Genomic DNA, 72,089 nt, shown 5'->3' on the forward strand with positions numbered 1-72,089 from the left:
ATCAACGGATTGATTCATCGTAAAAATTAATTTACCAAAACTAATATTTGCCCTTCCTACCACTCTCTCACTCTCCCCCTCTTCTCTTCGAAATATTTAAATTTTGTTATTATTATTATTATTATTTTAAAGGCGTTGTATCACAGGTTGTAATCAATTATCAACGTCGTGTAAATTGTTTTTTTTTTTTTTGTTGTTAAACTAAATCAAAATGTTTATAATATCACACACAGCAATCATTAAAAAAAAAAAAAAAATGGAAAAGACTTATTAGTTTTTTAAAGACTAATTAAAAAGTAGCTATTAAACTAATAATAAGTATGTGTTACGTCACGTGCAACGATTATGTTCGGTGGCAAAAATTTAAATAATAATAATAATATTACTAAATTTTTTTTTGACGCGATAATTTTTGTTTGACTAAATATACTAATTAAAAAAAAAAAAAATCATCGCGTTCGGTTATAATTAATGGTTTCGATGATGATAAAAAAAAAAAGATTTTTTGTTGTTGTTTAGAAATACCTTGAACCTGTTTAAGGTTCAGGCAGCTTTCGTCGTCGTAGTCGGTATAATTTTTTAATTTTATATAAAACAAGGTTTTAAATAAATATAATTGTCATAAATAAATGTAAGGATTTCACGTGTGGAATTTATTATTATGTTTTACTTACAATCCGCAAGCGTGGCAAGTTTTATGTTGTTGTTGAAATTTCCCAACATTTATTTCAAGTCGATACCCGATTCTTAAAGAATTGAATATCGGTGGTAGTGGGGGTGGTGGTGGCGGTGGTGCATTATAGGTTTCATAACCCAATCAAATGTTTATGAATATTTATGTCATAAATTATTGTAAATCTTCCTGAATCGTTCATCTTATTCTTAAACTGGACTCCGATGATAACAACATCTGTGGAGTAATCAGGATCAGGAGAGCTATCCAGATCACGTGTCATATCCACGATTCCTTACAGGGTAGGGCATGTTGTAGCGAAGAAAAAAAAAATAAGTCAAAAAAAAAAAAAAAATTGCACGCCGGTAAAAATTTACTCATCCATCAACTGGCATTGAAATTAGTTTTCGAATTCTCTCCCACCCCTTTTCGTCTGCACCACCCTTCATGCCCTCTTGACCCTTTTGCAATCGGCATCGAACCCGAACGTGATTTTTTTCCGTCTGCTATCTAACATTAATTCGACATTAAATCAATAATATATATAATTTCATAATTTAAAAAAAAAAAAAAAATTTTTTTTATTCACCTGAAAACCTTTTAATTGACTGACTACGTTTTCGAACGTATTACAATCAAATCGTGTAATTAATATTAACATTTTTAACGAATCGATTAAAAATTACGGTGGTGGTGGTAGTGGGGGTGGTAATTTTTTAATAAATATTAAAAGCCCTCTAGCCATGATAATCACTCGGAGTGTATTGCAATCAAATGAAGAAAAAAACGAACGGCGGTATTTATATTTTAATGGCATTAACAATTGGTAAATAATAATAAATTCCTTCGGGTACCGTAATCAGGTACTCACGTTAAAGAATATTATTATTTATCGTCGAAAATACGCGGCGTAACGTGATAAAACGCATAATAAAAAAAAATTTTAAAAAAATTATGGTCGATGTGGGTGTGATAACACAAAAATAATATTATTTAAATTGAATTGTTTACGCGTCGCCATTTTGTAAACACACACACAAAAAAAAGAAAATATCGAAAAATATAAATTTTCACGTTTTCACGAAGGATTTTTTTTCTAAATGATGATAATATGATGATGATGATGATAATGATGAAATTGATTTGCCTGCTGTGCGAAAACGTGAATCCATTCTGAAAAATAGAAAAAATTTCGTGGTTTCGATAGTTTATTTAAAAATGGCGGTATGAAAATAATGAACGTTTTCTATTATTATTATTATTATGGGATGAAGCAAGAATAAGAAACATCGAACGCGTCTGGAAAACAATTTTAACCAAAAAAAAAAATTGGAATCGTTGATAATTATTACAAAACAATCGTTAAATTGTCTCGACGTGGTAAACAAAAAAAAATTATCATTATTATTATTATTATTATTATTATAAATCGTAATTTTAAATTTACAAAGGTCAAGAGATCTTCTCTATGATGTAAGGGGGAAAAAAAAAAATTTATAGAAAATCAGTACAGGTTTAAGGATTAATTAATAATTTTCGCATATCCGGATTAGTCATGATTAAAATCTCATTGATTAGAATCGTATCGACTACGCTCTCGCGCACGCACACACTTATGTGGGATGTATACTAATTGAATATATAATATAATAAAGGAAAAAAGTTGTTCAAGGAATTTTTAGTATCATTAAAGTAAATTAAGAGGTTATTGATAAGAACATACGACAAAGGTTAGATTAACGTGACATTTTAACATCACGATGAGTAAGACGATGAGAAAAGAAGAAGAAAATTTTTTTTTTGGTGTTTTACGATTTGTTGTCCACCTTTTTATAAGGCCGAAAACATTGATTAATTATCAAAGCCTAATAATTATATTTTATTATGGGTAATTTATCGATAAACATTTTTTTTTACAATATAATATTATTATTATTTATTATTTTATAAAAACATCATCATCATCTTTTTTTCTTATGGTAATTCGTATACGAATCGAATATCGGTAGTCGTAATGGGGTAAATCAAGGTAAACGGAAATAAAACTCCTACGGATTGTATAAATTTTTTTTTTTTTTTTGTTTAATCCGAGTGAAATTTTACGGGGAGGGGGAAAAAAAAAGTAAAGACGATAAATTTTTAACCTTTGAACTTTTCTTTCATTCATCTGACTGACTTATCATGTAACCGATCTCATACGTTTTCCGTTTGTTTGTGTTGTTGAAGTCGCCATTTTTACATATTTAATATAATTTTTTGATAATCTTACCTAAAAAGTTACAAATTTTTAATTAAAAGGATAATTATATGGTTTTTTCGGTTCTGACGTTTAAAGGCCAAATTTCATCTTGTAAGAAAAAAAAATTTGAATATGATTATGGGGGTCGAATTTGTTTTTATCAAAAAAAAAAAAAAAAAAAAAAATTAACGATAAAAAGAGTTATTCGAAAAACTTTTACACGTAATTTAGTTACACGATTTTTTTTTTCAATCCGTTCGATTTTCCACAAAGAAAATATACCAAGGTTTAATTACTAGGTTTGTTAAGGTTAAGGGCTTTTTTATTTTTACTCGTGGGAAGGTCGTTAAAAAATTTTGTCGGATCCTTAAAAAAAAACAAATTTTATATGTCAATTTTAATTTTCACGCGTCGTTACACTAAAAAAAAAAAAAAAAAAATTAATACCACGTTTTGAACAAAATGTAATCCAAACGGTTCAATAACGAATCATTTTCAATATTTATATGAATCTTCCAGTTTATCAAGGACGAGAAGTTATCATATTATTATTATTATTATTAGGTTAAATAAAGCCGATCGAAATAAAATAAAAAAAAATTTTTTTTTTTTGCAAAAGACATAAACGTAAGATAGAGCCCGAAGGTAAATTATAATCCGAGATGTTTTTTTTTTTTTTTTTTTTTTATTACCCATCATTAAAATTATTAAATTTTTTTTCGTGGAAATTATTATTATTATTATTATTATTGGTAATATTACCCATTCGCGAGTGATTTTTATTACGTAATAAAAATAAAAAATTCAAACAATGGACAGTAAAAAAAAAAAAAAATGCTTATTTCAATTATTTAAACATCTGCAAATGTCGTGCATCGATAAAAAAAAATCAATAATATTTTTTTTTATTTTTATTGTTGATTAAATGGGGGGCGAGGGGTTGTGTGCGTGCGTGGGTGAGGGGAGTTTATGAGGGAGTGTAAATTGATTTTAAAATGTTAAAAAAGAAAACCCCCGAGGTCGTTAATATTAAAATAAATATAAAAAAAATTTTCCAATTGCAAAAGTCTATCTACCTACCCTTCGTTAAGCCGACAACATGGTCGTGGTTTGTTTTTTTTTTATAAATCTCTCGAATAAATATTTATAATATATATTAAAAAAATATATAAATATAATATAATAATATACGTAATGTAAATAATTATAATTTTTTTTTTTCGTTTGGTAATATTATCTCATCGTTGAAAAAAAAAAAAATTAATTAACATTACGTAATTCAAATATTGAAAAAAAAAAAAAAACTTACGGTCGTTAGGATTATATTAATATAATATATATTATATATTATATATTTATACAGATATTAAATATAAAAATGTAAATGTAAATGTTAAAAATACGCCGATTATAAAAATGTTTTTTTTTTTTTTTAAATAAACGTTTATCACCCAACCAAAAAATGTTTTTTTTTTTGTTATATTATAAAAAAAATAAAATAAATTGTAATAATTAATTAATTTAATTTGAACTTTTGACCTTTGTTAAATAATTAAATGTTGAAAAAAAAAAAAAAACAAACGGCGTCGGGTGGACGGTTGTCTTTTAATAATTAACCGTTTCAAAAAATTTATTTTTATTGTTTAATTATAAGTTTAATAAAATAAAAATTTTATTTATTTATTTAGTTTTATTAGGATTTTACATCTGTAATACGTAATAAAATTGTTTCGTTGCTCTTAATAGAGTTTTGAGATGTGCAACAACAACAACAACCACAACCGCAACAACAACAAAAAAAATTTTAATTAGTTACGTAACGTTTAAAATGAGTAATAAAATTAACGCGTTAAATTTCAAGTGCAACACATCAAAAAAAAATAATAAATTTTTTTTTTTTATAATTCTTTGGTCGGTTTAAAAAATGGATCGTCCGTTTGTTCGTTTGTTTGTTTGTTTGTTTTTTATTAGCGGTTAAAAAACAATTAAAATTAATTTTTAACCGTCGGGTTTTTAACTTTCAGGAGTTTTAAAAGAAAAACTCGTACAAACGTAAATTGTTGTAGGGTTTCGACGTCTGAATCGTAATTCAGGATTCGATTAATAATAATAATAATAAATTAATATTAGGTATATAATAAAAAACTGATTCATTTCAGGTAGGTGTGAGTCAGGGCCGAAAGGTCATACGATATGATGCCACTCAAGAAATAATTTTTTTTAATGATATTTTTTTTTTTTCAGGAAATTAAATATTTACAACGACGAGTTCTTATTTGCTATTAATTCGAAATCGTTTAAATAAATTAATTTTAATTAATAAATAGGAAACAAACAAACAAACGAACAAACGCACGTGGTGGTGAGAAAAAAAATGGCGGATCATTAAAATTATTTGCGGTTAAACAAGATGGCGCAAGAAATATTTTTAAAAGTGTATAAAAAAAAAAAAAAAAACTTTTTTATTCTTTTTTTTTTCCGGTTGTTGCTGGTTGTTGTTGGTTGTTGGTTATTGCATTTATTTTGTCAATGAATAAGCAAAAAACCTCTCTCACGTATTCTTCAAATGCTTTCAGCGTTTTAAATTTTTTTTACATTTGATCTTTACATCATCTGGAATCTTCTTTTTCTTCTTCTTCTTCTTTCGCAATTTTTTATTTTTTATTTTTTTTTATTTGTAATTTTGTAGTCGTCGTCGTCATCGTCGTTTGTTGTTGTTATTTTTTTTTCTTATAAATATTTTTAATGATAACCTTTTCCTTTCTCATGTTTGTTTTTATTTATCGAATTCTAATCCTCCTGTATAATTTTCAAACGGATGATAATAATAATAATAATCCACGATAATATTCAGGGATTATAACATACATATATATAAATATTATAATTAGGTAAAAAAAATATCAAATTATTATTATTATTATTTTAAAATGCAGCACAGAGAGAGAGAGAGAGAGAAAGATTGTGTATTCGCAATCGGTTTGTAATAACGTATAAAAAATTATTATTATTTTCGACCGAGTATTTCCGGTTTTTTTGTTAATTTAATTTAATTTATATAAATTAGGTATACGTACCTTGACCCGATGGTCATCACCAACTTTGTTGTTTGTTTGTTCGTTCGTTTCGTACGAAAGAACTCGGAAAGAAAAACGAAATTTCCAGATTTTCGTATTTTACAAAAGAAGTTTATTATTATTATTCGTTAGGTGCCATTTTCGAACGTGTTAAAATTTAACTTTGTCACTCTGATCTTTAACTTGTTGCTCTTCTTCTTCTTTTTTTTTTTGGATAAGTCATCAAGTTTAATTTACCCTTTGGGTTAATGCACGACTTAATTCGCGGAAAAATAAAATTTTTTTTATTGAAGGCTCATAATAATAAAAAGAGGAAAAAAAGTGGCAGAGAGAGATAGAGAGAGAAAAAAATTGTTTATGAAATTATATGTGAGGTGACATAACAAAATTAAAAAAAAAATGTTAAAAAGTTCACAAAACACTAAACAAACAAACAAACAAACGAATAGATTTGAATGGAAAAATATTAAACAATTGCAAACCTTTTTCCGTTATGAAAATGACTAAATTTCATGTGAACGAAAAGAGAGTTAGAATTTATTATTATTATTATTATTATTATTATTATTATTATTATTATTATTATTATTATTATTATTAAGGTATTACGTAATAAAAATTATGTCAATTGATTAACGTAGACGAGAATCGAAAAAAAAATCGAGTAATAAAATGTATAAAAAAAATTATGTACATAAATCTTTCTTTTCGACGAGGATTATTTAATGTAAGTTAATCACATCGGGATATTTAAACGTTTAATTAACGTTTTTATAAAAAATAAATATGGCGGTGATGTTGCGATGACGTCATTTACGAAAACTTTTTTTTTATGGCTGCTCAGGGAAAAAATTCCCGTGATAAATCGTACCATTGTGATTATTTTTTTTGGTTAAATTTGATTAACGTGGAAGAAGAAAAAATACGTTTGTTAAATAAATTCAGTCACATGCTGGAGAAAAAAAAAAAAGAAAAACCTTGGAAAATTTTTTTTTGGACGTTTTTCAAATGTGATAAATTCATTTTTTATTTTTAAAAAAAAATTACTGCGAGTATGCAAGTACGTTTCCTTTCCCCTCCCTCCCTCCCTCCCCTCCTCTTCCCCCCGAATAAAAGTAACCGTGTGAAAAAAAAAACTTTTCTGGAATTAATAATAATAAAAAAAAAAAAAAAACAGAAAAATTATCCAGCCGGATTCCTGATTTTTATTAAAAATCGTATTCGTTAAATGGCACACGTTTGGCATAAGCTAAACATAAGCGCGTATGACTTTTAGTTTTTCCCTTATCGAACAACATTTATATAACGTTCGAGTTTTATAATGTAAAATTTTCATTTTGAGGGAAAAAAAAAATTTAAAAAAAATTTTTTTTTTTAAAAAGGGGTACTACCATTACTGGAGAAGGGCAAAAATCACCTGCACCGAACAATAAATAATAATATTCTTCGGGTGGTGTTACGCAATCATGTTATTGATTTCCCCCCTCCCCCTCCCTTCCCCTCGAAAGATTTTAACACAATGATAATTTTTACATTGGAAAAAAAAATAAATATGCGTGACTTAAGTTCAATGGAACAAAATACCTGGAAATTATTTTTATATATAAATAGAACGAATGCGAAAAAAAGAAAAAAAAAGGGGGGGCGGTAACCGACGTCATGACAAACCGGATGACTCAATTACATAAAAAAAAAATTTTTTTAATTTTTTACAAATACATAAGTTCAAAGGTAAAAAAAAAAAAAAAAAATTTAAAGGAAAATTTTTTGTCCGGCAAGTGTTTTTCATTCAAGGACCAAATTTAATTTTAAAAATTGGCACGACCTATCCGGATGTAAATTTATTATTATTATTATTATTATTATTATTATTATTATTATTATTATTATTATTATTATTATTTATCCTTTTGAATCGTGATACCTGTTCCTATTTTTTTTTTCTGAACAGAAATATCACCCTGAAAAAAAATTTAAATAATTTATAAAATAAATTCCAGCAGCAATTTTTTTTTTTTCAAAAAATTTGCAAAAATCATTTACCCCACATCATTCTTTCCGTTTACAAAAAAAAGGAAAAATTGGAAAATGCACCTGATTTTGTATATAAACATAGACAGGTGTTTTTCCAAACCCCCCGCCCCCCTTTTTTTTTACTGGACAAAATCATTCCATCACCTGGACAATCGTTAATTAAAAATTAAACGAGTGCAATAATCCATTTTATTAATTGTTTAATCAATAATTTTTTTTATTTATTTAATTATTATTATTATTATTATTACCTTGCAATAATCAAATGTGATAAATAATAATAATAATAGTAATAATAATAATAATAATTTTTTAATTTAATGTAAAAAAAACCGTTTGTGCGAGACAATAAAAAAACCGTAAAAATTTTTCAAATAAGGTAAAAAAAAAAAAAAATTTTTATTGAATAATTTTATTAAAATAATAATAATAATGATGATGATGATGATGATAATAAATATTAATAAAGGTATCTCGATGAGGGATGAATGTAAAAAAAAAAAAAAATTAAAAGCCTTGTTGTGAATCATAAAGAAAATTTAAAGAGTTACGAGTTCGAATTTAATAATCCACACCATCACCACCACTACCACCACCACCAACGAGACGTTTATCGAACCTCAACCTTTACTGCCCTGAAAAGATGTCACGGGCACGATTTGATAGAAGAATAAAAAAAAAGAAAAAAAACGTGATGGTAAATGGGTGCCGCAATGTTAGGTAGAGAGTAGTAATACAACAACAACAACAACTCCTCATCCATCCCCGATTCTCAACATTCGATGCCCCACATAAAACTGGGTATATAAGGCAGATTCACTTTTAGCGAGATTCAAAACTAGTTTGCATCCTATCGGACTTGGCAATTTTTTTTTTTCTCTTATTTTTATTTCGTTAAATTTTTTTCAAAAAAAAAAAAAAAAAAAAATGTTGCAGACGGTGAGTTATAATAAAAATTTTTCTTTTTTTTTAATGTGAAAGTGAATTTTTTTGAATTTTCCGACATTTTGGATTTTTGCTTTTTTTTTAATAAATTTTTTTTCCCAAAAAGGATATTTTTTTTTTTTTTAAGTTAAAAAATGTGATGCTACATACATATACCTATGGGGGGGTAGTAATAATTCAGTGGTTGTAGTAAAGTGGTAGTAGAAAAAGAAAAAACTCGCGCCATTTTTTTTTTGTAGAAAAAAAACCCCCCGAAAAAAAAACAAAAATTTTTTTGTTTAAAAAATTAATCGGTTTTTTTTTTTTTGTATTTTAATATAAAAAATTATTATTATTATTATTATTATTATCGTCGTTAAATAATTTTATTACGTAATTTTTTTTTGTTATTATTTAATAAAGCATAGAGTAATAATTTTTTTTATACGTTATAGAACGATGAGTAATTTTTTTTTATTTATTCTATGATTCGAGTTTTTAAATTTGTTGGTAAAATTAGGTTTATCGGGGTTTTTCTTTTTTTTTTCTGTAGATCTTTTGTTTGTGTTTGGCTGTTGCCATTTCCCACGCTGCCCCACAAGGACAATACCAACAATACACATCACCGATTCCAATTTTAAGACACGATTCCGTCGTTAATCCAGATGGTTCTTACCAATACGCGTAAGTGTATACACATATAAAGGAAGGTTATAAAAAAAAGGTTCGAATCGAATGAATTTTATTTAATTATTTTAGATACGAAACCGCCAACGGTATCGTGGGAGAAGAACAAGGATATTTGAAAAATGCTGGAAATCCAGAAGCCGAAGCTCAAGTTGCACAAGGTAGATTTTCATACACCGGTGATGACGGAGTACCAATCAGTCTTACCTACGTAGCAGACGAAAACGGTAAATTTTTTTTTTTTATTCAAAAATGCCGTGGAAACAGACGAAAGAATATTAAAAAAAAAATTTTCTTTTTGTGTAGGATTCCAACCTCAAGGTGCTCATTTGCCAACCCCACCACCAATTCCACCAGCAATTCAAAGAGCTCTTGAATTTCTCGCTTCTCAACCCCAACAAAACGAATACAACGGACAATTCGGACAAAATTTTTACAGAAACAAAAAATAAAGATACTTGAGAATCTAAAATAATAATAATAATATTAATAATAATAATAATAGGCTTTCTTCTTGCCCACCAATGATTAGATTCTTTTGTAAATATATAATATAATTTCTTCTTTCATAATTTCGTGTTCATCAATAAAAGATGAACGTCAAATATTTTCTTTCTTTTTCTTTTTTTTTTTTTTTTGTTTCTTAAATAAATAATAAAAAATTATTAAAAATTTATTTATTTATTGATATTATAATCCTTAATCGAAAATATTTTTTCCTAAATAGCAGACGTTTTTTTAAATTTATCGACGGTTGATCATAATCCGAGTACCTGATTATTTTTTAACGTGTGTCTTTTAAATCAAAAGATTATATCAAATTAATATCGTATTAATTATTATTATTATCATATCGTATTATTAAATGTGAAAAGGTAAAAAATTCTTTTTTTTTTTTAATAATTATAAGAGAGGATGTTGCTCAAAATAATACAAACAAACTCACACATTCACACGAGCAAGGTATTTAACTTATGCGTTTTAAAAACTCCCTCAAAAAATTATTAAAATTACGTAATCATTATTATTATTATTAATGGCTACGAAAAGTTTTTTTTTTTTTTTCTCCATATGTTTTAATAATTATTATTGTGGATATTTTTATCCGTTGCATTAAGTGAATCGCATTACAAAAATGCATTGTGCACAAAACAATGAATAAATTCAAAAAAAATTTTTTTTCGCGCTCATTATTCTCCATAACATAATCATTATTATTATAAGTTTAAGTAATCAAAACCGGGTAGGGAAAAAAAATAACTTTTTTCACGTGGGAAATTGTCGTGGCAATAGAATTTTCGATATGTAAACATACATTATATCCAATCGACGGGAAAAAAATATTTACGATCAGCGCATTCTATGAGTGATTTTGTGAATTAAAAGGTAAAACGACAAAAAGGAAGTGAGTCGATGAAAACGGTTACATGATGGAACATGTAAAGGCAATAAAGTAATAAAATTGTATTTAATTAATTTTTTTTTTTTACTTTGATTTATTATTATTATTATTTAAAATAAAATGTTCTCGTTTTTTGCATATTGTAAAAATTTTTAATAAAATATACAAAAATTAATTTAAATTACTTAAAATTTGTTTTATTAATCGAGACTATTTTCTTAAAAATTTGTAGTATATTTAGTTGTGATATACAGCTTTGAAATAATAATAATTATTTATGTGATTGATTAATTATTATTATTATTATTAAGAGTGCAAAAGAATACAAAATCAAATTAAAATCCAACAGACGATTATTAATTTATTATGAAGTTTTTATAACAAAAAACAATAGTTTCATATATCATTAAGAAATTTTATAAAAATAAAAAGAAATTTTTTACATGGCTTACCTATGAGGTAAAAGAATAACAAACATAATTAATTATAATTTATAATTTAATTTAAACTTTAATTATTTTTTAAAGTATTAAACATCAAATATATATATATATATATATAATTACAGTTTTAAGAATCATATCAAAAATTAGGCATTACGATTTTAATTAATTAATTCTAATATATGGACAGAAAGTTTTTTTTTTTTTTTTAGCACAATAAAGACTTTAATTTTGAGAAACCTCAGACAAGATTTTAAATAAATTTTAATTGTAATTTTAAAAAAAACTAAATATTTTCAAAGAATTAGAACTTAGGTACATAAACATATAATTTTTACACATATATTAATCGGATTTATATCCTTAATTGATAATTAAAATGATTCTTTCGTATTTACTGAACACTGAAGGCTATTTTATAATATTTTGTACAAAAAAATATAACTAATTTACAGTTTTTTTATTTTATTTTAATCATCTCCCATATGTTCTTCTATACCATCAGTTTCTGTCACTAATGCTCTTTCTAAAATAACTCTTCCTTCTTTATACCTTTGATTTTCTTCCGTCGCAAATTCATATATCCACCCGAGTTTGGCATCACAATTTTTACACGTTACATCTCTTACCATGTGACGTCCTGTTAACATTACTCTATCTTGTACATCACTAAATAAATATAAAAAAAAATTTTTAAAGTGTTTCATAATAACATTCATTAAATAATTTATAAAAATTTGTTTTTTTTTGGAAATTCATAGACTTACTCATTTTAATTTTAAATTTATTAAAATCGAGAATTGTTTATCATCTCTCAATAAAGACAAATGAATTTATGTAAATATTGACTTAAATTACTTTACCTATAGTTTAAATTGACCACTCTATTGAATAAAAAAGCTCTACCAGTAGCTCCAGTAAATCTTGTACTAATGAGTTCGCTACGATTTGTTAAAATTGTGTCACAAGATGCACATGAAAACAATCTCGTTCCACCAACATGGTCTAAAAATATTCTACCCATTTTATAAAATTCATTTATCAACTGTAAAAAAAAAAAAAAAAAATTAAATTAAATTAAAACCTCAAAATAAAATATGATTACAATGAAAGTAACATAAATACTTTTTTTTTTTAAGTGTTATTTTATTATAAAAAAAAAAAAAAAAAATTATGCCAAGTTACTTATTTTCAAATTACATTTTCATATCTTTTTTTTTTTTATTATTATTTATTGACATAAAAAGGAAAATTGTATCTACGTAATTTAAATTGCATGATAATAATACTCACAAAAAAAAATTTAAATTTAAAAATTGTTTGTTGTTATTATATAAATAAACAAACATTAACTATGTAAAAGTGAAATGTCATAAATTAGTAAACAAAATCCCATTACAGACTTTTTAACAGCTGTTTGTTGAATGCGTTCGTTTCCTTTCCTTTCAATAAATACTTTTGATAGATATGACTACCAACATGACTGTACAAAATTTTTAACTTTAAGATAAAGAAAGCATCAAGTGTATATTTTTTTTTTGCTATTTTTTTTTTAAATTTTTGTGTGTAATTATTCTGAGATAATTAATTTTAAAACTAAATAAAATTTTATTAATTCAACTTCTATCAAATTTTGTCAAATATTTATTACGTTACTGACAAAAAATGTTTTTACCAAATCTTCATTTGGGTGTGGATATAATAACGGAAAAAGAAATATAAAAATGAATGAAAATTTTTATTTATTATATAATTTTAAAAAAGTAGATTTTATTTTCCTTTTTTTAATTTAATTGGAAAAAAAAACTTTAAATTTAATTTAATTTAAGGTTTTCGTTTCGTTAAAATGAATATTTTTTTTTGCGCGCAAAAGTTTTAAGTTGGCAACAGTTAAGCGGATGCCATTATGGGTTTAGAATAAAGGTGAAATTAGCTTTTATTTTTATAGTGTAATTATTAGAGTACTAAGAAAATTAAGACTTACAAAATGTGGCACGAAGCTCGAAAACAAGAGAAAAAAATTAGAGGAATGATGGTTGATTATAGAAAAAGAGCGGAAAGAAGGAGAGATTTTTATGAAAAATTTGTAAGTTAGTAATGTCTTGTTACGAAGTGAATTCATAATTTTGATATGAATTATTTTCAAAACGGTTTAATTGAAATTCCATAAAGATTTTATTTTTAATGATAATTACGTTTTTGGTAAAATATTATCATGTGTTAAACGGTGGGAATTCTTAATTTTGTAACACAATTTTCATATCGAATAAACGATTCGAATTGTTAGAATTGAAATAATGATGTATTTACTTAAAACAATTGTTAATTTTTATAATGAAACAAAGTTTACATTAATTTGTTGTTTCTCATAGCTTTATGTTCTTGCTGTTGTTAATATTACTTTAGAAAGCTGATCCCACTCAATTTCTACAACTACATGGACGACCTTGTAAAATTCACTTAGATCCAGCTGTAGCAGTTGCTGGGGATAGCGCCTCGGTTATGATGCCCTGGCAAGGTCACCCTGACATTCTCATTGATCGTTTTGATGTGAGAGCTCATTTAGATATAATCACTGAAAATTTACCATCCAAAAATGATGAAGAAGTTATGAGTTATGAAGAAAGAATGATGAATTATGAAAGATACAGGATTTTGGTACAAAATGAATTTCTCGGAGGTATGACAATATGAAATTATTAATTTTTTATTAACTAACTATTGTTAAATCGTGCAAGTTAAATAAATAATTTTCGAATGTGTTCACAATTTATAAAATTTAGTGAATGAAGAAAAATTTTTAAATCAAATATATTTGGAAGAGCAGTTTGGGCCAATAGCTTTAAAACAGTCTTCAGAAATATTAGAAAAAGAAAAAAGGAAAAAAGGAGCGGCTATCGGATTTACATATGAAGATTCTACTCCAGATGCTACATTTTATAACATATTAGAAAAAAAGCCAAAAGAGGATGATGCTAGCAATAGTGATGATAGCGATTTAGACTTTGGTAAGTAACTTCAAATTATAAATAATTGTAGTTTATGCAAATTGATTCTCTCCTTTTTTTTTTTTTTTTTTCATAAAAATAAATAAAATTTCATTTAATTTTTTGTAGATCTCTGCCTTGATCTTGGCCAAATTGATACACCTAGTGCACATGAAATGAATGCAGTTGGACAACGCTTTGGTCTAACGGGAAATGATTTTTTTAGTTTTCTTACAAATGATGTTGAAGAACAAGAAGCTATGAGACTTGCCAGACAACAAGAGGAAGAAAAAGCAATGTTTTCTGTGAGTTTTTTCATAATTTTTGTAACATATGTAATATTTTTTATTATTAAAACTTTATTCGATTATTATTTTATTCGAAAATACAGGGTCGAAAAGCTAGGAGAGAAAGACAAGCTTTTAGGGAAAAGAAGCTCATAGGTCGTATAATGAGTCCCCCGAGGTATGTAATCATTACTTTTATTCCTGTAATTAAAACTTTCTTATCGGTAATAAAAAGTCTATCATTTTTTTCTTCAGCTATGCTGCTAGAAAATCCCCTACTTATGATAAGTACAGTAGAAGCAACAAATCATTATCAAGGTCCGCTTCTCCGGAAAATACTGGCCAAATTACATACATTACTAGCTTTGGAGACGATGATTCAAACGAAGAAAAAAATGACGATAGGTCTAATAGTAAAAGTAATAAAAAATCTAGGAAACGGAGGTATTTAAAATATGTTAATTTTATTTATTTTTTTTTAAAAAAATTGAAAGAAAACGATTAAAGGAAGAAAATTTTCAAACCAAGTTCAAGAGAGCGGGATGATAGGTGCGTCAAATCCTCACATAGGAATCGTCGATCAAAATCTGCAGGAAGTAGATCCCGGTCGAAATCACCTAAAAGAAGGAGAAAATACACTCGATCGAGAAGTCTTGAAAATAGATCATTGGCTTTTAATTTAAAAAAATTAATGTCGAAAAAAAATGAAAGGAGATCGAGAAGTGGATCAAGTGATAGATTCAAAAGTTATTCAAAGAGAAGATCCAGGAGTAGATCAAGGTAAAAAAAAATAAAAAAATTTTTTTTTTTCGAATCGAATACTTTACACTTTTGATTACTTGTCGTCGTATTCTTTTTAATGATCTAACAAATTAATTTAATTTTTTTTTTTTTTTTTTTTTTTTTTTCCTTTGTCTCGATTCGTTCTCTTAACCGTTTTTTGTTTTCTTTTTTTTTTATTTTATTTTATTTCGGCGTGATAGTTTTTTAAAAAAAAAAGTTTTTTTTTCTTTTTTTTTTTTTTTTTTTTTGTTTACATTTATCGTCGTTGAAATTTTTAGTATTTTAACTTTTTAAACAAAATTTATTTTAGTGGAAAAAAAAATTGGGAAAAAAATTTTTTTTTTTTTCTTCTTTTCTTTTCTTTTATTTTTTTCTTTTGGTGATTGATTGCATCATTTGATTAAACATTTTTTTGAATTTTATATAAGCATATATAGATATAATAGTGTATATAAATATATATATATATATATTTATATAATTTAAAATTTTGAGATAGGTCTCGAGTAAATTAGATTAATTGTTTTTCGCGAAATGTGAGCGTTACCCTATATATATATATAGAGAATCTGGAATAATAATTTACAAAATAAAAAAAAAAAAAACTTGATATTTCGATATAATAATTACTAAAACAAAAACTCATTATTTTGGATAAATAAATCAAAATGTATAGAATTTTACCGCTGCGGTGCTCGGGTTCTATACGGCGGATATTCATACAGAAAAATTTATTTTACCGATGCCAACACGAAACTGTTCGGGCGTCCGATGATTTAGTACAAAGAGTTAGTAAAGAAGTGAAGGAAGATGTGGTTAGCAGCAGTGGCCCAACATTTAATGCCCAAAACGCTGCTAATTCAATGTATAATCAAAATATAAAATACGATGATTCTTCTCTCCGTCGAATGCCGGGAGAAACAACAGCCAATGTTAAAATGTCATCGATGATGAACACGGGAGAAGAATATTGGAAAAATTTTTATAAAAAATACAAAAATGGAAACGTTAACGCAAACGACGTCGTTACATTATTCAAAGGAGTTTACGCGGAAGCTCAATATGCCAAATATAAAGAAGCTCCCAGTGCTTACTACACGTTGAGCTGTTGCGGAATGGTACCCCTGTGTTCAATAGGATTGTTTAGTTTTATAACGGGCGGCGTTTTTCCATGGCTCGCTTATGCTCAACTCACTTACAGCGCGAGTTTACTATCATTTTTGGGAGGAGTCAATTGGGGTAATTTGATTAATCAGAAAAATGTGACGATGGATAAACTCGGTTGGGCCGTAGCATCTCCGGTATTGGCTTGGTCGGCCGTTTTGCTACCCCTTCCGATCGGTTTCCTTTTCGCAGCAGCCGGATTAACGACGTCCATGATTCACGATATTTTACTAACAAATTATCCGCAATGGTTTAAATCAACTCGTTACATTTTAACGGTTGTCGCATTGATATCTCTCCTTCCAACTTTTTTTATAACCGTAGTTAAGTTTTAAATTTTACCAAACGAAACAAACAAAAACCAAAAAAAAAAAAAAAAAAAAAAACCAAGTAATGGAATAAGTTTATTTAATTTTTTTTTTTTTTTTTTTTAAATTAATTTTATACGAAAAAAATAACGAGTAAAACTTGAAATTATTTTTATCAAGAACAATTTAAAAAAAAAAAAAAAAAAAAGTTTACATTTTTTTCTTTGATATTAATATAAAAAAAATGTCACGGTTAAATTAATTTTTTTTTTTAATTAATTTCGAAAACCCAAGTAAATATGTCGATATAAAAATTATTTGATTAGGTTAAAATAATGTTGTCACCAAAATTTTCCGTTAAGAATTTTTATTCATTCTTCGCCGGCCATTAGCCGAAAAATTTAAAATTTTCTCTTAATGAAATTTTTTATTTTATTTTATTACGGTAAAAAAAAAAAAAAAGTAATTAGACTAATTGCTGGAGAAATGTATAATTAATTTATTATTTAAAATTTTTTTTTTTTTTTTTTTTTTTTTTTTTTTTTGGAAAATCATAGAATAATCGGTTAAAATAAGTTTTTAACCACGTCAAAAATGTTGGTAGTTCATTTGTTGTGAAAAATGATTTATTCGCGATGAAAAGCAGACCGTTTGACAGTTCCTTCCTCCATGTTATTTGATTTCCAAAGGATTTCGACATCTTAACCTCAAATATTTTATTTTAAGATTTTCTTTTTGTTTTTGTTTTTTTTTCCCACTTTTTTTTTTTATTAATTTTTTTGTTCCTTTTGTAAATTTTAAATAATTATTATTTTTTTGATTATTATTATTCTGAGAAAAGAAACGGAATTAATTAAATTATCGGGTAATGTTGATGATGAAATTATTTTATTTGAGTTTTAAAAAGATTTTGTTGTTGTTGTTATTGTTAGTCACACCTAGGGTCATTTTATAATTTTTTAATTTTAATTTAGAAAATGATATCTGCTTTACTTTGTTTGGCGGCTCGAAGAAATATAAAATCGTCACCTAAAATACTTAGTAGCAGTAGTGGAATATTATTACCTAGAAAATTACCTGTACCTCTATCGACGTTCACGTTTAAATTTTATACCTGTGACGAAAGTAAATCGCAAGAAGGAAAAGGTTCGGTACGCAGTTCTTCACAAGTTCCACAACACGGTCCATTTAATCCCAAATCATTTGTACTCAATTTAATTGAAAGTGTTAAAAAAGGAAAATTACCCATTGAAGAAATAACCGGATTAGCGAATAAAGTTATAGCGGAAGGACAAATAAACGAATATAAAAATGCTCCATCGACGGTTCAAACGGTTACCTTTGCCGGACTCGGTCCGATGCTTGGAATTCCATTACTTACCCTATTAACAGGACATGCTTATTACTGTTGTGTATTCGCACATTTAGCCTACGGAGCTTGCATACTATCCTTTCAAGGTGGATGCAATTGGATGGAAGCAATTACAAAGAAAGATATATCATATGAAAAACTGTGTTGGTGCGTGGGTCCGCCGATAATTGGTTGGACGTCTTTAATACTACCATTGCCATTGGGAATGTTTTTGACATCTCTTGGATTTACATTATCAGTGATTCATGACGTACTTCTAACTCAATATCCTCCTTGGATGAAAGCTCTTAGGGTGATATTTACAGGAGGAACTCTTTTATCATTTTTACTCATGTTGTTATTCTCAATTATTTTGTAAAAAAAAAAAATAAAAAAAAATAATGATAATGATGATTATAATAATCATTCAAACAACTTGAGAAGTTTATTTTTTTATTTTATTAATAATATTATGATTAATATCCTAACTAAATTAATAATAATAATAATAATAATAATTTTATTTTTTGTTGTTGAATTATAAAAAGGTTTTTGTATTGTTCGATGGCGTTTTTATTTTTTGATTGTCGCAAAAGTTAACGAATTATTTTTTGTAGATCTCGACGTAGAAGTTGGTCTTCTCGATCAAGATCCGGTTCCAGCAGATCACGAAGAGGTAGATCGAAATCAAGTCGGTCGTGTGCATCGAGCAAGAGAAGATCAAGTTCTAGAAGTAATAGTAGCAAATCACATTCCAGGTACAAAAAATGTTTTATAAACGTTGCAGCGATTTTATCTAAATTATTATTAATAAAAAAATAAACGTTTTTTCATTTATTTTTCATTCACAGATCGAGAAGTAATTCCAGGGATAAATCAAAAAATAATAAAAAATCAAAATCGAGGTCTTTGAGCTCGTCGAAATCACCCAAGAAGAAAGAAAGTCCGCCGAAAGTTGTGATTCCTCGGTGGGTTTGTTTGTCTCTTGTTGCGTTGACGTGTCAGAAGACAAACGAAAAAAAAAGTAACGACCGTTTTGTAAATTTTTTCAATTATATTTTTCCAGTTATTACGGTCGCAACAGAAAAGATTCTTCTTCGTCATTGAGTCTCGATTCCAGCGATTCCGAGTCGAAAACCAATACGGGACAACCTTCTTGTTCAAATTCCAGTCGCAGTGCTAACAAGTTAGTTGTCAAACATTTGTATTAAAAAAAAAAAAAAGTCACGTGATTTTTCATTTTTAATTTTTTTTTGTTTTTTTTTTTTTTTTTTTTGTGTGAATTTCAGGAAAATAAACGTAAATGATTATCATTCATGTAGCCGAAGTGCGGGTAATGCCAGACCGACGTCCAAAGTCAGTAAGAACCATACATTTATTTTTCTCTATTTTTTTTTTCTTTCTTTTTTTCTCTCTCACTCTCTCTCTCTCTTTCTCTCTCTCTCACTTTTTTTTTTTGAATCTGCAAATCGTTTTGTTAATTTTTCAATTGAAATCGAAAAGTTTCTTCTTCTTCTTCTTCTTCTTTATTTTTTCTTTTTCTCTCGACCAACCCTAGCATGATAACTTTTACTATTATTATTATTTATTGAGTAACGTTTATAAACGAAAAAGGAGGGGGGTGGGAAAAAAGTGAAGGGGTGTTAAAAATTTTTTATAAATAAAAAAAAATCATCGCATCTTAAAAGTTGCCTTCTCTCTCTCTCTCTCTCTCTCTCTCTCACTCTCACTTTTTTTTTTTTTTTTTTTTAAATGAACCTAAAGCGGGGCACTATTAAAACTTATTATTATTATTATTTTTTATTAGTCTTATTGCATAATTTTTTTTGAGAAATAAATTGCAGATTAGATATTTGAATAATAATTGCATTTTGTAATTATAATATTATCATTATTTGTGGATTTTTTTTAAATAATTCGCTTTTTGATATGTTTTCCATCCTAATTTTAGTCTTCTACCAAAGAGAAGCCGCAGGAAAAGCTTAAAAAGAAAATGCAAGCGTTATTATTGAAACAATGTGAGTCAAAATTCAAGAGTCACGAATTGGGATTTTAGTTGCGACTTTTGAATAATTTGATTTTTTTTTTTTAAATTGAAGTTAAAGCCGACAAGAAAGCAGAAAAGGAAAGACTTGAAAAAGCCGAACAAGAGCGGCAAGATAGGGAAGCGGAATTGAGAGACATTGCTATTAAAATCCGACGAAGAGAAAGGTATTTGAGACACAGGGGAGAAGACGAGGAAAACGACGGAGAGAAAGAGGCTATGAAAAGGCGTGAAAGGTACCTGAGAAGGTTGGGAGACGATGACGATAAACACGGGAAAAGAGAATTCGGAAGTAGATCGGAATCGTCGGGAAGCAGGAGAAGTCGAAGTAGTAGCCCGGAAATTGTGAAAAGCAGGAGAAGCAGGAGTCCGAGAAGAAGCGGAAGACGATCGAGATCATCGAGTCCGAAACCGAGACTGGGGAAAAGGTAAAGGCGGCACAATCCTTTTCTTTTTTTCTCTCTCTCTCTCTCTTTTTTTCCCGGAGAGCCTTTTTTCTCTCATTTTTTCCTTTCGCCGTTTACCGCGGTTTTGTTAATTAAGCGTAAAATTAATCTTAACCAATCTTCGATGAGAAAAATTATTTTATTTATTTATTTTTTTTTTTAGAAATTTGGTGGATTATTGAAAGGAAAAAAAAAAAAAAGGAATAAAAGGAAGAACAAAGGAAGCATTAATTTCTTTTCACGTAAAAGACGGAAAAATTGAGTTCATGGATCGATTTTTCATCGGGGATTTACTACAGTTCAATAAAAAAAAAAAAAAAAAAAAAAATTAAATTAAATGCCCGAACAATCGTCTGAACATTTTTTCAAAGAGTGAGATACAACATATATGTATACAAAAAAAAAAGAAAGACAGAAAAAAATATTTTTCAAACTTCATTATTGTTGTTTATAAAAAAAAAAAAAAAAGAAAAAAGAAGAAAAATAAAAAAAAATAAAAAAAAGGAAAAAGAAACTTTTCAATATATATACATTATTTATATCATTATATATTTATTTAATTTTAAATTTTGTTTTTTACCTGTTAAGTAATAATAATAATATTAATTATCATTAATCAAAAGGCTGCTCAAGTGTTTGACGTGGGATAAAAATATAAAATAGAAGATAATCCTTTGCCTCCGTGTAAGAAAAAGAGGTTGGAATACATTCGCACACACGCACGCACACACACACCCACACACATAATTAATAATAAGAAATGGTAAAAGTGGAGGTGGCGGTGGCGGTGGTACATGAAGGAAGGATAAAAGTAAAGTTTTGTTAGCTTTTAACTTTCTCAGATAACCAGCTTATAAGGGTGACCAAGTTTGAGTGAAAAGAAGAAGCTTTTGGAGTAAATAGAAAACTTAACAAAAGTTTTTAAACGTAAAATTAAATGTTTAATTTTTTTAATTTTTTTTTTCAGACATTTAAATACAATGGACGGAATCGTCGTGAAATTTATTTAAGCAGAACCGTTTTTTTTTTTTTTTTTTTTTTTTTTAAATCTTTATAATAAAAAGAAATAAAAAAAAGGGGTTACTTTGACCCATTAAGAGGAGTCCTCACACGACACACACCTGGTTGGAACATTCGAATTTGGGACGTATGCAAATACAATTATGTAAAATATACAACCCTTTTTTAACGTGGCAGACAATAAGGGAAAGGTACTCGGATGTAAATAGGGGGGTAACTTTTATTGTAACTAATGCGACCCGTCTGAATATTGAGTCACGTGAATATTGAATTACATAATTTTTAGTTTTTGTATTGTCACATCCCATCCACCATTGGTTTACTTCTATCAAGTTAGTTTGTTTAAATAAAATTTTTTTTTAATTTAAAAATGTTTTCATTTAAAAAAATATATACCGGTGAAATCCATCGATTTTCTCTAAAATAAATAAAATTTTCGGTGCGAAACAGAGAGAGAGAGAGAGTGAGAGTGAAAATGGTTTGAAAAAAAAAAGGAAAGAAAAATAATAATTTTTTTTATTTTTTCACACAGACACACCATATTGGATTATATATTCCCGAAGGTCCTCCTCTGTCTTAGTTGTATAATGCAACCAAGTTTAAAGTCGTTCGTACGTTCGTCCGACCATTCAAATCTCAAAGGAGTCGTTTGCTTTCTTCGGAAAAAAAAAAAAAAACGTCAGGCCAAGCAGCAGCAGCAATGCCGCTGCCGCCGCCGCTTCCGCCACCACCACCGTTTTTGGAACCCAACAGAAGAAGAGAAAAATAAGGAAGAAAAAGGAAAAAGGAAAAAAAAAAAATTTTCCCAACGTGACTTTTTTTTTTTTTGTTTTCACCGAAAGTTTTCTCTCTCTCTCTCTCTCTCTGGTTAGAGGAAAACTCCGATATATTATAGTTTTTTTATATATATAAAAATGGCGTCGGCATTTTGGAATGGGTGGTCGTAGGTAAGATATTTGAAAATCTAACCTATTCGTTTTCATTTCTTACCAACAAGGTGATGAGACAATTGGGAATTCATTTTTCGCTTAGGAAAATATAAAAGGAAAAGAAAAAGGTAAATTTAAAATTTCGTAAACTTATATAGTGTCGTCTGACATTTTGCAAATTCCAAAAAAAAATTTTTTTTTTTTGCGACTGGAATTTTTTTTTTTTTAATGATTTCCTGGAGAAAAAAAAACATTTATTATTATTATTATTACGAAGAATGATAAATAATCACGATCGTCGTATATACCTCTTCTTACTAACCAACCCACTTTAAATATTTATCTGATGATGATGATGATGAAAAAAAAAAACCACTCGAATAGTTTTTGACTTTTGGCGCGAAATTTTACGGTTCCATAAAAAATTCAAATCGAGATTTTAATGATAAATTTATTTATTTAAAAAAAAAACGATGAAGTGGACGATTAGAAAATTGTTTAAAAAAAAATTTTTTTTTTTATTTAAAAGAGTCAACAATTTTGGTTTCGAAGGGGTGAAATAAAATTTTACCCTTAACCTATTCTTTTTTTTTTCTGTACGTGCGGGTATAATGTCTGACATGTTAGAAAAAAAAATCTCTTTTCCTGGAACGACTTATTTGGGTTTTTATCCCGAAAATTCACGTAGTACTTCCTTTTTTAATCAAAACGGAAGCCAGGTGCCCCCCACACTCCCCGATTTTTTATTATTATTAAAAAAAATAAATAAATAAAAATGAGGATTTTGTATGGTTTGAATTTCATTTACAAAATAATAATAATATTCGAATATATTTTACACGTGCCATTTTCTAAAAAAAAATTTCTTTTTATAAATTATTAATTTGTTATTAATAAAATAATCATTAATAAATAAATAAATAAATGTTTTTTCCTTATAGGTGACGTACGAACGTTCCCTCGGAATAAAATTACAGAGGGTTGGTATTATTATTATTATTATTATTATTATTTACACTCAACACATGTTTGAGGAAAAAAAAAAAAAAAAAAAAAGTGATCCAGTTTCCGAGTGTAATCCCAACTGGACCAGTTTATTACAGGTGATCTAAATACATATACAATCAATTGACCTTTAAATTGGTATCAAATAAATGCTGGACACGCGCATCATCATCATCATCATCATCAACAACTTGTTCTATTAATAATGTTTACGTTTAAAGGGTTAATCTCCAAAAAAAAAATATTATTATTATTATCGGGTTAGGAAAAAAATAAAAATTTTTTTATATTTAATTTTATTTATTTGTATTTGCTGGAGAATTTTCTTTTCTTTTTTTTTTTAGGGGTTCCAAAAAAGAAATATTATTATTATTATTATTATTTTGAATTCTTTTTGCATATGGTGATGTTTATGGAGAATTTTCCAGATTGATTTTTACTCGATTTCTAGAAGGTAAATGCTTTAATATCGATGATGATGATGATGATGATGGCGGTGTTTATAAATTTTTTTTTTTTTTTTTTTCAAAACGAGGGCTTTATTTTTGTTATTATTATTATCATCATCATCAAATATTTTAGTAAAAAAAAAAAAAATTTAATACGAATTCTCTCGTACCGATACAATAATATGACAAGAATTTATTTATTATTTATATCATCGTCGTCGTGTATTTATGGAATTATTTTATTAAATTTTTTTTTTTTTTATATATTAAATCCGTTAGAAATCGATGAATGAGTGGGTGCGTGCAGGGGGGGAGGTGCGGTAGTGCGCTCCGAATCGAAATTTAAAAAGAAAGAAAGAAAGGAAAAAAAAACGGGAGATAAATTTATATAATGTCCTTTAAAGTTTTTGAAACATTTTTCACGGGAAAATTAGAAATATGGCCGCTGCCTTACGTCAGAAGAAGTAAAAAGGAAAAGATTGATCGCGTAAAGGTTTAAAAAAGAAACCGGAAATAAAAATGTTTCAATGTGAGGTTTTTTTTTTTTTTTACGTCCGACATAATAATAATAATAAAATTTTTTTTTTTTTTTTAGGTTTGTATTCCAGGTTTGATTATTTATGATTTTTTTTTTGGAACGGAATCCTGGAATCCATTTAAACAAAAAAAAAAAAATTTAACTTTAATGATTTGGATTACCTTATGCGAATTATTTTTTCTCCAGGAGAAGAAAATTTTTATTTCCAGGTATTTTTATTTCCGTTGTTTTCCACCGAATTTATTTATCGTGATAGATTTGAAAAAATTTTCGTGAATTCTACGTATTAAAATAAAATTTATCGAATAGAAAACACGAAAACTTCTAAAAATCTTTACGATGTTTATTTTTTTTTTTTTTTGCAGAGCGTTTGGAAATATCTGGAAAAAGAAAAAAAACCGGAAATAATTTAAACTCAAAACAAATTTTCCCGGTATATAAAACTTATTTAACTTTTGTCCACAAAGTTTCGGTTAACCTTTTCTTTTTTGTGCGTGTAAAAAAAAAAAAAAAAAATAGAAGAAAATCCAGTTTGAAAAAGTGTGACAAGAATTATGACCAGAAGGTTTTGCCCATACGACTCTTGGAACTTCATTTTGAAATCGTTCTACCAGAAAAAAGGATTTCAAAGGTGAAAGAATCCGAGATTGCTTTTTAGATTTCCTTTTTTTTTTCCTTTCCTTTCCTTTCCTTTTCCTTTTTCTTTTTCTTCTGGAGATTTTTCTATTCAATAACTCATATTTTCTTCTATGAATCTAATCTACCGAAACCGGATCAAGTCTTTTTTATTTTTTTTCTTTTTCTCTCATTTTCGTCATCATCATCTGAAAATTTTTCGAATATTTAAAAAATTTTTTTTTTTTTTTCTTTACGTTAAAAAAAAAATTCAATAAAGTATAAGAATCAATTTTTTTTTCAAAGGAAATCAAAGGAAACAGGAAAATTTGACGATTTTTTTTTTATTATATATTTTACCTTTTGACGTTTAAATGTTTAAATGAATTTTATGAACCGTGATTACATGCTTTCCTTTTTTCCTTTTTTTTTTTTTTTACGATAAAGGAAAAAAGGAAAAAATTTTTTTTCTTCTTATTTTCCTTTGAGAATATTTATTTATATATATTTTTTTTTTTATAGAATATATCAATTAATTTCAATAAAAGAAAACCAATAACGGAACGCGCAAGATACGATAAATCGTTTTTTTTTTTTTTACTTTGAAAAAGGAAAGAAAACAAAGGAAAGGTTACAGAAAAAAAAAATAAAATGGAAAAATATGTATGGGTTGAAAGGAAAGAAATTGATTTCTTTAAAATAACCAAATTAAAGAAAAGTAAGTAAAATCTCTTGAGACGTTAAAGCAGAAGGAAAATTTCAAAAAAAAAAGGAAAAAGAAAAAAAAAAAGGAAAATGTCCTTTTATGACCTTCTTCTATCATGTCGGACAAAATGATAGGAGGGAAAGAAAACGACGTTAAAAAAAAAGAAAAAAAGAAAAAGTTTTTATATAAAGGCACGCAATGTTTTTTCATACGAAAGTTAAACATGTATTTGTTAAAAACGTGCCATTTTTATTTATCGTGGCAGAAAGATAAAAATGAAAAGAGTCAATTTAGTAAATTAAATGGACAAAAGGGAAAATTCTTTTTTTTTTCCTTTTTTTTTTTACTGGAAAATAAAATTTCCTTCTGCTTTTTTTTTTTTTTTTTGGTTGTTGTTTGTTGTTTGTTGTTGTTGTTATAAATAATGAGAGGAAAACGGGTAAAAAGATTTAAACAAAATGAATCCATAAATCTTTTGTTAAAAAAAAAAAAAAAAAAAAATTCTCTTCACTCATTGGCCAGTTTCAACTAAAATCAACCCTCGTATTGACCAGTTACCACCACCCACCCTTAACGATGTTACACAAAAAAAAAAAACTTGTACGCCGTATTTTATTATTATTATTATTTCGTTTTAATGTATTTTGTTAGCGTCGTCAGGGTCGGAGTAAGATTTTAGTGGATAGAACAAGACAAAAAAAAAAAGAAATTTTTTAATGGCGTTTTGTTTTTGTTTTTTCTTCTGCTTTTGTTTTGTTTTGTTTTTCTTCTGCTTTTGTTTTTTTTTATTTTTCTTCTGCTTTCTTTTTTTTTGTCGTTAAAAAGGAGTCATAAATGTTAAAAAGGAAAAGAACATGGTTGAAATAAACATGTCTTGTCGGTTAAATTGTAAAGAATGTCGAAGAAATTCGGTTTGTTTACTTATGGAAAACACGTTCGGGGGGGTTTTTCACACACACGCACGCGAGATGAGAAGTTGTTGTCCATCACGGTTTAACGATGCAGGACCGAAACTAGGTTTTTTTTTTTTTTAAATAAAAAATCGTTGAGTAAATTTTTCTTTTTTTTTTGTTATTTCTTGTGCGCGCGGGGAAAAAACATATTTTTTTTGTCCAAATATATAATAAATTTTTTACGACTTGCTTTTATCTCTCTCTCTCACTCACTCTCTTTCTCTCTCTTTCTTTTTCTCCAGAGGCGTTCGATCATAAGAAAGATCTCTTAAAATTTTATATAAGTTTAAATTAAAATTCTCTCGGACCTTCCGTGACATAAAATAATTTATTAGTTTTAACTTTTATTTTAAAATGAAAAGTTTTACAAAAACTTTTTTTTTCCTCTTTCCCCCTCCCCTCCCCTCCACCACTTTGTTATTTTAAACGTTTCGAAACAATATTATAAGAAATATTTAAACTTTATCGTTTAATTATTATTATTATTATTATTTAAGGGAAACAAAAAAAAAAAAGTTTTTCGGTTTTTTTTTTTTTTTATATTTTATATACCAGGTGGTACGTGTAAGCCCAAAAATTTCTTCTTTTCTTTTTCCAAAAAAAAAAACCGTTTTTTCAACCCTTTTTTTTTTTAAATTGAATTTTTATGCCGCATCATCGGCTTAATTAATTTTTTTTACATTTCGGCCTTCGAAATCCAAAAAAAAAAAAAAAAAAAAAAAAAAAAGACGTGGAACTAAAATGCACGCGTTATCTTCTTTTACCTCAACATAACGGTTACCATAATCATCATCATTATTATTATTGTTATACATTAAATTTGAAATTTTTGAATTCGGTGATTTTACCTCGAAGACTAATAAACTAAAAAACAAAATTAAATAGAGAGAGAGAAAGAGAAAGAGAGAGATGGATAGATAGATGGAAACAAAAGGGAGATTGTCCAGCTTTTCTTTTTGAATGGGAAACCAAAAGCTGAGCTGTGCGGTGAATAATGAATCGAAAAGGGTTCTGGAAAAGCCCCAAAACATGTCTATCTGATTCAAAATTCAAATATTATAGATTTTCCCATCATCGATCTTTTTTACTTTCTTCCATGTTTTTTACAACAACGGCCATAGGGAGGAAAAAAAAAATCCGACTCGAAATAAATTTTTTCATTCAATCAATCAATCAAACATTCGTAAAAATAATAAAATTTGTTTTTTTTTTCCATAATTGCAAATGGCCGACGTCATCAATCGTCATTTTTTTAATCATAATAATAATAAAATAAAATTTTTTTTCTAAATTGATTTAAACGACGTGCAAAAATACGAGAGAGAGAGAGAGAAAGAAAATTATTATTATTATTTTTTGATAACAATTCGCCATTTTTATTTTTTTTTAAACAGATAAATAAATAAAGTTATTAAAGTAGTAAAAAAAAAAAAATTTAAATTTAAAGAAGAAGAAGAAGAATCATAGTTGTTGTTGTAGAGGAGGATGAAAGGGAAAATAAATGGAAAAATAAATGGATGGGCTGAGAAAAAGAGAGAAAGAAATAGAGAGAGAGAGAGAGAGAGAGAGAGAGTAAGAAAAAAAGATTTTCGTTTCCGACGACGACGACATTCTTTGTTCGGAAAGAAAAAAAAAAGTTTTTTCTGCTACCACTGGAACAAGATAAAAATACAAACCAAAATACAAACATTAATATTGGACCGAGAGGAAAGAGCAAAAAAGTTGGAATGGAGTAAAAAATTCTTACGTCAGGGTCGCAAGCAGTCCGGAAAAGTCGTGAGAATAAAGCGAGAGAGAGTGAAAGAGGGGGATGAAGGGAGGGAAGAAGGGAAGTGGAAAATTGTAAAATTCAAAAACGAATATTTGCCTCGCAAAGAAAAAAAAAAGGTTTGTTTTCACGTATCGAAAGTGTGTATTAAAAAAAAAAAAATATTGAAATTCCTTTTTCCGACCCTGTTAAAACAAGCAATGTATCACAGAAACGAACTATCCTAAAAGAGAGAGAGAGAAAAAAAGTGAGAGAGGGTGGATGGATGATGTGGCTACCTTCGTTTCCTTCCTCTCATTTTTTTTTTTTTTTTTTTTTACATGAGGGTATTTTATTTCCATGTTTAACTTATAATAAATTATATTCATTTAAAAATTCTTTTCTCCATAGAATTTTTCCAGCATTCGGATATTTTCAGTCCATCCCTTTACCTTAATATAAATACATATATTTATATTATCTTTTTTTTTTTTTTTTAATATAAAAAGGGCTTAACTTAATATATATGCATATAGGGGACTACATTTTTTTTTTTTCTTTTTAGATTCCAGCCAGAAAATCATTTTATTAATAATAATAATGATGATGATGATGATGATAATGAAAACATAAAAACTTTGACCGTTGAATAAAATTTAATCGGAATTACCGAAAAAGGTCGAAACTGGTTTTCCTGAAACGTTTTTAAAATTTAAGGTAAAGCAACCTTTATTTAATTAATAATAATAATAATAATAATAATAATAATAATAATAATAATAATAATAATAATAATAATAATAACGAAAGTAATAAAAATAAACGTGGAACGATTATTTAAAAAAAAAATTCGGACGAAAAGATGTTTAAAACAACAACAACAGTAAAAAAAGAGTAAATAAATGCTGTAGAAAAAGTCCATCCCTTCATTTTGAAAAATACACTCCCTTGGTAGGAGCTTTTCATTTTCACCCTTCAAAAGCTTATTTAGACGGGGCAGCAGAAAGAAAGAAAAAAAAAGCAAGCAGGAGAACAGCCTATTTGCGGCCATTTTTACACATCAGACATCGTATCCTTTTTTTTCTTTTTTTTTATGTTTGCTGTGCATTAACGGCAGGAGACAAGTTTCAATATTAGAAAAAATGAGCTTTTCCGAGCTTTTTATTATGTTTTTTTTTTTTTACCTCACTTATTTTTTTTTTCTCTTGTTTGAATTTTTTATTTTAACGGGGAGTAATTTATCTTTCCCTCACTCGCCATGTTTCTTTTTTTTTCTTTTTCCACGGCTAGTTTTTCCCTTTCTTTTTTTTTTTTTTTTATAAATTCAATTAAAATTTAAACGCAAACGATTATTTTCCCAAAAAAAAAAAAACGTTTTATTTTTAAAATTACGAATAATTTTACCGACAAACAAAACAAACAACAACAAACTTTTAATAAAAAAAAAAAAATTGAGAGAGAGAGAGAGAGAGAATTTTTTTTTTTCAGGGAAGTGAAACGTTCCGTATATATTAAAATGACACATTTTATTTTTTTTTATTTTTAAATTTTTATTATTATTATTATTATTATTATTATTATTATTATTATTGAGTCTGAAATATTTTTAAAATTCCATTCTAATTGGAATAGGGAATAAGTTAGCTGGTTGCTGACTGCACAACCCTTGGAAACCGCTGAACCGTAATAACAAGGGATTTCTTACATCTTTACTTTTACGCCTCGGGTATGAAAGAAAAGGAAAACTAAAGTCTAAGTGAAATATTCTGATTTTCTCCAGGCTCTGCTTCCTCTTCTTCTTCTCACTACCACGAGTATGTATATATATATATTATTATTATCATCAGCACCATTAAAAAAAAAAAATTTCCCGATTGTTTTTTATAATAATAATAATAACTACCGGAAAATTCAATTTTTTTTCTAAAATACAAAACCAACTTTTCATTTTTTTAAGTCCGTCAATCGTTTGACATTTAAATGACCTTCTGAAAACGATAATGATAATAATATTTTTTTTTTAAAAATTCAATAAAAATCCATTTTGAATTTTCCGACCGTAAAAAAAAAGGAAAAAAGGAAAAGAAAATGATTTACCGTAAGATGTAAGAAAAATAAGGGAAAATCAGGTTTTTTGGCATTTAATAGTTTTTTATAACTTTTCCCTATGAATATATATATATATATATATATATATATATAAAACTTTTTTACCTTTTTTTTTAACTGTAGGTTCGATTATTATTATTATTATTATCATTATTATTTTTTTTTCGGGAAAAAAAACGTCGGGAACTTTTTTTTTCGTCGGGAAATAAAAAAAAAAAAAAAAAATAATAAATAATTTATCGCGTACGAACATAAGTCTTTTTTCCGACAGATTCGTTACGAGACTACCCCCCTCCTCTACCCAATAATATACGACGCCCCTTCTCTTCTCCCCACCTCCCCACTCACCCTGAAAAAAAAAAAACCAACGGTTCGGCCAACAGCCAATTTTTTACGATAAAAACATTTATCTTCTTCATTACCGAAAAAAAAAAAAAAAATTTTTTTCTTCTTTTTCTTCTTCTTACACTTTTCCACCCCACATTTAACCCCCCTCTCTCCCCAAAAAAATAAATAAAAATACGAAATAATTTTCATGAAACACAAACAAAATGTTTATTCTAATTACACGACAAAAAATCAATAATAATAATAAAAAAATTTAATTATTATTATTACTAAAAAAAAAAAAAATCACAAAAAATTTATTCGTTTCAAATAATTAATAATAATAATAATTAAATAAATTAAAATGATAATAATAATAATAAAATTACCTGTATGAATTTCACATTCGTTACAATAATAATAATAATATATATTATTTAACGGTAAATAGAAAAAAAAAAATTAATAAACCCCAATAACATTATAGTACTGGCAAAACTAAAACTAAAATTTTGTTTTTATTGCAAAGATTTAAAATAGCAAAGAAAAACTTTAGTGGCGAGAAAAGGGTGGAAACAGACAACCCCTAAAAAATAGTTTTTTATTAACCCCCTCTGTTCAATTCACGACACGACGAATTTTTTTTTTTTATGTACGTGATGAGTTTGACGTTTTTTTTTTTTTTATTAAAGGTAAAACGTAATTTATATTTTGTAGTTATGTTGTTAGGGTTTGTTGTGAATTTTGTACCGTGCTGCGTGCGTCACGGTATGAAAAAACAGAAAAACCTTAAATTATTAAAAAAAATTTTCCAGGTCTTTTCGATTCCCCCCTCCTTCCCACCACCCGTTCATGAATAAAATAAAGAACGTTAAATTTTAATTTGTTCGGTTTTCTAATAATAATAATAATAGTAAATCTGAAAGTTTTAGTTTGTCCGTTTGGTCAGGGTAAAAAGTTTTTTTCCGATTGAATTAACAAGAAGCTTGTAGTAGTAGCCCCTTGTAAGAAAAAGGGTTTTCTTTTCGAGTGGTGGGTGGTGTGATGGTGATGGTGGGTGCGGTGGTGGTAGTGGTGGTCGTGGCGGGGGGGGGCGGTCCCTATTTTTCTTTTACTATTTATTATTACTTTTTCAAATACGTTTCAGACGTATTATTTACCAGTTGGGGAAGTGGTGGTGGTGGTCGGTTCGGCAAACAACTTTTCCTTCTTCTGCTTTCGGTCTTTTAACCAATAATCGATTTTCTTTTTCTTTGTCACGAAAGTTTTTGAGGTTTTCGAGAGAAAAGTTTTCCGGATTAAAATTTGAAAATTTATTTGTTAAAATTAAAGGCCATCCCTTTTTAAGTCCTTCCAATTTTATTTTACCCTCAGGCTCTTTTCAAAGACTTGAGTTTAACTTTTCTTCTTTTTTTTTTTTTTTTAAATTTTTTTCCTACCCCGAATCCGGATGGACTAAATCAGTACCGAATTAAGAATTGATTAAAAATCTATCAAATAATCGTTATTATTATTATTTTATTTTATTTTTCTAAAAAAAAGTGAAACCCGAATCCAAAACTAATCGGATGATGATGCAACACGTGAATTGAAATTTTTCTCATTGTTATTGTCGCGTTTGTTGTTGTTGTGGTTGTTGTTACCATTTTTTTAAATAATGTTTTTTTTTCAAAATTTTGGATTTTTTTTTTTTAACTATTTTTGTTTCCCCCTGGAGATTATTAACAACCGGATTAAGTTACACCTAAACAGGTCTCTTTGTTCAATCAAGTGTTTCTCTTTTTTTTTCCCTCATTTTCCCTTTTTTTTACCCAAAAAAAAAAAAACGGGAACAAAACAAATTTTTTTTTTATTCATTTCACAGTTGTTCGCTCGTACTAAAAAAAAATTTAATCCTTAAAAAAGGCCACCACCACCACTACCACTACTACCACCTCTTAAACCACCTGCTCAATTTTATTTATTTATTTATTTTCTTACATCGTTTTTAGTTTTTTTTTTCTTCTTCTCTTTTATTATCATTATCATTATCATCATCATTATCATCATCATCATCATCTTTGACTTGTTTTCTAACCTGTTAAAAAAAAAAAAACATTAAAACGTCTCTTACGGTTTTTGAAATCGGAGAAGGTTCCGGAGCGATCGGCTTCCAGATAAAACCTTTTTTTTTTATATATATTTGTAGAAGCGAAAAACAAGAACGTGGAAGAAGAAAAATAGGTGTAAAAAAGTAGAGAGAGAGAGAGTGATGAACTAGTTATTAGGGTGTCGAACGATAATTTTTATTCTTATTCCACGACGATAAAGATTTTTAAAAAATTCCAAAAATTTTAATTTTTTTTCTTTCAACCGTTTCGTTTATTATTAGTATTATTATTTTTAAATGAATTTTTTTTTGCGTGTGGAGATTTTATGGTAATTTTCCTTGTCAAAGGAGCCAAAGGACAGAAGGAAAAAGGAAAAAAAAGGAAAATTTTTTAGAGATTTCACTTTCATTTCTATTCACCCCTATCCTTTCCCACACACAAATCCATTCCAGTGGGAAATGAAATGAATGGATTTCAAATTCTAAATAAAAGGGAAAATTAGAAAATGTGAGAACTTGTCTTATTTTATTTTCACGACGGGAGAAATGATTATTGATAAATAATAATCAAAAACCTGGACAATCATTCCAGTAAACTGGAAAAAAAAAAAATATTACGCGTCATAAACCTCCGTATTTTAATGTTTTATTTTTTTTTGGAATTTTATACTGGAATGATTTTTTATTTGTTTGTTTGTTTTGTACCTGGAATATCGAAAATAATTTTTATATTAATTCAAGTTTTAAAAAAAAACATTTCCTGGAATGTTTTTTTTTTTTTAACTGGAAACGTTTCGTCGGAGGTAAAAAAAAAAAAAAATCTCTCACGAGAATCCCAAAGGGTTGAAATAAATTATCTTCCGACTCAGTTAGGTAAACAAAACCTACTTAAATAAGAAGGAAGAATGAAAAAAAAAAAGGAACAGGGTCGATTCGGATTCTGGAGAAGAAGGAAAGGAAAGGAAAAAAAAAAAAAACCTTTTTTGCCTGAATGAAAAAAATAAATTTTTTTTTTTTTTACCGCCTTTAAGAGTTTTGATAACCTTTGTGATGTTTCTCACGGTAATCCCCGTTCCAACCCTTTTGCTAATTTTTTTTTTAAACCTTTTTTTGCAAACTTGGTTCCAGGTAAAAAAAAAAAAAAAAAAATTAATTTGCTTCCTTTTTTTTTTTTATTTCTTCTGCTCTCTAACTCGATAAATTATTTAAAAAATTTTTAAATATCGATTTTTTTTTCCAGATAAAAAAAAAGAAAAACGCCGCGGAAATGTTTTGTCCAGGAAAACGAATCGGTAAGTTACGCATTAAACTATTCCCGAATTTCTGGAACGTTTTTTTTGAAAAACTTATAATAATGATAACTAAATCAATTAATTAGTTTTTACTTTCGGGTTGTGTAACAAAAGTTTTCCTTTCGTTCGTGCACCAACCGTTTATAAACGATTAGTTTTTATTTCGTTTTTCTCCAGGATTAAAAAAAAAAAAAAAAAATTTACGATACGAGTAATACGTGACTGGGACAAGAGTTTTTTATTTTTGGGGGAGGGGGGAATTAGGGATGAAAAAAAAAATCGATCAACTGTAAAAAATGAATTGAACTCTCTTCATTACCATGTATCAATGTTTCCCTTACCCTTAGATATCGGTTCAAAGGGTTTTTCTTTTCCATATGTTTTTTACCTTTTCTCCAGTCTCTCTTTCATGTTTTGGGTCTCGCGCGTCCTCACGGAAACCTTTTTTTTTTTTTTTGTCTCTTCTTCTTTTATACGAATTTAGGTTAATTGTGTTTTAACTTGTGTCAATACACACGAATTTTATTTATTATACGTCTCAAAAAAAAAAATTCTCCAGCTTTTTATCCAGCTGTATGTTTATTTTGGAATTAAATTATCGAAATTCATCATCGAGAGTAAATTACAAACTTCGTTACGTAAAAAAAAAAAATTTTTTTTAATTTGATTAAAAAAAAAACAATATACATTTCTCCATGATTCTCCAGACGGCGGGCAGGGGGCGAGCGAGGGGGAGGGAAAGAAGAGGGGGAGGGGCTATTTTTTTTAAATTTAAAAAAAAAAAATATGACGGTGGAAGGTTTGTTATCGTAACCGCTCAGGCCCGGTCATAACTTAGAATTTCCCCGACGTTTCAGGAAAATGGAGAAAATGTAATCGGTCATTTTTTAACATTTTATCATGACAGGTCAATTTCCAGAAAAGGAAACTTGAAAAGAGAAAGAGAAAGAGTTTTTTTTTTTTTTTTACATCCCTGGAGGATCCTCCAACTTTCTCTCTGTTATTTTATTCTTTTTCTTTTTTTTTCTAAGATTAAATCTTTTTTTTTCGGGGGAGCGGGGCGGTAGAAAAAATCATCCTCCGGTTTTTTTCTTTTCATTTTACACCCCCTTTAAAACGTGACGTTAATTTTATATATATATTTTTTTTTTTGGAGAAAAATGGTCGCGTTTGTTTGTTTCTGGAATTTTTTGTTTAACGAGGAAAATTTTTAACTTCCGGTAAAAAAAAAAAAAGAAAACTTATCAATTATAAGTTTAATTAATTTATTAAAAATTAATTTCCACGATTTACCGGTAAATAATAATTCACCGACAACAGAAAAAATTTTTTAATAATAATAATAATAATAATAATAATAATGATAATTATAAATGAACCATTCCTAATTAAAATTAATCCAGTCTGGAAAGATTTTTTTTCGGTACGATATATTATTGATTACTAATAAATACGATATAAAAAAAAAAAAAGTTGAAAAGAAAAAAGGAAATTGGTTATGGAGAAAAGAAAATTAGAAGGAGACGGTGGAGGGTTGAGGTGGGCGTGGGGAGTAGGTTGGGGAGGGGCAAGTTTAAAAAAAAAAAGTAATATGTATGGTAGGATTGAAAATCTTTGAATAAGAAGATTAGGGAGTAAAACCAAAAATTGAAAGTCAAGTAAAAAAATAAAAAAAAGGAAAAAAAGGAAAAAAAAGGAAAAGTAATGTAAGCCGATCAAACGATTACTTATTATATATATGTATATAGGAAAGCATATATACATCGGGTAAAGAAGTTTCCAGAAAGGAAAAAAGATTCCAAAAAAATTTTTTTTTTATTCCAGTAAGAAAACAAAAATATATTTAAATTAAAAAAATTTATTTTTTAAATAATATTTTTAAAACGTGACCTTTGACATTTATTTCAAATAAACTCTTTTCCTCACGACATTAAACATTTTTTTTCCAGCGCGCGGTTAAAAAAAAAAAATGGCGTAATTTAAGTTCGATTAAGAAGAACAAAAAAAAAAAAGAAAAATTGTTTCGCGTCTGTTTCGTTTAAAAATCATTCCAAGTTTTTTTTTTTTTTTTTTACGAAAATCAAATACGAATCACGAAATCCTTCGGGATTACGCCTTTTTTTTTTTTTTGAAATTTTCCCCCCGCGCCTCCAGCAGCCATTTTTAGATAAAAAAGAAAAAAGATCATTTATAACGGAAATGCCAACCCGAAAAAGCCATTTGTAATTTTTTGGCATCCTTGATAAAATTGCTACCGGATATTGAAGTAGTTAAACTGGAAAGGGAAACGGGGACCGTGGATCAAAAAGAGGGCCCCACAACACATTCATATCAAAATATATATATAAATGCAAATAATTTTTTTTTTTTATCCAGGAAGACTTCCTGGAGTCAAAGGGTTCGCCTATTGTCAAACTTTTTTTTTTTTTTTACATAATGTTCATTCTTTTATTAAAATTAATATCCTTCGTAAAAAAAAAAAAAAAATTCCGCCTTTTTATAACCTTTTAACCCTTTGATTACGTCACTCATGATGAATATTCTCCAGTAAAAAAAAAAAAAAATTTTTTGTCAAGACAACTCGTTTACCTTTGTATTTACCTGACGCGGAACAACACTATGTTACATACGTGTAAGAAATAATTACGAGGGAATCATAAATAAATACTTCCAGTAATATAATTATCATATCCCCTCCTAGGCATTTATTTAAATTTTTTTCTTTTTTTTTCACGTTAATAATATTCTATTACTTTGCATAGGTTTTTATTGTGTCGGAGAAGAAAAAAAAAAAAGTTGTCTCGGGTTTTAACAAACACGAGTTACAACAAACCAAATCCTCGAATTTCATTGGTTAGTTAAAATCGGTGTCTGGAGAAGAAATTATAATCAGGAAGTGATTGAATAATGGTAAGAACCTTAAACCAGTTTAATTTCAGTTTGAGTTTTGAATGTTTTATAAACGTTTCCTGTTTTTGTTGTTTTCCAGAGCTTGCTGTAAAATTTAAGGCCCTTTTTTTGGTACGTCGTATCATCACCCACGGATTTACTCGCTGGACAAGATGTTTATTTATTTACGGGGTAAGTAAAATTTTTTTTTTTAATTAAAGAGAGAAAAAATTTTTTTGGGAAAACTGACAACTAAAATCAAAATGTGATTGGATTAATAATAAATTCTTAACCACCAGAATGTTGTGAGAATTAAATGAAAAGTTTTGGAAAATTTTTGGAAACGATGGAAACAGTCCGAATTTTCGTCCCTTTTTACTTTTTTACCCATTCCTTTTACCCTTATTTTATAAGTTTTCCAGAGTAAACTTTTCATTTCATATTTTTCCCAATCTCTCTCTTTCTTTCTTGAAATTTTTAAAAATTCGTTTTTCGTTTTGAGAAAATTTTTCTCTCTTCAAATTGTTTTCGAATCGGAATTTTGTTTGCTTGCTTCCTTATTATTATTATTATTAAAGTCCAGTCGATCTTTGTTTATAATATTTTCCGCCGCGATCCTCCCTTTTAAAAAAATAATTTTTTTTTTTTTTGCGAACGTAATCAAATTTTTAAAAATTGAAATCAATCCCTGGAAAAAAATAATATATTTAAAAAAAAAAAAAAAAGGAGTAGAAAAAGAAAAAGATTGGGTTTTCCAGTACGAAGGGTTGTAACAAAAGAAAATCTATTTTCCTTTAGGGAGGTGAAGGAGGAGGAAGTGGAGGTGGTGGTGACCATTAGAATCGGTTTGGAAGCCATTAATGTTAGCTTTTTGTTATTTATGTCGTCATCGTGTCAGATACATAGCCGGAACCTATTTTAATAAAAGAAAGGGTTTTTCTTTTTTATCCCGTTTTTCTTAATTTTTATCATTATCGTTATTATCATTATTATTTGGGAGAAAATAACAAATTTGTTTAAATAAAGAAAAAAATTTTTTTATTTCGGGAATTTAAAAAAAAAAAAACCAATAAACTAAACGCAATTTGTTCGCCATATTTTTTTCTTTTGTAATCGATATCTTCGATATATAATAAAATTTTGATATTTCTCTCTCACTCTCTCCCCCCCTCTCTCTCTCTCTTTTCACATACCTTTTTTTAAACGTTCAAAGAGCAATTTTATTCTTTTATTTGCCTTTTTGAATCTTTTCAAACAAAAAAAAAAAAAAAAAATGAAATGAAAAAAAAAAGGAAAAAATTTCTTTGGCATTTTCTCAACGGTAACTTCCTACCATTTTTATTTCTTTTTACTCCTCCAGTTCCCCCACTCCAGGTCCTCCCTCCTTTTCCTTTTTTTTTTTTTCAAATACATTCGAAAAACATATTCAACCAATTTAAATTGGCTCCAGTCGATTCAAAACTTCTTCAATTTCTTGTTTAGATTTTTTTTTTTAAACTAATTTTATTTCTATTAAATTTAAAGAAAAGAGAGAAAGAGAGAGAGAGAAACGATCGCTGGAAAAATTATTTTTTTATTTATTTCTGGAGAAAATTTTTTTCTCTAAGAAAATTTAATTGATAACCTTAACTTATGTTGTTAAAATGACAATTAATAATTTCAAAAAATTAGTTATATATAAATTAATTATTAATAATTATTATTATTATCCGGTTAGTAAAACTGGAGAAAACTTTTCTTTGTTTTATTCGCAAAATTATTATTCGGGTTTGACCCCATTTTAAAATAAAAATCAAAAAAAAAGAAAAAACGGAACGAACGACGACTAATTACGGTCCTGAATATCGTATAAATATCGATTTAAAATTTCCATTAAATTATTGACAAAACCATGTCCGAGAGTGAGAGAGAGAGAGAGAATGAAAAAGGGGGTGGACAGTACAATTAAAACTAAAAATATCGACCAATCGAAACTCTCTAGTTTCGATACGATACGATTTGATATTTTCCACCCTCGCGTCAAATTTATTTTTATTTTTTATTTTTTGAATTTTCATTCATCCCCTCTTGTTTTTTTCGGTTAATTAACCCGAGGGACAATTCGTAGTACGGACGGTTGTTTTTCCGACGACGTGGCATTTTCATATATATAGACGGTACGTGCCACGTCAAAATACGATGGATGACGCTCGTATGAAACAGACATTTTATTATTACTTCTCCACCTCCTTTTTCTTTTTATTTTTTTTTTTAAACGAATAAGCGTGAAAATATTGATTGAATATTGGTAATTAAATTAAAAGCGCAAGTCCGGCATGTTGGAATGACCGACAAACAACAACAACAACTACTTCCGGTTTGAATAGAAATTTCCAGAAAGAAAAAACAAAAAAAAAAATTAATTTTTTTCCTTCGTCAGAGTATTAAAAGACGTTACGTAAAATCGATTTTATTATTATTATTATTATCGTCGATTTTTGGAAAATTCGTGGGGTTGCGTCGTGTGACCTTGAATCTTATCAGTCGTTATCAATCGTGATAATGTTAAAAAATGATTCATTAATTTAAAAAAAAAAATTTAATTATTCGAAACGGTCGGTGGATAGAACGAAAAAATAAAAATGAACGGGGAAGGAGAATGAGAAGGAAAATTTTTTTTTTTTTGTATTTTATTTCGTACTACTGCTATCTAATTCCACGTTTAAATAAAGAAAATCTCGGACTAAAAATAAAACTGTGACGACAATATATGTATGGGAAATATTATATTTGCACACACGCAAACACGCGCGCGTTTTATTTAATCCGTTGTAATCAGTTGTATATTTACTAAATTTCTGACACCTGTTACTTCTCTCTCTCTCTCTCTTTTTCTCTCTTTCTACAATATTTATTTTTTTTTTCTTCTGCTTTATCCAGTTTTTAAAAACTTGCGCTTTGTACAATTTTTTTTTTTTTGTCTTTTTTTCTGGAGAAAAACAAAACGAACGAATGAATGATTGAATTGAATGAATCAAAACAAGAGGAAATTTTTTTTTTTTGAATGCCACGTCTAAAACACCCCTCATCCCTTTTCCCTTCTCCCCAACCCCCCGATAAAATAATATTAATCACGAAATTCAATAAATATAAAGAGAGAGAGACAAGGAGGGAAAGAGGAGGGGGATGAAAATGAAAACAATACGCCCATGGCTCTCATTTTTTTTTTTTTATGACGTTTAAATGTTTGGCATACCTTTTATATGTCAGTGGCGGAGGTAGGATAATTGATTATCGGGCAGTGAGTTGACATTTTATAAAAAAAAAAAAAAAAATCGACGTGTATATAGACAAAAAAAAAAAAATGAAATAAAATTTTTTTTTTTCGAGATAGGATTTCGAATTTACCGCGTGTTATTATTATCATTATTATTATTTATGGAGAACGAACGTTTTTTTTGGCTGGATAAAAAAAAAAAAATTTGTTTTTTTAAAAAAGGGGTCAAAGTGCGTGAATAACATCTCACTCTCTCTCTCTCTCTCGCACGCGAATTAAAAAAAAAAAAATTCGAGATGAAAAGTGGAGCGTGGAGAGATCAGAGATCATCACGCGCTGGACAAGTCCGACGAGATTGTGGCAAAAGGGTTTTTTTTTTTTTTGGAGATGAAAATTGTTCCAGTGACACCTTACAATTATTATTATTATTATTATCATGAGGTCAAACTATTTACGAAACGGTTAAACGAATTTGAATAACGAGTTCATACTACGTACACCACGATCACACGTTCCAAAAAAAAAAAAAAGGAGAGCAATTTCGGGATAAGGAGTGTAATAGGGTGATCTGGAAAAAGGGATGAGAAATCTGGAGGAAAGAGAATGATGATGATGATGATAATTATTGATTTGCATTTACAATTTTTTTTCTTTTCTTTTGGAATCATCTTTTTTTCTTTTACGCGCGTTTGTGTTATTAGGTATTTAAAATAATGATGATGATAATGATGATGATGATAATGATGATGATGATGATGATGATGGTAATGATGATGATGATGATGATGATGATGGTAATGATGATGATGATGATGATGATGATGATGTTAGAAATTTTTTTATTTTATTTTGGGTTTTCAAATTTTTATCACAATTTAGGATGTGTAATAAATCCAGAAAGTCATCCAGTTTTGAGTTTTTTTTTTTTTTAAAAGGGTAAAAAAAAAAGTTGGAGCCCATTGTTGTTTTACCCCTTTCTAACGGTTTTTTCAAAGTTTTTTTTTTTTTAATGACGTTGTATAGATGATCCTCTCACGGGACACTCAGGAATCAATTTTTCCAGGATTAGTTTTTTTTTTAATATAGCTGGAAGGTTTCTTTTGTTATACGTTCCTTTTTCTTTTGTACTAAATCCTTTTTTCTCTCTCTCACTCACTCTCATTCACGTCACTAATTTAATACGTTCGTTTTTGTTTTTTTTTTTTTTAATGTCAAGAATTCATTTGCTATTTCCGGTTTCTTATTAAAAATCCTAATTTTTTTTTTTTTTTAAAACAAATAACATCCGCATCCTGTTTCTTTTTTCTTCTTCTTATTTTCTAAAACGTATTCGAGAGTTTTGTATGATGAAATTTATTTATTTATTTTTACTTCCGGTGAATTAAAAAAAAAAAAAATTTTTTTATTTGTCCAGGATCTGCTGGAGCTGGAATTGTATGAAAATTTTCATTGAAAACTTTTTAGAAACTAAAATTATTAAATCAACCGAACGGTTTTCTTATTGTAAATTTTACACTCGGCGGACATTTGATTAAATCTTACAAAAAGAGAGAGAGAGAGAGAGAGAGGGGGGAGAGTGAGAGAGAGAGAGAGAAAGTTTCGGACAACAAAAAAAATTTTTCAAAATGGTTTCGTTTTGTGTTTGTTGTTTTTCCACGATGACGTTTACGATACTCCGACATTTTTGTTTTGTTTTCATTCGAAATAAGAATTTATACGAAAATGACTGGAATTTTTTTTTTGAAATGACTGGAGTTTTTCTGGAATTTTTTTTTTCTTGAAACATTAAAGCCATTATTAAAGGGTGAGAAACCAATTTGAAAAAATGGGATTTTGGAGAAAAAAAAATAAGAGAAGTAAAAGTAGAAGTAGAAAAAAAAAGGTGTAAACTTCAATTTTTTTTTTCTTCTGCTTCCTGACGGTAAATCCATTGAGATTCCGTTTTGAATATTAATACTGGAGAAAAAAAAAAAAACATTTTATTTTTTGTACGTACACATTTTAGCGGTTTATGGAGAAAGAGAGAAAAAAAAATGGAATTTGAAAAATCGTAGTTTTTTTTTTTGACAACAACAAACGCGTATAAATATTAATTAAATAATAATAATAATTTTATTATTATTATTGATGCGCTGGAAAAGGTGTTCCAGGTAACAAAATAACATAAAAAAATTTTTTTTTTTTTTTTTATTAGTATCTCTCACGTTATAGACGTTGTCGTTATTATTTAGGGTGCGTCATAGTTGTAGAAAATATGATTTTGTAACAATGAAAGAGTAATAAATTTGGGACGAATCGGCCCGTTAGAGCTTTTGTGTTAAACTTATGGAGTGTTTTTTTTACATATATTTATCTGACCCTTTGCCATTAAATATATTTGCCAATTTTTTTTTTTTTTACATTGAACCCTTTTTTTTTTTTTGACAGGTAGCGATCGGAAATGGTTATTTTTTTTGTACATGGTATACTACGTGTGATGGGTAACCCATTTACAAGATATCGGATTCGGGGTAAGTTTTTTTTATTATTATTATTTGGTTTTTAAGTGTTTGAAAATAATCGGAGCAGTATCGGATTAAGACTTGTATAAAACGTAAAATGAAAAAGAGAGAGAGAGAGATGTAAAAAAAAAAATTTTATTAGCTTCGACCGAAGGAAAAAAAAAAAGGTTAAATTTACGATCGTGAATTTTATAAGGTTTAAATCCTGTTTCTAGTTAAGAATGCTGCAGCAACCCTTTAATGCCCCGTCCGAATGATTTTCTTTCTCTCTCTCTTTCTTTCTTTCTCTCTTTTCTCTTTTTATTTACCTGAGCATTTATCCACGAACGGCAGCACTTTCTCTTAATCTATGTCTTTTCTTATATTGATTTATTATACGGTTTTTGTTTAAAATCGCCTTTTACTTCCTTTTACTCCCTTATTTCCTTCCTCCCTCCTCTCTCCTCCTCCCCTTTTTTTTAAAATAAAATTTTATGGTTGACGCCATGTTTGAAAATCGAATTAAAAAAAAAAAAAAACGATTTTTGATCTGGAAAAGACGGGGATACGCTTCTTTTAAAAAATTATTTTTCCATGGTCAAACGACTTGTCTGGAACGTAATGTTATCATTATTATTATTATTATTATTATCATTCGTTTATGGGGGAGAACGGGGGAAAAAAAATAAAAAATTCAAAGAAAAAAAGAAAACGTTTAGGTTTTTTTTTTATTTTTTTTATTTTTGATTTAAGAAAAATAAAAATGAAAGAGGGAAAAAATGAGATGAAGAAGATGAAAGAGGGGGATGTGTGTGGGGGGAAGTGGGGGGGAGTTAGATTGAACGTTTTAAAATTTTATCGTCGGGATATAACTCGGGATAATGTAGTCAATATTTGATCCAAATAAGCCATTTTTTTTCCGAAAGAAAAGACCGTTAGAAAATTCAAAAATATCCCTTAGAAGTTTTTTTCTATTTTTTAACGAAATGTAAATATAGATGGATTTTAAACGGGTGTAATGAAAGAAGATAGAAGAATCATTTTGAAATGGCGACGGTTAAAGAGAGAGAGAGAGAGAGAGGGTTGAAAGCATCAAAGTCCATTTTGCGTTTAAAATCGTCCGATAGTAAAAATTTGCATAATGCTGATATCCAGAGTCCGCTGAGTCAGCAAGAAAATAAGGGAATGAAAAAGAAGGTTAAGGGAAGATGAAGTCCGGGATGCAAAGGGGGAGGGGGAAGTTGAAGGGTAGGAAAATTTAAAGGGGTCAAAAGGCCTCTTTCCCGATGAATAATAAAACGAAGGAAATGAATAAAGTCACGTTTTTTTTTTACGGTTTTTTTTTTTTTTCGTTAACCCTAAAACAAAATTTTTTCGGAACGTTTTCTTTTTAAAAAAATTTTTTTTTTTACCAGATTTTAATTATTTGGGGGGGGGGAAGAGAAATGGGGGGAGGAGACAAAAAAGTTTAAAAAACGATGTTTTTAAGTTCGATGAAAAAAACAGTCGTTTTATTCTTAAAAATTTTTTTTTTTTTTGAAGCCCCCCCCTCCTAAAAGCTTTCTTCTAACCTTTTTTTTCCTTTGTTTGTTCTGCTGCTGCTGTTGCTGCCCTTTATTCAAAGGATACGCCATAATGAAAAAAAAAAAAAAAATGAAACAAATCCATAATATCGACACCCTGAATTTTTCACACAGCTGGCAAAGAATAAAAAATCGTCTGGTTTTGATATAATATTCATCTTCTTTAGCTTTCAAATAAAAAATGAAAAATTTTATTGAAAAAAAAATGAAAGAATGAAAAGAAAAGAAAAGCAACGGACAAGAAAACCCTCCCCCAACTCCCACCTCCCTCCCTCCCTCTCTTCTCGCCCCTCCTCTCCCTTCCCTCTCTTCTCGCCCCTCCTCCCTCAAAAAGAATAAAAAATAAAAATTGAACGGACGCAACAAGACGAACGTTCGAAAATGATTTATGAATATTTTCTAATCTTTTTTTTTCTCTCTCTCTCACTCTCTCTTTCTCTCTCTTTTTCTTTTTTTTCTCCAGTTTTTTCCAGTTTAAAATTTTTTTTGATGTCTTACAAATAAAAAAAAAAAAAAACAGAAATGGAAAATTAAAATTTTGAAAATGAAAAAAAAAAAAAATTTTTTTTTTCTATCGAAAGTGCGACGGTTTCCACCCCCACCCCCACGTGTTAATTTATTATTATTATTATTATTAATGGCGCGCCGTTTTGTTTTTCGCTCTTTGGTAAAGCAGAAGACAAAAAAAAATAATAATACGGCGGTTATTTATTGTTATCATTATCATTATTACAAGGGTCGAAATGTTCGAGAGTTGAAATTGTTTGTTATTAAAAAAAAAAAAATTGTTTGTTTGTTGTTAGTAAAGGCGAGCACACGTGGAAATAAGGTTTCATTATCCCGTGGGATCACCTGTCCACCAGTTCGTGTGTTAAGGTTGTTGGATTTTCTTTTCATTTCATTCGGTTTCTTTTATTTTCCTCTTCAAATTTTTTTTTTTAATTAAATGTCACTCTCGAAACGAACACCGAATTCCTTTTTTTTTCCTTTTTTTCCTTTTTTCCTTTATTATTTTTACAAAAGGAAAAAAAAAATTGTACGGGTTGTTGCCAATAGTGTCCTCCTCCGCTTTTTGCTTTTTCCCCGGAATTTGTTTTTCCTTTTTTTTTTTTATTTGTTTCCCTTTTTTCTTATTGATTTTTATTTAGTTTTTTTTTTTCTTTCTGAGAAATTGCTTTCATTCCTTCCGTTTGAAGTTTTTAAAAAAAGGAAAAAAAAAAAAGTTTGCGAAAGAAGGGAAGAAAAGAGAGAGAGAGAGAGAGAACCCCCCTCCCAAAAAAAAAAAACTTTTTTTTTCTTCTCTCTCTCGTCTTGTTTAGTTACTAAAAATGAAAACAAAAATAAAAATTTTTTTTTATTTTTTTTTCACTCTCGAAAATCTATTTCCGTTTCCGCTCTTCCCCCTCACCCCCTCAAAAAATGCCTTATTGTCCACTTGTGTGATTTTTTATTGAAAAGCAGAAGACGAAAAGTTTTCCTTCGGGCAGAAAAAAAACAAAAAAAGTTTTTATTAATTAATTTATTTATCCCATTCTCCTCCCCTCCCCCGCGTAAAAAAATTACCGTTTAAATAATTATTAATAATAATAATAATTAAACTTTTAAAATGACTAGAATAAACGTGGGAGGAAGAAACAAAGAAAGAGAGAGAGAGAGAGAGAAAAAGGAAGACGAGAAAAAATTCACGTCGTATTTTATTTGTTTTTCTTTTAAAAAAAAGAAAAATTAATAATAAAAAAATAAAATTATCATCATCATCATTATTATTATTATCATCGGGAAGAAAATGCTTTAAAAAGTCATTAAGAATTTTGATTTTTTTTTTTTTTTGTCACTCAGTGGCAGCAGCTTGATTCTGACACGGTAATTGTTAAAAAGTTTTTTTTTTTTTTAAAATTGACACAATTGTATTAGTTGCTTGAAGAAAAGGGTGAGATGGAATTATAAGGGTTGAAATTTTTTTTTTTTTAAGTAAAAAATTTTAAAAAAAAAACGTATTTGACAGTTTTGTATGAATTTATTATTATTATTATTATTAGCAGGGAAAAATGTCGGAAAAATAAAAATGACCGTTAAAAAAATGTTTTTTTTGATACATGCATTAGCGTCAGTTTACATTTTAAAGGTTTTTTTAAATGGAAAAAAAAAATTTGTTTTTAAAAAAAAAAGCTTTCAATAAAACCATAAAGCAAACAAAAACAAACAAACAAACAAACAAACAAAAAAAATAGTGGAAAAGATATATTTGAACCACCCTATGTTGTCACTTTTATATCAAGGGTAGTTAATGTAGTAAAATTCAATGGTGTGCGCCGAGAGTCAGGGGGCGTCACGAAAAGAAAATTTTTAAGGACAGTTAAATGATGAATGCGCATGCGTTAAAATGGTCAACACACGCCGGTCAACAAAATCAAAGGGGGAATAAAACACCCCCAAAGAAAAAAATTTTTTTCCTTTCCTTTTAATTTCGTCCATTTTTTCTTTCCCTTTGTTTGTTTGTTTTCCTTTTTCCAAAAAAAAAAAAAAAAAAAAAAAAAAAAACATTTGTCGGTATTGATTTATCATTTAAAAAACAAATCGAGACATTGTCCTCTCCCCTCCTCCTCCCCCTACATCGCCATCACCCATTTTTCTTGATCCATTTTCGGGTTTTTTTTTTTAAATAACGATTTTCACGTCCGGCGATTTTTATTTTTTTTTGTGCACGGTGGGGGAGGGTTTGGGGGGGGTAAGAAATTATATTCGAAACAACTCAATTTTATTTATTGATATATATAAAAAAAAAAAAAATTTTCTTCTTCTTCTCTCCGGGATCAGTAAAGAATCCCCAAGTGGGGGATTTTATTCGCCATTTTTCGACAAAATGGGTAATTCTCAAAGCACGTTATACGATCGTTTATTATAATTAAATAAAACCTCTAAAATAACTAAATATTATTATGAAGGAAAATAAAGTTAAATGTCGGTGAGAGGATTGGGGTGGGGGGGAAAGCGGCGTCGGCGTCGGCGGTGGTGGTGGTGGTGGTGGCGGTTGATTATTTATTTTGGTTTAAAGAAACTAATTATTGCCTTTGGGTTTCCCATTATTATTATTATTATTATTATTATTATTATTACTATTATTGAGTAAATTATTTCAGGGAAATTTTTTTTTTTTTTTTTATGGTTTACAAAAAAAAAAAAAAAAAAATGAAAAGCGATGTAAACTGGAAAACGATTTGTCCAAAATGATGATGATGAAGACTCGAGGTAACGACGGCAACAAAAAGTATATCGAGTGTTTTTCCAGGGATGGATGAAAAAAAGATTTTCCTCTCCAGTTTATCATTAAAAAATAAAAAAAATTTTTAATGAAGATTTAACCCTTTGAAAATCACGCGGGTTACTTATAATGGACCGGCCAAATTTTAAATGAAAATTTTTAGAAAATTGTTCCTTAATCCGGTTGCCTTCTGGAACTCCTTCCGGTTTTACATGGAAGAAAATTTTTTTTTTTAAACTAACAGGAAGTTAAAGAGAAAGAAAGAGAGAAAGGAAAATTTTATACGTCCGGATTTTCATCAAAAATTATTTAATAATTTTCCGAAAAGTTTTTTTTCCCACCCTACCCCCTCATCCTTTTATAATTTATTTATCACGATGATGATGATGATGGTGAAGGGAAAAACGCCTATTAAAAACTCTTCTCCCCACACGAAAAAAAAAAAAAAATAAATAAATAAACGTGGAGAGGAGGAGGAGGCGGTGCTGGTGCTCCCCAATTTTTGTTGTTTATTTGTGGGAAACATAATTCATTCCTCGTACAACAGTCCACTTAACATGAACATTCCAGACACGTTCTGGAATTTATATCCGGTTCTAAAATTCTTGTCTGACAATTTTCAAACTGTCGGCAAAAAGTTTATTGTGACGGATGTCGAAATTTGAACAATTTTTGAAAGGAAGTACGGGTCGGGACAGGGCCGTAATTAATTTTTTGTACGCGCACACACACACACACACACCTACCCTTGTATTATTTCCCATCGCACACAAGTATTCTCTCTCTTTTTCTTATTATTTTAAATATCTGATAATCATGCCGAAAATAATGATAATAATAATCAAATCAAATCACTCATTGTTTGTTTTTGTTTTCTTACATTATTATTATTACTATTATTATTATTATTATTAATTCGATTTGAATTTTGAAAAACAGAAAAAAAAATACAAAACCAAAATAAAAAAAAAAAATTATGGTAATTTAATGAGAAAGCACACTTACATTAAAAAAATGAATGAATGAATGAATTAATAATAATAATATATATAACTGGATGTCGAAAAAGAAAAATTTAAATAGTTTTCACGACGGTGATAAACACTCGAATAATCGTAGTTTTCTTTTCAGCCATCGTTTATCCGAAATTCTCTTTTAAAACTCGTTTTCCCCTTCTATCTATTCATTTAAATAAAAGAAGAGAGAGGGTTAAAAGAAAATCGCCATTTTATATTTTTCCCCAACTCTTTCCACAACTTCTTCCCCCACCAAAATCATAAAAATTTGTTTCCGCCGATTGAAACGATCCAAGCGGATTTTTAACGAACTAAGTTCAGAAACTGTTTTATTGTTGTTTGTTTAACACCCTGGAAAATTGTACCAGCGATTCGTTTTAGGATTGTGGTAAGCTGACATTTTTGTTTTTGTTTTTTTTTTTTGGGGGGGATTTGTTTATAATTTTTTTTTTTTTAAATTTGATTAATTTAATATTTATTTAAAATTAAAAAAAAAAAGATAATTAGTGATGATGATAATAATGGGGGGTAATACTTAAAGTTAGGAGAAGAGTAGTTTGAAAAAAATGTTTTTTTTTTTTTTTGGGGGGGGGAGGGGGCGAGAATTCATGGCGACATATTTCTTTATTTATAATCCATTGAATAAAATAATTAATTGAAAGGATGTGATGATGATAACTCGCGGATTGAATAATATTTATCAACTTTGTTATCCGCCCCCCATTCGGCGGAAAACCTTAAACAATTCCTTCTCAATTTACAATACGATTACTTTTCCCCATTGTTTTCCTTAAGTAAACTTTTAAAAAATATTTCCAAAGCGCCACCATCAATAATCGTCGTTAATTAATTTTTTTTGAAAAATACTTATGTATGTGTCTCGCTCACGCTCTTATCTACATCTTTCACCCTCACCCCCATCCCCCCCAAAAAAAAAAGAAAAAAATACAAACGCGATCGAAAATTAATTTTTTTTTTTATTTAAACGTTTTTTTTTTATCCTCACTTAGAATTTTTTTCCGTTTCCGTTGAGCAAAAGTATAAAAAGCAATTTTGTAAAAGTCAGAAAAAAAAACTACCCCTAGTTTAAGAAGAAGAAGAAAAAGAAGAAATGATTTTACTCGAGGGGGTTGTTTGGGAATGAGTCAAGTGGATGCCATGATGGATTGAAAATTTTGTTTGAACTGAAAATAGTATTTTTAATTGAGAGAAAAAAAAAATTTTCATTTTTTTTTTACGTAAAAGAATACTTCGTACTTTCTCCAGCTCCAGCTCCAGCTCCAGCTTAAACCATTGAAATTTAATCATATTTTTATCAGTCAATCGTTATCAATTTTTTCTCTCTCTTACAATTTAATAAAATTACAAGTTTTAAATATTGTCTCGGTTTTTTTTTTTTTAAAACATTTCATGCGAGATGATAATGATGATGATAATAATAATAATGATAATAATAATTTAATTGAAACTTTAAACCGAAGCTAAAAATTTTTAGAATAAAAGTTAATACGAAACTGGTCTCGGACTCACGTTGAAAAATTTTTAATTATTTCATGTAATTATTTTCCGCAAAATTTTCTTATTATTATTATTATTATTATTTTTCTTACTAACAAGAAATTTTACTCTCTCTCCCTCTCTCTCTCTCTTGTTTAAACCATATCATAACTTTTTCTCTAATTATCTTTTGCTTTTTATCAAAAAATTTTTGGAAAATATCTCGGATTAAGAAAAGATAATTAATTCTTTCGCGTGCGTGGGTGCGTGCGAGTTTAAAAAACGCGCGTTTTTTGTATTGTCCGTTACTGTAAGTTAAAGAAAAAAATATCATTGCGTTAGTAAAGTCGTAGAGATGAAAAAAAAATGAGGGAGGGGGAAAGAGACAGTGAGAGAGAGAGAGAGAGATGTGGGAGAACAAGGATGAGAAAAGTGAGTTCGAACTTTGTTTTCTGATACAAACTTGGAAAAAGTTTTGTCGAATCATGGCGGAAAGAGGGACAAAATGTTGAATAATTTTGTTAAATTCCAAAACAGTTTAACCGTTAAAGAACAAAATTATTTTTTCTATATATTTTAAACGTCTAACCTGGATTTTAATAATAATAATAATAAAAATAATTTGTCGCAGATCCCCGTTCGGGTTTTTTTTTTTTTTATCTTGAAAAAAGTTCTGGAATTTAAAAAAAAAAAAAAAAATGGATGAAATTTAAATTTAAATTTAAATATTTCGAAATGAAAAATAAAAAAAAACAGATCGGAAACGACAAACGACAAACAATACTCGGTGTAAAAAAAAAAAAATATCGTAACGAACGTGGCGTTCGATAAGACGCCATTACACATGATGGTGAATGGGTCTGGCGTTCAAGTGTTTGGTCTTTCTCTCTCTCTCTCTCTCTTGTTGTTATAGAATCTCGTTAACGATTATTTTCCTTGTCCCTTTTCTTTTCATAATTCTACTAAACCTTTTTCCATTTCCTTTTTTTCCAGCGAGAGAAAGAAAGAGAGAGAGAGAGAGAGTTTTGTATATAAAAAAACTTTAAGTCGTTCTATAGAATTTGTTAATAAATTTTAAAAATATTTAAAACGCGGGAAAACAAATGTCGAAATAGTTTTTCCTTTTTCTTTTTCTCTCGGATGGTTAAAATGACAAATCCAATAACAAAAGGCAGTGAGTCCAGTGAAGGAAATAATGTTATTCCTTTTCGAAGGAAACCAAGTTTCGTTTTAACAAAAACTAAAATTCTCCAGGCGATTTTTACTCCGTTTCCAAAACTCGGTTCTAAACTCGACTAAACAGGGTGTTTCACACTGATTAATGACTATGAAAATGAACTCGACAAATTTTCCCTTTTCCTACATTTTTACGAGTTTATTTTTCCTTTTTTTTCTTCTTTTTCTTCTTTGTCTTCTTATTCTTTTGTATGCCTTCGGGAGTTAAGGTCTAACATAAAATCTTCTTCATCTTCTTCATATTCTTACTTAAAAAAAAAAAAAAACATAATTATTAAATTCTATTCTAAAAAATTAACCTGTTTTATTTATTCATCAATTGATCTCAAAGTTCATTTTTTTTAGGGATGCTGGAGTCCAAAGATCATGACCCGTTAACAGGTTGAATACTATTTATTTAAAACTGGTCCAGCAACAGCATCTGTTTACAGAGAAAAGAAGGTAAAAAAAATTTTTTTTTTTAATATTTATTCGTTAACTTCATTCTAGAATACTTAAATTCGACGATAATGATAATTACGTATATTAATTATATTGGGGGGCGGAGCGGGGGGAAGAGAGGAAGAGAGAGAGAGAGAGAGAGATTAAAAAAAAAAATGGGGAAAAAATCAATTTTCGAAAAACGTGAAAAAAAAAAAAAAATTGAGAATAATAAATCAAAAAATGTGTTGACAAACTGGTTGTTTTGTTAACGACAAACACACACGCACACACGCACACACACACACACGAAAACGTGTTTTTGATAATTATATTCACCTCAAAATGTGATATTCGGGCATGTTTGGATTCACCTTTTCAATATCAATCAAAGAAAAAAACTTGTCCAACTTGTTTTTAAGACCCTTTAAATCGTCTTTGAATTTAATGAAAACAAATTTGATTTTGTGTTTCATCAAATTAGTTCATAAAATTTGGTTTTCAGGTGTGTCTGTGTGTGTGCGAGTTGCCGCTCGCAATTTAGTTTCTTTTCACATTTTATTTACCCATTATTATTATTATTATTATTATTATTATTATTATTAATTTTTTTAATATTTATTTTCATTCGTTGAAAAACCGCCGATTTGATTAAAACATAAATTTTATCTTGTTTATTAATTAATATTTATTAATAAATAATTATTATTTTAATTTTTCGATTTCTCATCATCATCATCATCACATCATCATCATTATCATCATCATCATTATTATCGATCGTAGTTTGATTATTGATCGCCCGTCGGTCATTAAATTTATTCATTTGTAATTTTTTTTTTTTTTCCGAAAATGAGCTTTTATTTATTTATTAATTATTATTATGTGTTGTTGTGGTTCGTGATAAATACGTATAAATAATAATAATAATAATAATAATAATAATTCAAAATGGCGGCGGGATGTATGTGTGAATTAAGAGTGCCTAAGTTTTTGAATGATGTTATATTTTACACTCGTATTAAAAACCTCTCATTTATTCCTTTTCTTTAAGGAGAAATCGTCGGTGGAGGAGGAGGAAGTGGAAGAGGAGGAGAAAGTAGGGAGCCCAGGCCCTCGTAACCATTTCCGGTAAATTTTTGAAATTTATCAAAGAAGAAACTTTGTCCCCTCGAACAAACCTGACTTTGAAAAGTCAATTTACATGACAAATGAAATAATTTAAATGAAAGGTTTAGTTTGTGAAAAACTTATATTCGTAAAATGCTTTGGGCAAAAGTGTCCTTCAGGAGACGCGAGTCATCCAGCGAGTCATCCATCGAGTCATCCAGGAATCCAGTCATTCATCCTTCCGAAAAGGTGAATATTTTACTACAACTACTATGTAAATTACCTAAGAAGATCTTATACTCTCTATTGAAATTCACAAATATACTAATCTTCTTAACTCTGGTAATTATAAATATGCAAATCTATGCCCTGCCTGGAGAAACGACGAGACGACCACCTTCCAGAATTCTTATTAACACTTTTAATACTAATATAACCGTCATGGAAAAATAAAAAGGTAAGATTATGGAGTAAAAATTTTTTTTTATTATTTGATGTCGTTCGTCTAAAAATTTTCCAGTTATTATTATTATTATTATTATTATTATTATTATTTTGTTTATTTTACACAGATATAACCTCACTAATTAAATTTTATAAAAAAAAAAAAGGAAAAGGAAAAGGAAAGAAAATTTTTTTTTTTTTTCCAGAGGTTTCGGCCTTTAAAATGTTTTATGAAATTTTCGTGACCGTTAGTTTTCTCTAATTAGATTATACAATTTTTCTTTTTAAGTCTTTCTTTTCTCTTACAAAAACACGCAGATGTTACCGTTGGAAAAGGTCACACCGCCCTCCCCCTACCCCACTCTTTCCCAACAAAATTCACGCAGAAACCTTTTTTTTTTACTTTCCTATTCGGTAGTGAAAAATATTTTCGACTTTTTATTAATTCAAATTTTTTTTTTTTTAAATTTCAGTCCGCGCATTGAAATTATTATTATTATTATTATTATTAATATTATTATTATTATTATTATTATTATTATTATTATTATTATTATTATTATTATTATTATTATTATTATTATTATTATTTACTATCGATACGCTATCCTTTCCTTCCAGCAAAACTTTTCCAGCAAAAACCGGAAATGGTTTTTTTCACTATAACGTTCCGTTTATTTCACAAAAAATAAATTTTTTTTTAAACCGCTTTTGTTTTTCCTGTTTTTTTCCTCCAGGAATAATTTCATGGAATTTTTTTTTGTTTTGGAAAAGTAAATTTATTATTAAATAAAAATCTTTTCTATTTGACTTTGAAAATACATAAATAAAGACTTTATTAAATATTAATAAATAAGTAGAAGCAAGAGAGTTTGAAGGCCGTTTTTGTTTTTAAACAATACTTACCTTATGTAAAATATATATAATTTTAAATTAGTGACCATTCGACATTGTTTCAACAAAACCTCTCCGCACATTGGCTCTCTCCCTATTTCTCCAGCATGATCTAAAAGATTAAAACTTTCCAGATTAGAGAAAATTTCCATCCCTACTTCCATCCTTCCTCCCTCCCTCCCTCTCTACCGCCCTTTTTCTTTTCCATATAATATTTTGTAAAAGGTTTTAATTTTAAAACGATTCATCTCGAAAAACTTTGAATAAACAAAAAAATTTCAGGTTTACAAACCTCCTAGTCCTGGACAAACAACAACTTTGTTTGTTTGTTTGTTTACCGTATAGATACATATTATTATTATTAAATTAAGTAATAATAATAATATTATTATTAACGTTTTAGGGGGAAAAAATCGATATATTGTAAATATTTATTATTTTTTCTTCAGATTTTTATTTTTTTTTTACGTAACTAAATTAATCGTTTGAATTATTATCATTATTTAAATCGTCTCTTTAAAAAAATTGTTTAATGTTTTCTGGATTTATTTTGGAAAAGATTATTTTTCCAGAATTTTCCCGTAATAAGGAATAAGTGCGTGATGTGTAAATAAAAAAATATTTTCAAAAATTGAAAAAAAAAAAATAATTAAGTTAATTAATAAATGTTTTTCGATGTAGAAAAATTACTCGACGGATTTGAAATTATTATTATTATTATTATTATTATTATTATTATTATTATTATTATTATTATTATTATTATCATGCGGCGTTCGATAAATGCAGGTAATTGAAAAAAAAAAATAGCGTCGGAAAATGTGTAAAAAAAAAAATGTCGGTTATTATATTGTTATATTAAAACCCGAATGAGAATTTCTAGAATGATTCATTATATTCTGGAGCGAGTCCAGAGTCTCCAGTGTCCTGAAAATTTTCATCTCTTTTTCCATCCTCGATTTTCATCCGTTTTTCTCAACCCTCCCTTATTTTTGATCCCTTTTTTCCCCGTATTTCTCAACTTCTTTCATTTTCACCGATCGTTTGTCCTTTGTCGATTTTGTTTTTTGGTAAAAAAAAAAATACAAAATACGAATTATAAAAAAACTTATTTTACAATTGATTTTACATTTATAAAATAAATTTTCTTAAAATAAAATTAAATCAAATGAAAAACGTTAATTATTTTCAATCTAGTCGATTTGTTATCATCGTAGAAAATAAAGAAATTCCAGGTTTTTTCTTTCTTTCTTTCTTCTTTTCTTTTCCCCTTTACAAAAAAAAAAAAAAGGAAAACTTTTTCACGGAGGGTGATTTCTTTTTATATGGGATCCGAAGAAAGTGTAATTTGAAAATTGTAAAAAGACGTAAAGACATGACATAGGGTGGTCGGAGGGTTAGAGCCAACGGGGGAGCAGTAAAGTGTTCAAGTCAGTGTAAAAGGCGCGCTAAGGGGGTTAATTCACTTTTTTCCTTTAAATTTTCACGAGAAAAGGGTTGTTGTCGGACCACATCCTACCTCTCCACCCTCCCTCATCTCCTTTCTCCCCGGGGAAGTGGTAGGGGTAGGGGGAGAGGGCGACAACACCTTCCACCATTCCACCGTTTCACCATCTTTTTTCCCTCCTTCATCTTCTTTCTTCTTTCTTCTTTTTCATTAAACTCGAATTCGGAACTTCCTAATAAATTTGTGAAGTTTCGAGAAAATGTCTGGCGGTTTTTCAAATTTATTTTTGAAATTGGAATTGTTTCCCTTCTAAGCCCTCTCTCATTTTTAGGGTTTCTCTCTCTCTCTCTCCCTTTGTTCTTTCTTCTTCTCATTCAAAAATGGACTCGGTTACATTCAAGATAACCAGACTCTAAAAATTTTCATTTAAATTTTTGAATTTTAATTATTATTATTATTATTATTATTATTATTATTATTCTTTTTTCTTTTATATAAAATAAACGAATTTACGGTTCGCGTACATTTTTGTTTTAAACAAAAAAACATAAACGACAAAATTTTTCAAAACTTATTATTATTATTATTATTATTATTATTATTATTATTATTATTAACTTCATTACAACAATTATAATAGTCGGAAAACATTTTTTAATTTTTTTTTTTTTCCAGTCAAATAATCGACCAGAAATCGATTTCACTGGAGCGAGAGAGAGAGGGAGAAAAAAATTTTTTTTTTATATTCAATTTACTGAAGCGTTTGATCAACACCTACCGCGATGGACAAGGGAAAAAAACAAAATCACGTGACGAGACGCCGTCGTCTCATTGGTTGAATCGTTGGACTATGAAGGGTGGTTCGTCCATTTTTCCATCTTTTATTTTTTTTTTCGTGTTGCAGTCAAGAGTTTTTTTTTTTTTTTTTTTTAATAAAGCAATCGAATTAAAATAACGCCCTTAAAAATTTCATTTCTCCTTTCCTTTTTTCCTTTTTTTCCTTTTTCCATTTTTTTTATCGGTGGTTGATCTTGACCATCAAGAGCTTTCGAAATGTTTTTAACAGGGAAAGGTTTTGTTAAAAAAAAAAAAAAAGATGGAGGAGATTAAAAAGGTTATTTTTTTTTTTTTATATTATCGGGAGCGCTTGAAAAATAAAAATCACAATTACAAAATCGTAAAAATGACGTCATCATTACAAAATTTAAATTTTAAAATTATCCCGCGTAAATTTTTTAACGATATATCGAACTCGATTCGAAAAAAATTTTTTTTTTTAATATTATCTTTCACGAAGACCCCAAATTATAAAATAAATCACGTCTACCAAAACTTCCTGCAATAAACCTTTTCTTTTTTTTTTTCTTTTTTAACCCTTTTCGTGCAGGGTGAATAATTGCGTCCTGTATTATTATTATTATTATTATTATTATTCCATATAAAATTTTTGCCCTCTGTCCTTTAGTTTTACTCAAAAATAAAAAGGTAATAATGTAACTGAAAATAACCCATTTGGTCTACTGTTGAAATGACCCTTCTATTATTATTATTATTATTATTATTAAAAAAGGGGGAATAAAATATGAATGAGAGTGACCAAAGGCTGTCCAGTAACAAATGAAGGCGGCGGCAACAGAAAAAAAAAAAAAGGGATCGAAAGAAAAAAAAAAATTTTATAATGGTTTCCTGGTTTCGCCTCAGGTAAAAAAAATTATTATTATTATTATTAATATTTTCACTTTTGAAGATACCAAACATCTAAATTCTTGTTGGAATTTTTTTAGGCACTTATTCCAGGTTTCTACCCGATTCCTTAGAGTGTATTTCCCGAAGAATGCGGGCCGTCCACATAGTGCGATTTCCTGGATGGTTTCTTATTTTAAATTTCCTTTTATTGAATGTGGCATGGCTCCCAGTGCTCCCACGATGACCGGAATAGTTTTTGTCTTTACTTTCCTCATCATCATTTTTCTGCCGGTAGGGAAACCTCAATTACACCATTTTTCCTCATTATGCCTCAGGATGATTTCCGGTTTGTTGGCTGGCACAGTTCTGGGCAAGTTCTCTTTGAGTAATCCATCCATTCCATATTCGCGACAGATATTCCAATAAAAATATTGACAAATTTTATTGTGCTTCTTCAGATATTCATGTTTTGCCAATATCGGATAACCGGAAATTAAATGGTCGATGGTTTCCGACTGTTCTTCTGAGATTGGGCTTTGCCATCATAAGTTGCAACCTGTCCTTCTCCCATCATCTCATTTTTTTTATTTTCTTAGACGATTTCTTTTGCCCTCCTTAATTACTTCTTTTTTCCTAATATTTTCCTCCATTTCCACTACTTGGGCTAAGATGGGGTGCTGTTGAGGGGATTCCATGTATTTTCCCATCTCGATTATGGCATTCTAATATGCCGCTTCTATTTTGCGTAGACCTCTTCCCCCATCTTTCCTGCAGACATACAATTATTATTATTATTATTATTAATATGAATTCAAAACGGGAAAAGTTTTCAAAAAAAAAACTGACAAAGACGGTTTTTCTTAAAATTCAAAAAAGATTTGTTTTGATAATCGTCTTGTGCCTGACAATTTAAGGAAGGCAACAATACGAATTTATTACATTAAATGGTAAGGACATATTGAATCCAATGAAAAATGACTTTATCATCTTTTCTTTTATTTTTCAATGATAATAACGAAAAAAATTATTATTATTATTATTATTATTATTATTAATTGTTTGTTCTAGAAAGGCTTTGTTTATAAGTACGGGGTGTTTGTATTTCAAACAACGATTGTTTAACTGAAAATGATGTTTGTTCCATAAGAGGTTTTTTTGCAAATGTGCGTTTTAGGCGTACACTCCACGCGTTAAGTTTAATAAGACATTTTTTCGTTTCTGTAGGTGATAAAACATTGAATTGAGCGTTTAATTATCTGTGAAAATGGATAAATTCCATATGAAAAAGGCGCGAATTTTAAATTCTTCGTGTTTTACAGAATTCCAGTTTTAAAAAAAAAAAAAACCTTTTTCGAGAATTCTAATGACACGATAAGTTCACGACACTAATGTTCACCTTAAATTAGGTATGTTGTAAAGTTAAATGAGGAATTTAAATAGAAAAATTCAACGTGAAATTATAACATTCTCCGACACGGAAATAAATTTTTTTTTTTTTTTCAGTGGCGTAAATAGGTTTTATTAATTTTTAAATGTTGACGGTTATTGGATTTAACATTTTTTTTTAAAAAAAGTTTTTTTTTATTTTTTTCTTAAGGTTTAGAGTGAAGGAAGGGGGAGGTGGAAAATTTGAGTAAGATGAGAGAAGAATAAAACGGAAATTGATGGACCTAAGCTCGAAACAAAAACGGAAACCGAATTCATTAAATCTCAAAGTGAAAGAAGAACAACGTGGAGAGGATTTGAGGAGTTCCCTAACTGAAATAGATTATAAACTAATATTTTCGCTCATTTCCGAAAAGAAAATGGAAGAAGGTGTGGTGGAAAGAAGCGGGAAAGAAAATGTGTAAAAATATAAGAAGAATTGGAAGATGATGAAGATGGAGGAGGAGAAGGAGGAGGAAGAGGAGTAAGAAGAAGAAGAAGTTAAATGAGGAGGGAAAAGGGAGGCAGGGGGAGCCATGATATAAAAGGAGAGAAAACTTAATTTTTGATTTTTTAACATCGGCAAAAGAATTTTCATTTTCTCTTTATTTTTCGAATAATTTCCCATACAAAAAAGTTTTTTGGTTTTCTGATACCTACCGGAAAAAAGAACCGATTATAAATTTTATGCCGTTTTTAAATAATGACGTCATAAATTGAAAAAAAAATTTTTTTTTTATTTTACGTCTGTGACTATTCGCAAATCGAAGCGAAATTTTTTTTTTTTTTTTTACATACAAAATTTTTAATATCACCGTCGATGATGACAAAGCAGAAGAAAAATATTTTTGACCGTTAAATTTGTTTATATTTATTGTAAAATTTGTTTAAACAAAAAAAATTTATAACAAAAAAAATTATATAAAGTTTTTATTTTTTTCCCGTAGTAAAAATTCAAAATGGCCGCTTCCACTTTGTTTTCAAGTATTTGTTTTTATTTTTTTTTTTTAAACTTAAATTTTTGATTAATTTAAAAACAAAATTATTTCGAATTATTATTATTATTACTAAGTTTTTTTACTTGAAAAATAAAATAATTAAATAATATTAGAGTCGGAAAACTTTATTTTTAATTCTAGGTTTTCGTATATAAGTTTCGACCACTCATCATCATTTTAAAATTAAAAACTTTCTTATTATTATTATTATTATTATTTTTATTCTTTGTAGTAGTAGTAGTAGTGAAAAAATTTTATAAAATTTTTCCCCCCGTACGTCCCCCCGAACGTCTCCCCATACGTCTCCCTCTCCGCGAAAAATTTATTATAATTTAACTTTTTAGTTTTTAATTAATTTAAAAAGAAAATGAAAATTTACTATAATAGTAGTATAGATAGTAGTGGGTGTGTGTGTGTGGGTGCGTGCGTGCGCGTTTTGTAATCTTACAAAGAGTTTTCTAAGGCCACCCTTAAGTGTCGCATTTTCATCCTTTTGAAAAAGTGAAAAACAACCCTTTCGGTCCGAATATGTCTTTCCCATATTATAATTTATATTACTATTATAAGAAAAACTTTTTCATTATAACTTTAACATTGCATTCATAAATCTTTTTATTTTACTTTTTTTTAAAATCAATTATAAAATTTTTCAAATGAAATTTAAAACAATGTCGCCTTAAATTTCGTTTTTTTTTTTTTTTTTTTTTTTTTTAGATGAGTAAAAAAATTTCTTTAATTAAACTTTCAGGGCCGATTCTAATAAATTTTTTTTACTTACATATATGTACATAAATACAAACGCGAATTCTAGTAAATATTTACTGCGTTAAACGTTTTTAAAGTAATAATAATTATAATGAAAGGCAAGTTTTAATTGATAATTTTCATTCATTTTCTTTTTTTTAAAGGTTGTAGTAGATTTCATCACAACGAAAGATGATGGCTTGTATCAATCGATTAATATTTAAAATTAGTTTAATTTATATTAATGCGATTACGGTGCGTGGCGGTTTGTACGTATGGTAGAATGTTTTTCATTTAAAAAAAAATTACTATCGAATGACATTAATTTTTTTTATTAATTTTTTTAAACAAATAATAATAATGATAATAATAATAATAAAATAAAATATAAAATTTCATTCGGTTAAAAAATATCATCCCCTATTGAGTTTTTGTGCGTTATGTAACATAGCACGTTTTGATTTTGAGGCAATATTTCATTCGCATTCTAAGATGACTGAGATACATAAGGTCATTTTAAACGAGTCCGCGTTTTATTTAAAATGTGTTTTTCACTATAAAATATAGAAATTCTTTTTATAGTTTTTATTTTTTAAGAAAAACTCCGTTTGTAAGTAAAATTATAATAAGTCAAAATTCATTTTATAATAAACAAATTTTCTTTATTCAGTTTAAATTTGAATTCGAAAAGCAAAATGACCGCAAATTCTGGGCTGTTGGACGAGAAGCTTTTTAATAAGGAAAAAGTTAAATGTTAAAAATGGCATCTAATAAAAGAGTAAAAGTTAAAATATGAATTTTTAGAAAATGGTTGGAAAAAAGGGAAGAAGTATTATAAGTATATATAAGTATGAAAAAAAGGGAAATTTGATTGATGATGATCAGTCAGCCATTTTTCCTTTCATCCTTTTTTTTTTTTTTTTATTCAACACTATCAATCATACACCGCGATGAGATATTGTCCGAATAAAATCAATAAATGACTATTTAATATCAAAAAAAAAAAAAATATTTGCATACGACATTTTCATTTCAATTTATTTTATTTTTTAACCATGTTTAATTTATTTTCCACAGACTCGAAGGTTAAAAGTTTCCATTCTTTGTATTATAAAATACAAAAAAATTAAACTTTAGTAGAGATTTCATAAATAATAATAATATTAATAAGAAATAAAATAAATAAATAAAATAATAATATTAATAAATAATAAAAAATTCTTCTGACTTGTTTATGTGTGTATTCGTACGCCTGCAATTGTAGGTTTAGGCAAAATTAATATTATTTATGTATTGCAAAAAGTATAGCTTGTTAATTTAACAATGACTACGTTAGTTTTTTTATTTCTTTTTGTTGTTTTGATTTTAGTAGTGTTATTTTTATTTAGTGTGTTGTTGTTGTTGTTTTAATTTAAAATTTTTTTTTTATATTTAAAAAAAAAAGAGTGAAAAATTTTATTTTAGTTTTTTTCTTTAAGTTTAAATAAAGTAAGTATAACGGAAATATTACATATATATAAAAAGGATTAAAATATTTAAGAAAGCCAATAAGAAATAAATATTTTCCTTGTTTACTCATGTGTTATGACTTTGATAACGTTTTTAGTTTGCTATTTAAAATAGATTTTAGATAATTATATTAAGTGATAATAATACAAAACAAAACTATCCGGTTAATTTAAATATTTCACTTGTTTAATCTAACACTAGATATTTGTTTTGTTTTTTTTTTTTTTTTTTTTTCATTTTGGCTTGAATTTAAAAAAAAAAAAAAATTTTTTTTGTGAAATTGTATAAATAATGATAAGAGTCGCGATCGAAATTTTGTTTCTGTTATTTATTTTTAATTTTTTAAAATGCATTATGCAATTTGAAAAAAAATTAAGTCATTTTGTAGCAGACATTTGTAAAAAAAAACAACCCAAATAATCTTATTAGTATGATAATAACAATTTTTCTAATATATTATCGTTAGTCGCGTGCATTAATAAATAAATAAATAAATAATTCAATTATATTTTGTAAATACATATATATATAAAGTTAAAAAACATCTTGGAATATGGTAAATAAAAAAAAATTACATTATCATTACATATCATTCCTATAATTGTTTTAAATTATTATTATTATTATTATTATTATTATTATTATTATTATTATTTTAATAATTATTTTTAATCAATTGGAATCAATTCTCAAAAGTAATAAATAATAACCCTCGAACGATGAAAATAAATAAAAAAAGGGTCAATTTTTCGGAGTTAAATTGTTTTGCTTAAAAGGAAACAGTTGTTTTAGTTCACAAAATGTATGATAGATGGCGGCACAAAACAAAAATAAAAAACCGGGTTCGTTTTAAATACGTTGCACGCTTTATAAATCAAATATCAAAACTTATTTATTTATTTTATTTTAATAAAAATTTATTAATCGTAGCCGATTAATTTTTTAAAAATATTTTTGGACACAGGTAAGAGAATAAATAATAACACGTATAATTAAATATTTATTTTTATTTATTTATTTATTTGTTTATAAACAGAGAAGAAGAAAAAAAAACATTTATTCACGAATTATCATTATTATCATTATCATTATTATTATTATTAAAAGTTTATTTATTAAAAATGTTTTCATCCCTTAAAATAAAATGATTCCTACGCTAAAATAGGATTTTGTGTAAATTTTTTTTTTTTTTTGCTTTTTTAAATATTTGGTACCACATATGTATGATTTATTTATTTATTTTTTATTTTTCATTATTATTAATAAATTTTTTTATATATATATATTTATTTATATATTTATATTTCAAAATGTATATAATAATAGTTATAATAATAATAATAATAATAATTGAAAAATTATTTATTACATTTATATATATATATATTATTAAACTACACAACGAATTCTACTGTACACGATACATAAATAAATTAGTCTTTTTTTTTTTTTATTCACCAATCAATTCTTTTTATTATTATTATTATTCATATCATTATTATTATTATTATTATTATTATTTATTAATTTTTTTTTTTTACAACTTTACCTAATTTTAATTATTATTATTAATAATGAAAAACATTATTGAAAAGAAAAAAAAAATTAACAACATTTTAATTTCGCTAAAATTCTAAACACAAATTTTTATTTATTTATTTATTTAAATTTGATGATGATAATGATAATAATGATAATGTTGATGATGATGATGAAGACGAATAAATAAATTCGTTAATAATTTTTATTAATATTATTATTATTTCACAACGCGTGAAATTTTTTGTTGCAAATAAAAATTAATAAGGAATTTATTTATAGTTATTAATTTAAAAAAAAAAAAACATTATGTATATTATGCGAGTGAAAATTGATTTTTTTTTTTTTTAATAAATCAATAATGTAAACTATTAAAATAATAAAACGTTTAAAATAATAATAATAATAATAATAATAATAATAATAATGATAATAATAATTAATAAAAAAAATAAACTTAATATGTAACAATATTGAAAAAAAAAAATTTTTAATTTTTATTATTTATTTATTTTCTTATTGATTTGGTTTGATTTTTATGTACATAAATGAAAAAAAAAATTTTTTTTTTATTTGGTAAATGCCCGTTCGATAATAATAATAATAACAATAATAATAAAATAAATAAATAATTAATAAAAGTTTCGATGATGATGGTAATAAAAAAAAGGATATGTTTCGGATTATTTATTTATTTATTTTTTCATTTATTTATTTAAAATTAATAATAAATAAATAAATAAAATTATGATTTAAAGTTTTATTGTTAACAATAATAATAATAATAATAATAATAATAATAATAATAATAAATTGTGTAAAAAAAAAGAAGAAGGAAAATTAATAAATTGAGTTCTGACGTCATTAACACATAAATAAGTAAATAAATAAATAAATAATTGTAGATGTTATCAACAATAATCGCGAATGATATTTTTCACATACATAAAAAAATTATTATTATTTTTTTTTATGTATACGTAAATGAAAATATTGAAAATCAATTCATTGATTTTGATTTATTTATTTATTTATTATTTCATATGTTGTCTTCATCCCTCCATCTTTTTTATTTCTTTCTCTCTTTCTTTCTTTCTTTCTCTCTTTTTCTGTCTGAGTTCTTTTCTCATCGTCAAAATAATAATAATAATAAAAAAAAAGAAAGAAAAAATTAAATTCAAAACATGTCAAAACCATTAATACCATTAAATACATTTAAAAACTCGGTACGGGAAATAAAACATAAAATAAAATTTTTTTACCTTTTTTAATACCGTATCGTAAGAAAATTATACGCTTAATGTTAAATTTAATCACCGGTAGGGTTTTTTTAAAAATTAAAAAAAATTTTTTAAAAAATAATTTTCCTGAATTTTTTTTTTTTTTTTTTTTTTTTTATATGAAAAAAAAAAAAAAAAAATTTTCAGGAAAATTCCAGGTTTTTAAGGTTTTTTTTCTTTTATATCGATAAGAAAATTTATATTTTTAATAATTTATTAATAAAATTTTTTTTTTTTTTGAAACTAACAATATGAGAAATGAGAGAGAAAGACAGAGAGAAAGAGAGAGAGAAAGAGAGAGAGAGAGAGAGAGAGAGAGAGAAAGTGTCGAAAATTTAACTTTTCAAAAATTTTCTTTTTTTTTTTCTTTTTTCTTTTTTAAATACCCTGAAAATTTTTCGTTATAATATACATTTAATTTATATATATATATATTTATACTTATATTGAATATATTATATATTCAATATAATATATATTTATTAAGTAACGTCTATAAGTGATAAAACAAAAAAAATATTAAGTTTTCAACGTTTTTTTTTTTTTGGAAACGATATAAATAAATTGACGAAATATATTCTTTTTACTATTATTATTATTATTATTTGCGATGAGGAGGAGAAGTGTGAGGGGAGCGTGGGAAAGAAGAGAGTGTCGGAGGGAAGAAGGGAGGAGGGACCGGAAAAATTTTTTTTTGTGGATTATTATATCGTTTGCTTGTTATCTATGGAATAAAAATTCGTCAAAACTTAATTTATTACAATTATTATTATTATTATTATTATTATTATTATTATCATTATCATTATTATTAAATATATATTATTATTATTATTATCATTATTGTAGGTATGTACAAATGTATATAATATTTATTTAAAAATGGGGTCAGTTTCACTAAATGTGAGGGACCGAAAAAGAATTTTTTTTTTTTAAATTTTTTTTCAAAGGGGGGGAGAGGTAAATGGGAGGGGGTGTGTGTAGAAGAAACAACAAACAAAAATCGTTTGTTTTGTTTGTTTGTTAAAAAAAAAAAAAAAAAAAAAAAACGTAATATTTAAAAACAAAAAATAATAAAAATAAAAAAAAAGAAATAGTAACCGAACAACACAACAAGCAAAAAAAAAAATTAAAATAATAATAATAATAATAATAACAAGTAAATATTTAAAAATGGCTAACTAATAAATAACATTGTTTTGGAGGGGAGGTGGTAAATGTTGAGAAAAATTAGGGAAACCACCCCATGAGAAAAGTCATGTGCTGTCCTTGGCCGCACTTGATACTGAATCTTCTTCCCCGTTCATTATGGGCATTATGTGGCCCCCGTTTTTATTTTGACTCACGACGCACTTTCTCATGTGCTTTTCTAATGTTGAAGGAACCGAAAATGGCATTTCACAGAATCTACACCGGTATACGTCTTTCCCAAGTCGACCGTGGGTTTTCATGTGTCTGGTCAATTTGGAACTTTGAGCGCATGCATAGGAACATAATTCACATTTGTAAGGTTTTTCCCCTGTGTGACTGCGCCTGTGCACGGTTAAATTGGAACAATTTTTAAATATTTTACCACAGTATTCGCATGTGTCGTTTCTTCGGGAACTTTCTTTTTTTATGTGCGTCGTAGGAGGTCCAGAAGGTGGCATGCCTAAGTTTAAGGCCGCCGCAGCCGCGGCGGCTAAACTCGAAGCGCTAGGCCCCGGTTTCGGACCGTTTGGTTTAAGGAGAGAACTTTCCATTCCCTTCGATCTCGCGAGAAGATCTAAATTTTCCGTGTGAAACATGTCACGATGATGTGCTGCGGCTATGGCCGGAAGCCATAGTCCAGCGTAAAGACTATCTCTTTCTCCGGGCCTTCCGATGTGATGATTTTCCAAATCCATTTTCATTCTTTTGTTGGCGGCTTCGAATGGATTGTCAAAACCCGGTCGGAAAAGTGGATGACCTAAATCCATGGGTGGTTGACCCGTCATTAAATTTTTAGCAAATTCTTCTCTAAATCTCAGAGCAGCCGATTTTTCCAACAAGGCTTTGTCGAAAACGTTTCCATTTTCTATATGATTACGTTCTCGGCTCCGATCTTTTTGAGTTCTTTCTTTTTCTCTCTCTTTTTCGAGTCTTTCGATTTCTTTTTCGTAACGACCCGGTGAGAGTTTGTCCATGTTATTATTTTCTCCGATGATGGGACTCCTGTGCAACATGGCTTCGTCTTTTACCCTTATGCGATTGTTTACGCTTTCCTGAAGTGCTTGTTTGTAAGCCTCGCTGTATTGTTGAATGTTTGACAATCCGAATTTGTCCATAAGCTCTCCGACTAATGAATTTGGATTAGATGGTTTTTCGGATGAATTCGGCCTCAATATATTGTTATTTTGACTCGTTCTACTTATTTTGTTGTTTTGATTTGAATCCGTGTTGTTGTTGGGAGTGCTCGAAGTCGATTTTGTCGTCAAGTCTTCCGGAGCATCTCCGTTAATGTCGTCGTCGTCATCGTTAATTTCTTCTTCTTCTTCTTCGAGTTCCATTTCTTCTTCCTCCTCTTCTTCTTCTTCCTCTTCTCCGACTTCCGAATTATCATCATCCGAACCTGAATTGTTAGTATTGTTTTCCGGTGTCGAATTGGAACTGCCTCCATTCGTAGTTCCAACTTCGCCACCGGCCTCCCCGTTTCCCCGATTCTTGTGAACTTTCATGTGTCGTTTTAATTTGCTACTTTGCGTGCATGCATGATTGCAAACTAAACATTTATATGGCTTTTCTCCGGTATGAGTGCGTCTATGAACTATTAGGTTGCTCTGAAATCTGAATCTTTTACCGCAAAACTCACAGGAACGTACTTTTTCGGTTGATGTCGCTTCTTCTTTGTTTAGAGAATTTACAGTCAATTTAGGAGTCGCAGTGAGTAAAGCCGGACTGCCGGTAGGTGCATCAGGAGTGATGGAAGGCTTGTCAGATGAAGAGATGGATTGCGAGCAATGTGTAATACCAGGTGATGGATTATTGTTATTATTGCTGTTTGAATTATTATTATTATTATTATTGTTATTGTGGTGGTGGTTGTTGTTGTTGTTATTGTTGTTATTATTATTATTATTATTATGGTTGTTGTTGTTGTTGTTATTGTTATTATTACTACTATTACTAATTATAGAGTTAGCAGAATTTGACTGAGGAGGATGAGTTATGCTGGGCGAGGTAAATGGAGGCGTAGAAATTTGTTTCCTAGGCGATGGAGTTGAATTGCTGACTATAGCAGCTGCTCCAGGACTAGTGGTACCCGCTAATTGTCTAAGTCTTTGGGAATAAAAATCAAGTTGGGGTTCTAAAGCGAGAGAAAGTGGAGGAGGAGGAGGAATGGGTGTGCTTCTCGAGGGAGTTGAATTGGAAAGACTCGAACGGTCGGTCGGAGGACCGAAGGGGGAATGTTGGGGTGGTACGCCTCCAACAGCTGCCACAGCGGCAGCAGCAGCAGCCAGATTGAGACCGTGATGCTGATTTAATCTAAACTGCTCGGATACGAGTTGATCCATGCGAAAAGGATGATCATGACTAGGTCTGGCAAAAATGTTAGGTGTAAGATTCAATGGATTTGAAGCAGAAGTCGGTGGGAAAGTTGGGGGACGACTCGAATCCATCCGAAGCAAACCCCCGACGGAAAAAGTACTGTGAAGCAATGGATCGATCCCAGAATTCGGAGTTGGAAGATGAGAAGAGTGCCGGGGAGCGCCGGGAAGAGATAAAAGAGGCGCCCCGGCTAAATTTGTTGCGCCTCCGTTTGCGTTTCCCGAGTGAGATATCTTTTCTCCCAAAGATTCTTTTAGGCTGTTACTGCTAGAACATCCTGAGGAGGTGCTACTTGTACTGTGATTGTTACTATTGCTCCCAGGTTTACCGGTACCACCCGGAGAGCTGTTGGAACTCGACGATTCCACGTATATTTTAACTCCGTGAACGTGTTGAACATGTTGAACGAGACGCCAAGCTGAATTCAATCGAACTTTACACGTAGAACAAACGTAGTTGCTCGGTTCTGAAACAAACAAACAAACAAACAAAAACACAATTAAACCATGAAATACGAGCATAAAAAAAATTTTTTTTTTTTTTTTACCGACTCTAATAGAGTTCGGATTATTTGATGATGTCATCGTCAGAAATTTTTTTCCGTCGCTTTTTCCAGCCTAATTTATTTATATATTTTTTTTCTCCAGCTTTTTTTTTTATTACAGATAACGTCAATGTTCTTTTTTAAGTTGTCTTTTCCAAACAAACAATGATATTCGTGCAAAAAAAAAGTTCCGCGTTCTATTGCTCTTATTTTCTTTTGACAAAAAAAAAAAAAAAATTAAATAAAAAAATGGGGGCATTATCTGATTTTGTATTTTTTTTTTTTTATAAAACTGGTTTAAGTTTATTGTTCTTTGGCTTTTTACTCAATAATAATCATTATTATTATTATTATCATTATCGTTTTAATATAAAAAAAAAAAGTCGTGAAAAAAAAATATTTGGAAAAAGTTCCAGGAAAAAATAAATAAATAAATTTTTGCGTTTCTACGCGGTAAGCGATAAAAAAATTTTTTTAATAAAAAAAAAATCAATAAATAAATATTTTCTAACAATATCGATTTGAACCTGATTTTACGCATCATTGAAAATCGATTGTTTGTTACAAAAACAAAAGACTGAAATTCGCACGGTCTAATGATAACGAAGAAAATTTTTTTTAAAAGAAAAGTTACCTCCCTTATCATTATTCAAATCAATCCGCCTAATTTATGTAAATAACAAAACAAACGTAAATACATGCGGATTATTCGTATCGAATTATTATTATTATTATTATTATTATTATTAGGTAATGAGGCAAACAAACAAACGAACAAAAAAAATTTTTTTTTTTTTTTTGTAACCGCATTTACTCGGACGTAAAATAAAAAAAAAGGTTAAAATTTATGTTATAACCATGTTCCGGTGAAGAAGAAGAAAAAGTTTTAATAACACCCTTCCTCCGCCTCCCGAAAAAAAGAAAAACATAAGGATCGGAAAAATGACGAGGGGGGGGGGGAAAAAAAAAGGTTGAAAAAGGAAATGAATGTCACGGTCGCTGTCTTTGTCGTCGTCATCACATCCTCGTCGTCATTTTTCATTAAAAAAAAATTTTTTTTCTAAATTATTCTAGAAAAAAAAATATTCAGGAGATATTAAAAAAAAGTGGGGGGGGGAGAGAGAGACAAACGAAAAAAAAAAAAGTTATGAAACCTGTTGATTATTAAAATGGTGGTAAAAAAAAAAGATTTTTTTTTATTTCAGGTGCGGAAAATTCTCAGAACGAGAAAAAGAAAAAGAGAGAGAGAAAGAGAGAAGAAAAAATTTTCTGGCTGTCTATCAAAGTATAAAAAAACAAGGTGGGATCGTATATTTAAATGCGGTGGCACGTACCTTCTTCATTCAGGCACGGGAGAATGCGTGACAACGTACCAACCACCAGACGGTAGCCGATAATAAAACCATCATTATCGTTTTTCAAAGTTAAACGATCACGTCCTTTTCGAACCTGAACAGCTTCAGGTGAGAAAGTCGTTCCCCCCTCTTCTCCCTCCCCCCAATCATCTTCCTCCTCCCTCCGTTTTTTTTCTCCTTCCGATCGGGAAAAAGTAAAAAAAAAAAATTTTTTTTTCCTTTTTTCTTTTTTTTTTTACATTCAATCAAACCTTTTTTCATTTTTTTTAAGGGTTTCTCCTCGTGACACGTTGGGGTTGTTTGGTTTTTTTTTTTTTATGGGTAATATGCGCGACAATAAGGAAATGCAATTTGAAATGGAGGGGGGAGGGGAGGGGAGATTCCCATATTGCCTCCCGTCGGTGTCCCCACGTTATTCTACATGAAAACGTCCCCCCCTATAATGGGAAACCATTAAACCGGTTTTGAATACTTTTCGTTTTTATTATTATTATTATTATTTATGATAAGAAAGAAAAAAAATTACACGAGTCAATGGCGAATCAGTGGCGAAATCAGTAAAAAAAAATTTTTTTTTATTTTCGAGAGAGAGAGAGAAAACGCAAGAAGTGATGATTTCCATTTGCCCCCCGATTTACGTGGCTAACCGTTTTGGTCACGTGATGGCTACGTTAAAATTTCGTATGCAAAAAACGATTTTTTCAGTGAGTCTTTTTTTTCTATTCTTTTACATCTTTTCACCAATACCCCCTTCTCCTCCTCCGCACACCATCTTTCTTCTTCATCTTGGATAATGGTTGAATAATGGGTAAAACGTCTTTTTCCTTCTTCCCTCACCCCCACCCACCCCCATTACTTTTTCTCTTGGGCCTTCCTTCCTTCCTTCTTTTCTTTCTTCTTTTTTTTTAATCCTCTTTTTCATTTTTTTTTTTAAGATTTTAGACCGTGATATAACAGCAGGAAAGGCTATTAGATACTTATAAAACTTTAAGGGTTGAATAGGGGGGAGGAGGTAGGAGGGAGGGGGGATAAAAAACGATAAAAAAATCAATTTAACAGGGTGATTGTCAACCGCAAGTGTTAAGTGACCAAAAAAAAAAAAACAGACAGAAAAAAATTGAAAATAGCTCTCGCATAAAAAAAAAGTTACTACTACTACTACTACTACTACAGTTTAGAATCATTTGCTACCCTTCAGTAGCATACGCAAAAAAAGGGGTGGTTTTTTCCCCGTTCACCCTTTTAAAATTGAAGAACAAGTTGCCATATTTTCTTAATCG

The 72,089-nt window shown here is 28.1% G+C and overlaps 5 protein-coding genes across 5 annotated transcripts; 3 read left to right on the plus strand and 2 right to left on the minus strand.

The window, feature by feature from the left end:
* Positions 1-9,432: 9,432 nt before the first annotated feature.
* On the plus strand, positions 9,433-10,086 carry Phum_PHUM606390 (Endocuticle structural glycoprotein SgAbd-8, putative; the record flags this gene model as incomplete). Its single annotated transcript, XM_002432908.1, has 4 exons — positions 9,433-9,477; positions 9,501-9,631; positions 9,707-9,861; positions 9,941-10,086. The coding sequence occupies 4 exons, from the start codon at positions 9,433-9,435 to the stop codon at positions 10,084-10,086; spliced, it is 477 nt and encodes a 158-aa protein (XP_002432953.1).
* A 1,863-nt stretch (positions 10,087-11,949) lies between these two features.
* Positions 11,950-12,503, minus strand: Phum_PHUM606400 (yippee protein, putative; the record flags this gene model as incomplete). Its single annotated transcript, XM_002432909.1, has 2 exons — positions 11,950-12,148; positions 12,343-12,503. The coding sequence occupies 2 exons, from the start codon at positions 12,501-12,503 to the stop codon at positions 11,950-11,952; spliced, it is 360 nt and encodes a 119-aa protein (XP_002432954.1).
* Positions 12,504-13,466: 963 nt separating this feature from the next.
* On the plus strand, positions 13,467-17,035 carry Phum_PHUM606410 (uncharacterized protein; the record flags this gene model as incomplete). Its single annotated transcript, XM_002432910.1, has 8 exons — positions 13,467-13,565; positions 13,886-14,159; positions 14,263-14,487; positions 14,596-14,771; positions 14,858-14,931; positions 15,009-15,158; positions 15,282-15,359; positions 16,213-17,035. 8 exons carry the CDS (start codon positions 13,467-13,469, stop codon positions 17,033-17,035), a joined length of 1,899 nt encoding a protein of 632 aa, XP_002432955.1.
* A 950-nt stretch (positions 17,036-17,985) lies between these two features.
* Phum_PHUM606420 (Arginine/serine-rich-splicing factor, putative) lies at positions 17,986-20,835 on the plus strand (the record flags this gene model as incomplete). Its single annotated transcript, XM_002432911.1, has 6 exons — positions 17,986-18,713; positions 18,977-19,117; positions 19,211-19,327; positions 19,426-19,545; positions 19,649-19,719; positions 20,459-20,835. 6 exons carry the CDS (start codon positions 17,986-17,988, stop codon positions 20,833-20,835), a joined length of 1,554 nt encoding a protein of 517 aa, XP_002432956.1.
* Positions 20,836-66,599: 45,764 nt separating this feature from the next.
* On the minus strand, positions 66,600-69,494 carry Phum_PHUM606430 (B-cell lymphoma/leukemia, putative; the record flags this gene model as incomplete). The annotated part of the gene is made up of 2 exons (XM_002432912.1): positions 66,600-68,259; positions 68,515-69,494. The coding sequence occupies 2 exons, from the start codon at positions 69,492-69,494 to the stop codon at positions 66,600-66,602; spliced, it is 2,640 nt and encodes an 879-aa protein (XP_002432957.1).
* Between the last annotated feature and the right edge of the window lie 2,595 nt (positions 69,495-72,089).

The sequence above is a fragment of the Pediculus humanus genome, genomic scaffold (assembly GCF_000006295.1).
Source record: "Pediculus humanus corporis 1103172108318 genomic scaffold, whole genome shotgun sequence".
Taxonomy (NCBI): domain Eukaryota; kingdom Metazoa; phylum Arthropoda; class Insecta; order Psocodea; family Pediculidae; genus Pediculus; species Pediculus humanus.